At 39.8% G+C, this 50834-nt stretch overlaps 4 protein-coding genes across 4 annotated transcripts; 2 read left to right on the plus strand and 2 right to left on the minus strand.

Annotated features, from left to right (window-relative positions):
* Positions 1-5984: 5984 nt before the first annotated feature.
* On the plus strand, positions 5985-19831 carry MFSD14A (major facilitator superfamily domain containing 14A; the record flags this gene model as incomplete). The annotated part of the gene is made up of 12 exons (XM_079535778.1): positions 5985-6071; positions 10395-10490; positions 11960-12022; positions 12585-12712; positions 14731-14845; positions 15952-16170; positions 16438-16551; positions 16992-17063; positions 17494-17606; positions 17775-17872; positions 18392-18555; positions 19625-19831. 12 exons carry the CDS (start codon positions 5985-5987, stop codon positions 19829-19831), a joined length of 1476 nt encoding a protein of 491 aa, XP_079391904.1.
* A 2774-nt stretch (positions 19832-22605) lies between these two features.
* Positions 22606-33726, minus strand: SASS6 (SAS-6 centriolar assembly protein; the record flags this gene model as incomplete). The annotated part of the gene is made up of 17 exons (XM_079536123.1): positions 33626-33726; positions 32534-32594; positions 30762-30853; positions 29654-29758; positions 28673-28844; positions 27700-27777; positions 26976-27095; positions 26693-26884; positions 26302-26496; positions 25852-25941; positions 25596-25775; positions 24902-24983; positions 24619-24728; positions 23687-23809; positions 23316-23407; positions 22789-22880; positions 22606-22688 (listed from the first exon to the last, which is right to left on the minus strand). The coding sequence occupies exons 1-17, from the start codon at positions 33691-33693 to the stop codon at positions 22606-22608; spliced, it is 1935 nt and encodes a 644-aa protein (XP_079392249.1). The 5' UTR covers positions 33694-33726.
* Positions 33727-33782: 56 nt separating this feature from the next.
* On the plus strand, positions 33783-39843 carry TRMT13 (tRNA methyltransferase 13 homolog; the record flags this gene model as incomplete). Its single annotated transcript, XM_079535830.1, has 11 exons — positions 33783-33935; positions 34187-34233; positions 34330-34396; positions 35165-35227; positions 35341-35410; positions 35878-35984; positions 36481-36648; positions 36948-37020; positions 37915-37989; positions 38935-39352; positions 39666-39843. 11 exons carry the CDS (start codon positions 33783-33785, stop codon positions 39841-39843), a joined length of 1419 nt encoding a protein of 472 aa, XP_079391956.1.
* A 256-nt stretch (positions 39844-40099) lies between these two features.
* Positions 40100-49336, minus strand: LRRC39 (leucine rich repeat containing 39; the record flags this gene model as incomplete). The annotated part of the gene is made up of 9 exons (XM_079535573.1): positions 40100-40164; positions 40845-40984; positions 41890-42042; positions 42433-42578; positions 44264-44400; positions 44836-44992; positions 46050-46155; positions 47034-47195; positions 49299-49336. The coding sequence occupies 9 exons, from the start codon at positions 49334-49336 to the stop codon at positions 40100-40102; spliced, it is 1104 nt and encodes a 367-aa protein (XP_079391699.1).
* Positions 49337-50834: the final 1498 nt, after the last annotated feature.

Consider the following 50834-nt stretch of genomic DNA (forward strand, 5'->3'; position numbering starts at 1 on the left):
GCTGATTTAATAACAGAGATCTGTGTTCTGTTGCTTATATAAAGCTGTTGTAAGAATGTTAACATTCTCACCAGTACACAAAGGGAGAAACTGAGAATGAAAGCTGGAAATCTGTGTAGATACTTCAGCCATCGTGAGGATAACCTGTAGTGTTCCAGCAGATGCAATAACTCTGTGAGCACAAGACACAGTTTGCTGCAGTAATCTGGCACTATGAGGTGGGTTATAATGGAGTGCTTGCTGAGATGTTATGTTCACTGTTTTTTATTTTTATTGATCATAAATCAACTTATTGGTAGAACTTCTATAGAGTGTAGTGGGGTTTTTTGCTTTTTTTGTTTGTTTGTTTCTTTTTTTTTCTTTTTGCTTTAAATATCCCCTGAGGATGTTTCTTTACCTGCAATTAAAGAAAAAAAAAAAAGCCCATAATAAATATTTTAAATGCATTGTTGTTGTCTGTTGCAGCTCCAGATTGAGCTATTGTGGTGTATTATCTGTGTACTGTACTGTATTTTATGAGAGGCTTTTTTTTTTTTTTTTTTTTTAACAATTGTTGTTTACTTATGAACTCTCAAAGTCTGTCTCAGTACATTTGTATGTAATGGCATAATTAGAGTTTTTTATTTTCATTATTATTATTAATTTTGTTTTGGGAGTCTTTGAGCTAACAGACCAAAATGGATTCTGTGGGGCTATTCAGTCTAGTAGTGGAATTACTCTAAAAGGAAAGAGAATGAAAAAGTACCGAATTGTGCAATAGATAAATATAAAAGCATACTGTTCTTTTGTTTTCAACCAAAAGAAAAAACTCATGAAGAAACATATGCAGATCAAACATTTTGTTTGTTGAAGTACTTGCATGTAGCCAACTGAGAAAGAAACACACAAAAACAATGCCAGAACGGTAAACAAACAAAGAAAAGGCTTAAAAATCACTTGGTTTTAGGAGACCTATTCACAATGGATATTAATGTAGGTGACTTCTTACCTATTCATTACGTACTTGTATGTATGCATTGTACAAAAACATATCAGTGGTCCCTTCCCATTCAGTCAAGTGTTAAAAACCTTTGTTGTTGTTGTTGTTGTTGTTCTTTTTCCCTCTGCTCTATCTCACTTCTTCCTTGTGCTGATGAATATGATGTGAAGAGAGAGATGTTTCAAAACCTTTACCAAACTACCTCCGTTCCTTTTCCACAACTACTCAGTTGTGGATTGCAAACAGAGGAATTCTCTAAGAGGACTATGAGATTTTTAATTAAATATTTAATTAACATTTAATTAAATATTGTAAAGAAAAAGGAAAAAAATCTGCTTTTATCAGCCAAGTGAAAATAGTCTTTTCCTTTGTTGTTGATTACATGAATTATGTCTGTAGCATCAGAGCAAGACAGTGAAGAAATTTCAGAGTTATGCCAAGGGCTTACCAAGCTTTCTGAACTGTGAATCCCAGCATGCCATAATTGCAAGAGCTATGCTACTCAGTAGTTAAAATTGTCTAATGTTACCCTAAATTAGCATCCTACTTTATTAACCTTTCACCTATAATCCTCAATCTGCCTAAGTGAAAAATGACGTTTAGTCCTGTCACCACTGAAGTGCAACGTGAGGTCAGATGTATGCAGAGCATTGGAGGTATGTGTGACCGAAACAATCTGACAAGTGTAGTAATATTTGGCCTACACAGCGATGATACTTTTAATTTCATGAAGCACAAATCACAGTAATGGAAATGTTCAGGTCATATAACTGGATACTTTGTTGAGGAGTTTCTCAAGAATGAGGAGAAGCAAATTCAGAATGTAAAACCAATTGCATAGAAAGGAATCAAATAGGCCAAACGATTACACAGTTTTAATATATCAAGTGCATCAAGTTTGTCTTTAAGCATTAGCTTTTAGGAAGTAACAGGAATATGTGATCTTTGCTTCTGAATAGGATGTCATCTTACAGCCTTGGAAAACAATGTACGTACTGTATTAGGGATCAGTAATTTCTGTCTGTAGATCAAGAACTGTCAATTTCCAGTCCATTAAATTTCCTAGCAGAATGGTAAATCTCTTACACATTTGTGACTGTAAAGGAGATAAGAGTTTGCAGTTTTAGCTGCCTTTCCTCAGCTGTTTACAGAGCCTGAGGGCCCTGCAGGCTGAAAAGCATTATTCTGGAGAGAGGGAAGGCTCTGCATGCTTCTTGCGATGGTGAAAGATTTGAGGAAGGTTGCAACTGCTACAGAAATCAATCAATCTGAGAGCATAAGTGTGGTTTCCCTTTGGGGTACTTTTGGATCTGAGGAAAAAGAAGTTTTACTTCTGTCGTTCATTAACTAACCAAAGAAACTTAGCTAGTTGGCTCTGGGAAGCAGGGAGTAGCGTGCTTTGAGTCTGCCCTAAAAGTGGTCTGTAGGAGTATAACATTCAAAAAATGATCTTGTCCTTCTGATCTATGTTTCTGATTTTAAGACAATGGATTTTTTAGTTTAGTTGTATATTTAGGAGGCTAATCCATACTCAACAGAATTTTATTTAAATATTTATAATGTTATAACGAGGTATTTATTTGCATAATTTGAATTATGTCATTTTTTAAAGGCTTACATAATGGGATTATCAGTATTTATTGAATTCTTGGATATTTAGTAGGGTTGTTTGTTTGTTTTAATCTCTGGGATACCTGATAAATGGTGAAATACCAGTCAGCTATTAGAACTCTCCTCAAAGCAAAATAAATCATCAGTTCAGTGGTGAAAACTCTTAAATCTAACATGGTAAGATAAACTTTCCTTTTGTAATATTTTCCATTGTAATTTTGTGCTGTCCACAAGTGCCCAGTTATCTCTTTCTCAAGGAATTCTGATAACTGTATAGTTTTATGAAAGTTCTTTGCTTTAGACAAACTGCAACATAAGTTACTTCTTTGTTTGCTTTAATAATAAAAGGTAGATTCGTGTTCTATTTCCTGCTTGTACAAAATAATACCTGTTTAACTTTTTAAGACATTTGTTTTACTTTTTTTCTCAAAGAAATGATTATATTTTGTTAGCATATACTTATGTTTCAGTTATTCATGTGGTCCTTTTTCAGATTTTTAAGATCATAATATTGTTTTGTGTTCCTGACTTAGTTTTATGGCTCTAAATCGAGAGACTGTAATGGATTTTGTTGAACTGTTTTAATATTGATAAATGAGACTTTGCATTTCTTATGGTTTTTATTGTCAGTAACTTTCATCTTTTAATATATTTCCATATCACCATGTATGTTGTGTTGTATATAAGCAATTGTCTCTTACAGATTTGAAGTTGTTACTCACTGTGTGTTTCTTGCTGGATATTATGAGGGAGGCAGATGATTGTTGTTTCCTTCCTTTTGTAAGAATGAGATTATTTTAACAAGTTAGCTGTGTGTGCACAGGCAGGTGTGTTTACCTGTAGCGTGGTGTGCCACCACATCTCTGGGAGCGCAAGAAAATCCAAGTGTACCCTTACTTCTGCTTTTATTGTGCTGTGCATTTTTAATGCTGATGTTTGTTTTTTTTTTCCTACAGGAAGTTATTTGAACTAAAAAGTTCTTCTCTTTCCAGGTGAGCTCATTATATACTTTTAGGTATCTAGAATGAGGGTTTTTTAACTGGAAAAAATGCAAGAAGATAAATGGGACAAATCAGATGATAACTTCTGATCAGGTTACTGTGAATCCAAATTTCCTGTTCAGTTAAATTTATACCTTTACCTAATTATTTCCTGCTAGGTGAATTTATAACTCTGCAGGAGCAAAAAAAGTCTACAGGTCAGTGTTCGTTCTTGAGTGACTGCTAAATATTTGCATCCAGGAGTAGAATTTGGCCATGACATTTTTTATTTGTGCCTGTAGTCTTCCATTCTCATTTCCTTGGCAATTGATGGCTGAGTAAGAATCGCTTATGTGCTAAACATATTTGTTGCTGTAAGTAACTCTTCTCTTAGCTTTCTGAAGTTTTCTTTCCTGTCAATGTATTTTTTTTAAAATTTTTTAAGCTAGAGTTAGGATTTTTTTTGTATGTTGATCAGTGTGTAACTACACTGAATACAATTCTAATATATAGTGTTTCCAGCAGTTTTATACTTCGTATGAAAGGTTGAACAGTACAGTGCAGGTGTTTGGATGTAACAGTCAAAACTCTTGCTTCTTTTCTTCAGGAAACTAAATGTCTGTCAGGAGTTTGTCTCAGTTAATCCATGGTAGAGCGAGTTGTGTCAGGACTTACATAGGAAAGTGAAGTTTGCAGTTTGAAGGTGTGTGTCTGGCTGCGATTCACAACAGCAAAAGCAAGTTGTATTTATCTGAAGCTTATTCTAAATCTAGGAATTCTCTCTAAAGTCACCTGGTCAGTCTACACCAAGCAAACTTGGTGTTTTTTATTTTATTTTTTGGGTAATGATATGGATAACAGAGGATGGTCTAATGACATTGTATGAACGAAAAATCAGCTGCTTAATCAGTGTAGTCACAAAATGTCTATGCTGCCATCTAGTTGTGGTAACCTTTTTAACCTTTAATTTCCTCCATATGATGTGTTTGCATGTGACTTGCCCACCAAAATGTGGCAGCACTCTTTTCGAGGAGCCGCCTTGAAACCATGCCAAAATCTTAGGTCCCTATGGAGTGAACCATGGAGCATGGGATTTTTCTACAGAATGGTCGCATACTTAACATAATTTAATTAAGACGTGTAACAAATGTCTGATAATAGCAGTCTCTCCGTGGTGGACCAGTAAGTCTTCTCTGTGTATCTTGATCTGAATTGCTGCATGCCTCTGTCTCCGTGTGAGACCAGAATAAATCCGTGGTTCTGAGGAGGGCTTTGCCTCATGGCATACCAAGATAAAAGCTGCATGATGCTTTATCTTAAGGCTAATGGTTTGTCTTAAGCCCAGATGAACTTAGGTGGCAGGTGATTTGCAGCCCTTTGCTAACACTGCCGTGCTGTACCTGAGGGAGAGTGCGGGGCTGTGTTGAGTGGCAGTCAGCATCGCAGCCGCTGTGATGGGGATGGGGAGTGTAAGAACACGGTTGTGAGAGGAACCAGGCTGTTGTAGGAGCTGGGGATACAGCAATATGTGGAAATAGGGATGGAAGATGGAGGACTGAGTGGAGAAAGCGCTCCGTGGAAGAACACGGAGAAACACTGGTATGGGGACAGAGGCTCCGCAGAGAGCTGCACCTGGGTGTGTGCCTGTAGCAGAGTTGGTGTAGGCAGTGCTGTGTTTGTGCTGTCGGACACAAGCAGGTAGATGAGCTGCGGACCAGTAAATGCTGTAAAGAATAGCAGTAGGTGTTTCTCAACGATGTTCTCCAGCAGCGGCCGTATCGCCCTGTGGAGGCCAAGCCCTGCCCACTCCGTGCTGTCAGCGTGCTGAGCTGGAGCCCGAGATGGCCTGCTGATTTACAGTTATTAAATCATTCGTAAGCAGAGTTAAGGACTTGACAGTGAGAATGCAGAATGCCTGCAGTCGGATTTGTAAAACGGGTTATCTCTGGTTCCATCCTGTGGCCCTCGAAGCGTCCTCGCACACCTGACGGGCATATCTGAGAACCACCTTCGGTGGCTCCTTTTCCTCGGGCTCCCGGAGCTGGGACCCGGGGCCTCCTGGAGGCAGAGGCAGCCGGGGCTGGGAGAGGGAGGCGACGCCGAGGCGCTGCGTGCGAGTGTCGGCGCCGCCGGCAGGCGCGGAAGGCCACAGCGGCGGGGCGGCGACGGCCGGGACGCGGCGCTTGCGTGCGGCTCCGAGCGCCTCAGCCGAGACGGCGCGCCCCGCTCACGTGATCGGTGCCGACCAATGGGGCGATCGCGTGATGCGCGGCGGCCGGCGGCTGCGTCGGGGCGGCGGGCCAAGATGGCGGAACGTGCCTGAGGGGTGGCGGCGGCCGCGCGGGAGGGACGGGCAGGCCCGGCTGTGGGGAGGGTCCGCGCTGCCCCCGCTCCCTCCCGGGGAGGATGGTAAAATGACCCAGGGGGGGAAGAAGAAGAAACGCGCTGTGAACCGCAGCATCATGCTGGCCAAAAAGATCATCATTAAGGACGGAGGGACGGTGAGGCCGGGCGGGGCCGGAGGGCGGGGGAGGGGGGGAGGCAGGCAGGCTGACGGGAGGTGGCGGCGCGGGGCGGCCTGCGGGCTTCGAGCCTCGGCCGGAGCCGCCGTGCGGCGGGACGGCGCCCGGCCCCGCTCTCGGTTCGCGCCGCGCTTCTCGCAGCGCGGCCTCGGCGCGAGGAACGGCCGTGAGTCGTGGTGCGGAGTCGCCACAGGCGCGCTGAGCACGGCGTATCGGGAGCTGGGAGCAAACGCGACACCTGAGGCTGTCGCGCCGCGCGGCTGAGCGCGTGGAAGCCGAGTGGGGCCGGGGCGGCACGAGGCTGGGCGGCATGCTCCGTACTGTGAGGGAGCAGCCGGAGCTCCGGAGCAGTGGGTGCCGGGCTGCGCCGCCGCTCCTCCGACGGCCCGCTCCTCCGACGGCCCGCCCTCCTCCCGTGTGCCGGTCTTTATTCGGGCGCTCGGCTCTAGGGGCCTGTCATCCGTTTTGGCAGCTGGAGCCCGATCTTTGATTTGATCTGTAAGTGGTTGCTGACGACACGTCGCCTGTGGGTCTTTTTTTCTGCCGTGCAGTACTGTAGATTGGATGCGTACCCTTCTAACGCAGTGTTTTTATTTCAAGAAAGCCTTTAACGCGGGGACGTCGGCCTCCGGGGGCCTCCTCGAACTCTGCGTGAAGTGATGGAGTGAGGGCTGGTGCTGGCGTGGCACGTGTGCTAGTGGATGGCCTTTTGGAACGAGCAGGGGGCTGGTTGTTATGTAACAGTGCACTTCGGAGTGAATTCTCTCTGGAACCATCAATTGCTGATGAAAATACAGTGTGTTTCGAAGCGCCCTTCATCGTTCAACTAATATTTGCCAAGAGACAGAAAGGGTTGTATGTTTTTAAAACTTTCAAGCTACCTGGTATAACATCCTTATAATGCCAGCACGAACTTAATATGCCTGGATTGCCACTGTTGCTCAGTGCTGGAACATCCTGTCAGGTCTTCCGTCCCCAGTCTTCCTGGTTTCTTTGTCTGCCCAATGTGCTATGGGACACGATGGGAAACAGGTAAATGAAAAGGGCTTGTGTCTTGAACGTGTGCGGTTAGCAAACCAGTCATTAATCTAGCATCTGAGTGAACAGTTTCCAGCCTCACTGGTTTATTTTCAAGCCGTTTCACATCAAAGAAAACTCAGTGACTTTTGCCTGCAAGGGGATGCAGCTGCCTAATAAAGCACTGTCATAGGGTAAATAGTTTATTGATGAGGAACTTAATTTATTGTAACTTCTATTTACTGATCTTGATGTTCAAAGAGAGAGATTAAAAAAAAGAAAAAAAAAAAAGAAAAAGGGGAAGAAGTATCCACTTAGTGCCCTGTGGAACCTCTCCCAGCTCTACAGTTGTGCAGGGTCATGCAGCGAAGTGCTGAGCACTGCAGGCTGGAGCAGCTTGTGGTGCTGCTTGTGGTCTCATTGGTTGTGCTCTGGCCTCTGTGCAGACCAGAGCCCCCAGCCTCTCCCTCCTGCTGATTCTGCCCCTTTTGTCTCTCCTGGCATGGGCAGGTTTGGGTGTATGTTTGATTATTCCTGTGTTTTGGTGTTCACCACCTTATTGATTATACAGAGACTTTGTAAACTCAGCTGGTTCAGGCACCACGGGCTCTGGGTGATGTGCTCCTGGCACACAGCGTGTCTCCTGCCCACTCTCACAGAGCTTAGCCTGCTGCCAGCAACCCTGCCAGCCCGGTTGGATGCCTGCACCTGGCATGGAGGCGGCCCTGGGCCTTGTGCTTCTGTCCTGAGCCCTGGCTGGAGCTAGTGGCATGTTCAGCATCTTGGTACTTGGCATAGGATGGTTCTTCCTGAAGTATTAAGCTTGTGGTGATGGTAATTAGATTTGTTTCCCTTCATCATGAATTATATAAAAGTTCGTGGAGGAAGCACACTGTGGCTGACCACTGTTATAAGTAAATAGTTTCAGAATCTCGCTGTTACAATTTGACAAGGATGACTGTGCCAGCAGTATCCCATAGAACTGCTATTTTAAAACTGGTATTTTTGTATTACTCTTTGCAGTTTAGTAGCTGTATCACAGAAAGCAGCGTGCAGTGGTGTTTGTGGTCAGGCTGACCAAAAGGAGAGGTGGTAACATCAGTTGTGTGGTTCCTTGCTATTCATAATTTTGCCTTTCTTTACGACCTACTGGAATTCACCTAGGATAAGATTATGTATTTTTTAAGTACTCATTAGATGAATTAAGAGTTACACCTCAGTTAGGTGTGATTAGATTGCATCTGGTGTTGTAGATAAGAACTACTAACAGTACCTGTGAGAAGTGGGCACTGGCAATAGAAAAGAAAGGCAGTTTAACTCAGTGATCTTGATGCCACTGGATTTTTGCTTCTGCCACCGTAATGGCAATGTGTGATGGGCACTGCTTTGACAGAATGGGAATAGGTCTGACCTGTGGTACTTGGAAGGTCAGGTGGTGGTTTGTTACAGCACTGCTGCCACCCCAGCATGGTAGCTGGTGTGGTGGTGTGGCAATTTGAAAGCAGTCTAGGGAAGATGAGAGTGAACCTGATTTCTTGTAGCAGGCTGAGGCACCCAGCTGAGATTCTTATGAGTTATTCTGAGTTTCATATGGTTTCTGCAGAGCCGCATAAAATTTTAATCCAAAACTAAAATAAGGATTGTGGGTGGAAAGGGCAAGGAACGGTGGGAAGTCAAGGTAATTATAGCCACTTTCTGTACCTATGAAGACTTAATTTACTGCAGTAAGAGAGTAAGACTGAAAAAATAGCAGAGATCTGGGTGAGCACTTGCTGAACAGGGTTTGGGAAAGAAAAAAGGCACAATATGAAGGGCCTTTTCCAGCTTACCTTTAGAGTACTGATAGAGTTACTTTTAAAAAAACTGTGATTTAGCTGTAGGGCTGAACGGTGGTTTTCTGTATTTATTTCCTGCAATTGTTTAGAAGGTTTATATTTTTTCTGTTGAGATAAATCGGAATCCAGATAGAAAAGCTGGATACAACTTACGTACATTTTGTAATTAAAGACTCTAATGTTACCTAGCTGACCTTAAAATTGTACAGCACCTGAGGTTGGAAGGCACCTCCGATGATTTCTGATCCACCTGCCCCCCGCTTCCTGCAGCCAGGGTCACTGGAGCAGTGTGTGCTGGGCTGTGTCTACCTGTGCTGTGGGGACAGGGATTCCACAACCTCACTAGGTGACCTGCTTCCACTTGGTGTCAAGTTTAAGTCCAATTGCCTGTATTTTAGTTTGTGCCTCTAGTCTTGTCACTGAGCATATATGACAACACCAGGGTGTGTCATCTTTCCTTCCTCCCGTCGGACATCCATACGCGTTGCTGAGGTCCCCCTCAGCCTCCTAGAGAAAGGAGCCAAGGACTTTGCACTGTTTGCTCTGTAGCAGTGCTGGGTTTCATCAAGTCAGTGCCACTGCTGGCAACACATCTTTACGTGAAGCTGGGACAGTGGATGCTGAGGCTGCATTTTAAGGTTATACAGCACATTCAACATTTCTGATGAGTTATTTATACTAAATTCTTATAAAAATATGTAGTGCACTGTTTTCTCAATTTGCAAATGCAGAATTTTGTTTGACAAGTTAGTATTTTAGAACATATGAGATGAGCAGGTTTTCCCTCCCACACTCTTCTTTTTCTCATCCAGAGCTGCTTCTAATTATATCAAATCACCAAGGAATTTGAAGTTTCTTATTTTAAACCCGTTTTTCAGACCTCTTCCTACATTTGAAGCCCATTACTAGCAGTATTTGGAAAACTATCAGTCCTGTCCCTGAGATTTGCTTCTGGCAGCCACTGTGTCAGTTTCTTTCTTGATTCAAAGTTATCAAGGTTTAGCACTTGGCCGTGGTGTGTTTTATTAACAGAAATGCCCCATGCTGGTTGGCACAGTAGGTGATTAGATGTTGGTGTAGCTGAATGTGGATACTGCCGCGTTCTAAAGTTACGAAAATTTCATTTCCGTGCAGCGTTGCGTGGGCTCAAATGTTTTTCTCAAGGAAGAAAAAAATGCAGTCCTTCAAAGAGTGTTTCTGCTTTCAGTAGCAGCCTTGTTTTCCAGACTGACAGTGTAAGTGCTTCATTTTTCTCTTTGAGATGAGAGTGCACTTTGTACTCCACAAAGCATACAGGCACTTCAGCACATTAGGTTGAGCAGCTCCTCTGAGATGTTTTTTGAGTTCCGTTTCATTTCTTAACCCTTCTGTTTACAGTGCTCAGATGCATTTCTTGTAACTATGACAGTTACTTAGATGCCTTAATGTCCTGCTTTTCCTCTTGTTTTAGCCTCAAGGAATAGGCTCACCCAGTGTCTACCACGCTGTGATAGTGATATTTTTGGAGTTTTTTGCTTGGGGACTCCTGACAGCGCCCACTCTGGTGGTAAGTGATGTGCTTAAGTTCCTTCTTGCTGTTTGGGAACTGGATATTACTGCAAAGGCTTCAAATACCTGAATTAAATGAAAATTGTGCATCATCGAGCTGCTCTGTTATGCATATGAAAAGAGTTCTTTGATTTCTATATAGAGTCAGAAATCCAAAATTATTTAATTAAAGCAATATAACACTGTGACAGATGTTTATGTGGAACTCTGATAACACTTACTTGTAAATGTTTTCTGACTCAAAACATGAAGGACAGCAGTGAAAGGAGCTACAAGACATGGGCATGCTAGAAGCCAAAGGACAAAACAACTTGAAATTTGGTAAAATTCTGCAGGTGTGTGTGTGTATAGGGAGCTCTTGGCTGACGTAGCTGTGCTTCAAATGAGCTTTGGAGCCTCCCTGTGACTAGTGAAAACATTCACAGCAGCATGTTTGTATCAAATTCTTTTCTAGTGTAGTTGGTTGCTCTGTTCAGATTTGGTCTCTTAGGTGACACATATTTACTAATTAGATGTAACAAAGATTACAGATCTCCAAGCAAACCCCTCTTAAAATGCAATCTTGGTGCAGTTCTGTGAGCTGTTGGTAACCATGACTAGTCTGTTGGATACAAACTTTGTGTCAACCACTGAATGGAAACCATCTTGGATAACACAAGTAGACTGGAGATCAGTGCCTGTTTAACCAGCCTGCCTCAGCTGTAGTCTCTGACCTGGGAGAGACACTTGAGAATGGTGTTGTCCTCTGCCTGTGCATCCGCCCACAGTCAGCAGTAGTGTGAGAGAATTCCAGTTGAAATAAGTTTCCAGGTTTTCTGTGCAGTACTCTGTTTTCAGTATGTTTAGTTTTCAGATATTGAGCTTGACTGAAATGAGTGCTTCCCAAAGTGTGAAAGAACTGAATCTTCCCTCAAGTAAAGCTAAAACCTCAAAGTCAGAGTACAGGAAAAAAATGCACACTTTGGTATTTTACAGCTAAAAGAATGCAGATAGACCGTGCCTGTTGTTGAGGGGGAGGCTCCACTGTATCTAACACTTCTCAGTAATGCACAGAGAATATCCGCAGAGTATCCCAAAGGCCACTTTTGTCATTGTGTTTACCCTGCTGTTCCTTGCAAAGCAATAATGGCGATGGAGGCTGTTTAGCTATTTCCCCCCTTCAATAAATTGTGCTTATCTGAGGTGACTGGTGTAATGTATTTGGAGTATTCTTTCTGTGTAATTTCAATAATATCTCGTAACTAAGATGTTAGATAGTGAACCTGATAATAATGGTTACTGAGTTCATTTTCCTTAGTGTGGATTAATTTTGCATAATTTTGGCTGCCTTACAGTTTAAAATCTCTCTCTATGATCCATGAAAACAGAAAATGCTGTGGGCATGCCACGCTATAGAAAGTGGGTGCATGATGAGCAATATTTATTGGTAATATTGTGTGAACAACAGTGTTCAAATTTTTTCTTCAGGTTTTGCACGAAACCTTCCCAAAACACACATTTCTAATGAATGGTCTAATTCAAGGAGTAAAGGTAGGCTGACAAAAGTAATCACAATTTCAGGTGAATGATGGGTGGGATTTAGAAATGACTGCACCCAATGAGAAAAACATTTCAGAGATTTTTCAGTATAGCTTTAGTAGTATAAACTGAATGTGAGAATGAAGTCTTGCCAACAAAGCTAATGTGTATCATTTTACTCATGGTACTGCTTTGTGTGTTGGTGTGTGTGTTGTTGACTAATCCCAAATGACACACATGGTGTTAAAACTTGGTGCTCCGCTAGGGTATTTTCAGTTACTCTCATGTGAGTTCCAAATATAATAAAACAAATATAATAAAACAGTTGCTGAAACTTCTTGTATTGATGGATCATCTGTCTTGAGTTTTGTGTAGCTCTGAGATATTAAAAGTTATCTTACGTGTTAGCAAACATGGAACAGATTAGGAATGCTTGACCATACCGCCTTTCTGCTGCATTGTAGTCGTTAATTGTAGTAGAAAAAGAGCCTACTCCGCCATCAGTTTGTGGTATGGATGGCTGTCGCGATTCTGAGCGCTCAGTTCTAACTGAAATTTGTTTTGTTTCACTTAGGGCTTATTATCATTCCTCAGTGCCCCACTCATAGGTGCCCTGTCTGACGTGTGGGGACGAAAGTCCTTCCTGCTGCTAACAGTGTTTTTCACCTGTGCACCAATACCACTAATGAAGATCAGCCCATGGTTAGTGAATTCTCTCACACTTTATTTGTTCCTTGTGTAGGTTCTTATCTTATGTATTTTCTTATAGAAAAATATTGTTTCTAGTATTGTTGATTAAAATAGTGTTTGGGCTCCATGTAACATTAAGGCTTTTGTATTATAAAATCATAGAATTGTCCACCTACTACTGACGTTGCCCTTAGTACCATATCTACATATTTCTTGAACACCTCCAGAGCAGTGACTCAGCCAACTCCCTGGACAGCTCATTCCAGTTCACTCCACTCTTTTGGAGAATAAGTTTTTTGTAATGTCCAACCCGAAGCTCCCCTGGTGCAACTTGAGGCCTTTCCTTCTCATCCTATCACCTAGTTACCTGGGAGAAGAGGCCAACCCCCACCTTGTCACAACCTCCTTGCAGGTAGTTGTAGAGAGCAATAAGGTCATCCCTGAACCTCCTCCAGGCTAAACAATCCCAATTTCCTCAGCTATTGCCCATAAGATTTACGATCCAGACCCCTCACCAGCTTTGTTGCTCTTCTCTGAACACACTCCAGATCCTCAGTGTCTTTTTTGTAGTGAGGGGCCCAAAACTGATCACAGTATTCGAGGTGCGGCCTCGCCAGAGCTGAGTACAGTGGGACGATCACCTCTCTGCTCCTGCTGACTACACCTGGGCACACTGCTGACTCACATTCAGCTGAGCATTAACCAACATGCCCAGGTCCTTTTTCTCTGTAGTCCTCCAACCACTGTGCCTCAAGCCTGTAGTGCTGTGACCTCAGCCCAGTGATCCACACTGTAGGGCCTTCCTCCCCCCAGGCACATCAACACTTCCTCTTAACTTGGTTGTCTTGGCCATCTGCAAACTTCTACTGAGGGTGCACTCAATCCCCTTGTCCAGATAATCGGTAAAGATAAGAAACAGGATGGGCCCGTGTATGTTCCAATGGGGACCACCACCACTTGTGACCAGGCACCAGCTGGATTTAACTCCTTTTATCACCACACTTTGGGCCCAGCCCTGCAGCTGGTTCTTCACACAGCAGATTGTATCTGTCCAGGTCATGAGCTGCAAGCTTCCCCAGGAGAGCACTGTGGCAGACAGTGTCAAAGGCTTTGTGCAGTCTGGGCAGACTACGTGAACAGCCCTGCCCTCATCGCCAGGTGGGTCACCCAGTCGCAGAAGGAGACTGACTCAGTTCCCCCAACTTTGCAAACTGAAGTAGCCTGTGTGAGCTGCTGCCCTGCTTAGCCACTACTTACTATGGGTCATTACTGTGGCCACTTAATCTTGAAATTAACCGACTACAAGAAAGAAAAACTTAGGCGTGAAGTAACCATTTGTAAACTGTTACTGCAGTTTTATAGTTTTGCTTCTCTAGTTTTAAAATCCATCAGCTTTCACACCATCTGCAAATTTAGTAAGCTCTTAACTGGCACATACATTCTGCAGGTAGTGCATGAGTCAGAATTCTCAGTGTTGGAGACTACCCGTGTGCCGTACCTCAGGGTGTAGCTGCAATAACAGACTGCACTGACCCAGGGCAGAGGCAACTATTCAGGTAGCTCCATCCCCTTTTCAGTTTTACTCTCTGGTCACACGCGTTCTTCGTGGCTACTTCATCCCTTCTGTGGGGCAGCTTGTTTCAAAGTGTAGCTTAATGTTTCTAATGACATCCTACTAGTGTCTGTAGCGTCTAGCATAAAGATAGGGCTAGTTTTTGAGATCTACTGCCCAAGTTCTCAAGATACTCGAGTTCTTGACTTGCTTTTGGCTATTGGCATCAACGTTTCATTTCCTATAAGAACTTAATCACAGCAGCTTCTTGTACATGTTACAAAATTATGCTGTTTATGGTCGGTGCACAAAGAAATTGCCCAACTGTATAAATTGTACAACTGCTGTAAGTCCATTGTAGTATTTGTCAGGAAAAGATGGACAAGACAGTTACTGTTGAGCTGTACTTGGATTTCAAGACTTTTTGCTCCTAGCTAGCTGTTCTGATTATTTACTTATGTTTTTACGATGTTTTCAGGTGGTACTTCGCTGTTATATCTGTCTCTGGAGTTTTTGCTGTGACCTTTTCTGTGGTTTTTGCGTATGTAGCAGACATAACCCAAGAACATGAAAGAAGCATGGCCTACGGTTTGGTATGGTTGCTATTTTGTTTGGTTGGGTTTTTGCTCCGTTTGTATTTTATTCAGTACTAACACTTCAGTCAGTAAAGCTTTTAAAAACTGATATTTCCAATTCTTTTTTGGCAAGTCAGTTTCAGCCTGAAGTAGGGTTAAATTATAGTCACCCGGTTCTGTGGCTCCTTTTGAATATTCCACTCTACCTTAAACATAATATGACTGTGTTAAAGCCTCTCTTTCTTAGAGTTATCATCAGTGCTAACAGAGTAATTTGGGAGCTCACATTAGTGTTAACTACCTTGTCATTTTTAAAAAATGTAAGTATCTTTCTTGGATCATTTTGGAACTGGCGCTGCAGTATTGGGACTGCTGCTGCTGCTGTCTCCATTCATATTTCCATTCAAAAAAATGCAGCCAGGTAACTCATCTGTCTTAAGTTCTTCTTGATTCGCCTCCATTTCTCCCAGTAACCTGCAAATCTCGGGAGCCTTCATGGGCTTATATATTATGGATTAGCAGAATCATTTCTTGTGTTCGAGCTACAGAATCTGATGATACTCAGCAGGGATAGCTGAAAGCGAGGGATAAGGAACTAAATTGCTTCTTCTTGTATGTATGCGTCAGGAATTGAGGGATTCTGATGGAGGTCCTTCAGAGGTTTACAGTGTAATATTTTCCACAAAGACAGGTAACTGAAAACTGCTCTGTGGAGTTCCATTATAATGCGTTGGGTTAAGCAGCATATTAAATTTAACATGCCTTGAATGTGGGTATTTTTTACTAGTGGTTTTTTTGTTTTGTTTTGTTTTTAATTGAAATATTATTTCACCAATATGAAGTACAACTTCCCAAAGACACCAGCAGGCAGCTACATAATTAATTAAACCTCTTCATGTCGAAACATTTAAGAGTGCCATGAGCTTCACACTGCTGTCCAGTTAGCCAAAAAATCTTTTTCTTCAAAAATTTTGTCAGAAATACACACTGCACAGACCCAGGGAAAAAGTTATCTTTAATCTCTACCTGATAAAAACGGGAAGGCTTCTGAAAGCCAGGGAAAGTAAGTAATAACACTTCTGAATGTTATCACTGAAACCCTTACCAACTGTTCTTTGTTTCAGGTTTCAGCAACCTTTGCAGCAAGCTTAGTTACCAGCCCTGCCATCGGTGCCTACCTTGGTCGGGTCTATGGAGACAGCTTGGTTGTGGTCCTGGCCACGGCAATAGCCTTGTTAGACATTTGTTTTATTCTTGTTGCTGTACCAGAATCGCTGCCGGAGAAGATGAGGCCGGCGTCCTGGGGAGCGCCCATTTCCTGGGAACAGGCTGACCCTTTTGCAGTAAGTTTGTGAAATAATGGAGTATGTCATATTTGAAAATGCTGAGCTTTTAAGAAAATACAGTGATTGAATTTATTATGTTTCAAGCTTAAAAAAAAAAACAGCAAAGCTTATGCTTTAATCTTGCACTTCTGCTGACGCTTTTGCCAGCGATCTTGCTAAATATTTAGGTGTCTTAGCTGACATGCTTTTCAGTACCTTTTATCAGGTGTACTTTTTCTGAATATGACAACTAAATATTTTCCAACACGTTTTTTCCTGCTGCAGTCCTTGAAGAAGGTTGGCCAGGACTCAATAGTGCTGCTAATCTGCATCACAGTCTTTCTTTCCTACCTCCCGGAGGCAGGTCAATATTCCAGCTTCTTCCTGTACCTCAGACAGGTAAACGAACATTTTGATACGGATTTGAATGGCAGTAAATTTACCAGCAGGTTACAGTGCTGCTGAATCAACACAAAAAGCATAGGTATCAAATATAATTTAAAAGTTTGCAGCAGTTAAGTACTTCTGCAGATAGGATTTCTTTTGTTTTTAGATACAGAGGAATAAATGCATTCAGTTTCTCATATTTTGTTACTATGTTATTGTTGGATTATGAAGTTCACTCTGTCAGACTGCTTTGTTAATTGATGACAGAACCACTCACTGGTTCTCTGTTTGTGCCTCTCTAGTTTTTTATATTTTACTTGGTGGAAAAAACAAAATTAAGTTAGCCTGGAGTTGAGTAACTTCTGCACTGACTGTTCTTAGACTGATGTGTGTGATGACATGATGTGCACTTAACATTCAATTGTCAAATTGTTTGTTATTTATGTACCTAGATAATGGGATTTTCATCTGAAAGTGTTGCAGCATTTATAGCAGTCCTTGGAATTCTTTCCATTATTGCACAGGTGAGTCACTGCTGAGTATTTCACTGAGCGACTTGGGAGGAGCTAAGCACTATGGAGAGCTTCCATGTTCTGGATCCAGAAATCTCACTCACCTTTTCTGTAGCTGTTCTTCTAAGCTTCTAACAGTTGATAACACTCCTACTTTAACTAACTTACTTAGATGAACAGCTTGCCAGATAAGAGTGTAGTTCATTAATACGCAAGGTGCTTTGTGTTGGGATAACAAAATCCTTTTGTTTAGAAAAAGAGAGAGCTTATGTTACTTGCTAATCATCTAATTGATGATTTTTTTGGTACAGGCAAGGCTCCTACTTGGCAAATACTGCTTTTGAACTTTGCTTTTTTTATTCATTTATTTATTTGCATGTATTTAACATTTAGAATAAAATGTTATTTTTGTTTTCTTGTATGTTTCTCCCTGCTCTGTTAGACAATAGTTTTGAGTTTGCTCATGCGGTCCATTGGAAATAAAAACACCATCCTACTGGGTCTAGGATTTCAAATACTACAGCTTGCATGGTACGGCTTTGGGTCTGAACCTTGGTACGTACATTTCATTTTTACATCTGAATTAATGTTGTTCTGCATTTTATCCTTTACCCAAGAGAGACACTTTTGTCTGTGTACGCACGAATACACGGATACATGGTACATGTTCTGTCTGCAGGACTCTATCCCTGTGGAGTAGTTACCTCAGTCTATTTTCTGCAGGATGATGTGGGCAGCAGGAGCTGTTGCAGCCATGTCCAGTATTACTTTCCCAGCTGTAAGTGCACTGGTGTCACGAACTGCTGATGCTGACCAACAAGGTAGGTGTTCCTTAACCTTCTGAATTCCAGTCAAAGAAATCCATGAAGCCGAATGTATCTAGCGACTCACCCGTTACCATGGTAGCCCATGCACTTGAGCCTAGCTCAGAAACTCTAAAAATCCAAGCTGTGTTAAAGCTGTGTGTGCATTTTAAGTCCTTCTGTCCCAGAGGCAGAACATTCAGGAACTCTCAACAGCAGAAAAATATTTAGTGACACTAATGCACTCTTTATTTCCATTAATTTGATGCAAGTTAGCTTTGTTGTCCAGTGCTTCCTTTGCTATACAAGGTCTCAGAATAGGCATGGCATAGGAAATACTGTTCTAGGCCTGCAGGGACATGGAAAAAGAGCCTTGAATATACCATAGGACCATTTTTCTGTACCCTTGTTAATGCTACCCATGGTACAGCACCAGTGACACTTTTCCTACTTGCGTTGGCTTAAAAGGCTTAATTAAAATCACTGTTTATGTACGTATGAATATTAATAGCTGACGGCATACGTTGTCGTTGTCAGGTGTTGTTCAAGGGATGATAACGGGAATTAGAGGCTTATGTAATGGTTTGGGACCTGCGCTTTATGGCTTCATATTCTACATATTTCATGTTGAACTGAATGAACTCCCTATGCCTGAATCGCCATCAGGAGGTACTGTCGTCACACAATACCACTTACAACAGGTATTCCTTTACTTACTGATTCCTAAACCAGAATTAGTTCTTGAGTATGATGCTGTGCTACGTTTCATCACGCTGAATGGAAATGAAGCATGTAAAAACAGCTTCTAAAATCACTCTCACAGAGCTTTTTTTTTTTTTAAATAGGTACTGTGGTTAATTTCTCTTTGAAAGAGATCCAGTAGGCAACAGACCTTATAAAGAAAAGGAAAAAAAACCAGACTGATTAGTAGCAGCTTTCTTGTCTCCTGTGCAGTTCCCTAGCACTGTATTTACTTTTCACATGTTGTGCATTGTAGTTGTGGTGTTCCTTAGTCTTTTAGCCAAGCCCTCTGTTTTTTACTTCCTAACTGATAATAAGAAAAAAGAGCAGCTGTCTGTACTGGCTGCAGCAGGATAAGGCAATGCTTATTTCCAGCTGTTACACTCAGTGCTGTCTAGCTCTGGTTCACTGGTTAATTTTAGAGCAGAATCTCTGCCTCATTTCCTTTTTCTCTGGTACTTTTTTTTGTTAATGGTGGTTTCTTAAGACTGTTTTCTGATGGCAGTGAAAGCCAATGACTGGAAACGCTCATTGTTCAGGCTGCAGAACTTGTTCTGCACCACTTTCATACAGTTGCATTGTGTGCACTGCCACCTGTTTTAGTTCTAGATGGCAAATGGCACTTTGAGAGGAGAGGCAAGAGTTCAGGTCAGCAGGGAGAAGATGCTGGACTTGAATCTTGTCCTGCTGCTTCCCAAGGAGCATGCTCTACAAGCTGATGTCCAGCTGCAAATGCCCAAAAGCACAGAAAATCTCCTACTGCTCAACTGTTATTTTCTTTCACAGAACGTGCCCTAGGACAGGAAGTTAGCAGCAGCAGTAAATGGCATGTTCCCTCTCTTAAATCTAAGATGTAATCTGTCCAGCTTTCTTCTAAAAGATTCCCCATGGAGGCAAAGTGTCATCTTGCCAAGCGTAGCAAGAAAAAAAAGCTGCTTTCACTTACAAAATGTGTAGTTTAGCCATCTTAGTACATTAACACATCTAAAGGCTTAATAGCTTGTGTTGATACTGTTTGCTTTTTTCCAGAATTCTATAATTCCTGGACCCCCATTCTTATTTGGGGCATGCTCTGTGCTGCTGGCACTGCTTGTTGCCTTGTTCATTCCTGAACACACCAACCTAACTGTACGATCCAGCAACTGGAAGAAACACTGTGGCAGTCATGGCCATCCCCACAGTCCACAAGCTCCTGGTGAAGCTAAAGAACCATTACTACAAGACACAAATGTATGACAAAAAAAAATCTAGAAGACTTTTTAGACATTTTCCATCAGCGGTTTGATTTTGATACACATTCCACTTCCATCAAAAAGAGTTTCTTAAGGTAATCTTCAGAATTATCTTTCTGCATGAAATTTATAGAAATTAAAAAAAAAACTTCCAAAGATTAAGTTGCCATTACATTAATAATATGCTTTTTCTTTCTTAAAAGTTAAGTACTTATCTCTTGCCATGAAATACTGTTACTATTAAACTTTACATTCTAGTTTGGAGACAAAAGAATATAGTCAAGGTTTGAGCATGTGTCCTTCTGTTTCCTTAAGGTGGTGAGCTTTAATTCCACTCATGCTAAGTCTCAGTGAGACATACGAGCATCCGTGTGGACCCATTCATTTTAGTGTTGTAAAATCTTGGGTCAGATGATTCAAAGCCTTAATGTAAATGTACTCAAGTAGGGAAAAGGTGAACTGGTATCATTTATTTTGAAGAAGTCATATGGTGGATTTGTTGGTTGTTTTTTTTTGTTTTTTTTTTTTTAAAGTTTGTACTAATATAAAAACTACAAGCACGCTTGCTGAACAGTGAAAGTTATTTTTATGTAAGTGCATTTACTCTATTTTTGAACAAATGGTAGTATCAAACTTTTGTTTAAATATTAGGTGGGTGTTTTGAGCCCCCAGATTTTAATATGGGCTCTAAAACTCTGCTTTCATAAATACTGTTTATTATACCACTATATTTCTGATGTTTGTGTAATCATACAAGGACCTCAAAACTTGAATACAGACTGAACTATAAGCTGATAGCCTTGAATACGTCAGTGTGCTCTATATAGTGGCCTTTGAGGACTGTCACAGTAACCCTTTTACATTACAGAGCTAATGTTTTAGTCCTAAATTTTCAGGACCCCTTAGTACAGAAGAAAGCTTTATACAATGACAGATGTGAATTTCTCTAAAAGTGTATATTTTTGTGTCCAGTTGTATTATTTAAGTGTTCCTTTGTATAAATTTGTGTATAAAGTATTGTATAGGTTTAAAACATTTTCATCTTGTGGTTATCGCTTAATGCTTTTTTACCTTTGAACATTCACCATGGTTGACCAAGAGCAGGAAAAAATATGTAAATATACTGTTAATAAAGCTGAATATTTTAATGAATTTTTAAATAATAGTTCATGTCATTTGCAACCTTAAAGTCATACAGCATATTTGTTATTCAGTAGGTCTGAGAAAAGCCTGGAGTGTTTCTATTTGTTAGCTAAGGCTGCCTTCAGCGTACGGCTATTTCCTGTTCTGGTTGGCAGCACCAACTGGCTGCAGCCCTCAGTTCCTCAGCATTCTCATGGATATGATCTACATCAATATAGGTGCTTATGGAGGCAGTTCACATTCAGTGCACTGCAGTTCTGCCTTTCCTGTTCTGAAATTTGTTCATCTTTTCACATCCTTTGAAGTCTTGTTATACCCACTAATGCTGACCTAGAACAAGCAGTGCGAGCACACAACACCTCAGAAATGGGTGGCTGCCAAACGGGGACCCTACGTGCAGCGCAGCGCTGGGCCGGTACTGCAGCAGTGTGTGGGGAGCAAAGTCCACAGAAAGGTGAGTAAAGCGTCACCTCACCTTGGCACGTCCCAGTACTGGAAATGGTAACTCAATACTCTGAAAAGTAATGTTTTAAAGTTTTTGATAAGCGTTTAATATTTCTAGAGAAGCTTGTACATTTCAAAACAAATGGATGCAAATAAACACGGTGCTGATTGTAAACAAATGTACACATTTTGCACTGCAAAACAAACCACTTAAATATACAGTCCTCAGCTGCAGTTAAATATCGAAGGTATGAAGTATCTTTAAAAACAGAAGTATGTAGACAGGCTCTGCAATAAAAGTGTATTTTGGGTGTTCCAAGTACTTGCCTGCCATATTTAAGAATGAAATATAGTTACACGATTCTAGCATTTGAACCTGGATAGTAGAATGTGCTGAATAGGTTTAGTCCATTGCAATTTGAATGTCAGAATATTTTAAGTAGATTTCTGTGCCGTATTACGTTTGTAAAGTAGGATCAGTAAATACAAGACAGCTTTAGTTCATCTATTCAGATACTGTGGCTTACAGTATTTAATGCTTGGTTGTTAGAAATGTAATAGTGGCAGACGGGTAAGAAGTTAGGGCAACCCAGGCTGAGATCCTTAAACCTCTGTTTTCACCGAAGGTATAAATCATTTAGGATCTTCCATTGCAGTATTTATAAATTTATATGCAATTCAAATTAGCAAGGTTTCAAAATTAAAACTGCTAGAGAGGAAGGGGTTGTGCTGACTCACAAGCTTGACTGTTATTAAAATAAACATAGTCCAGAAAGTGCTGGAAAACTACCTGCAACATCATTTCTGTGAAAGACCTAGAGGAAAGCTTGTAAGGAATCATGTTTCCTATCAGGGAATACCAGAGAATACACTTGGTTAGAGTCACACTTGTTAAATACTATAGCAAAAAAAGCCAGTGCCACTTACTTGGGTTTTCTGGAAGACTACAGGCCAGGAAAAAATCCAGCACTTAATTCAGTGAAGTGCAGTGGTGTTACCATTAAGGTTGAGGCTGCTTAAAGCTCTGTCTTTTCTGAATCAGCTGAAAAGGCATCCAGATAAGGTGTCTTTCTCAAAGAAAATGGATTCAGATAAAACTGTCAGTTCACCCTGATACCTTTACTAATGTCAGTGTAGGACATCTTCATATCCCCCAAACAGTTAAAAGACAATTCTTAATATCCCTGGCTACTATCCTGGAAAATAAGCTGAGGCTGTTGTCACTGCGGCTGGTGGCGATGGCTGGACTTTGGGTAAGTAGGGTTTCAAGTACTCTGCAGAAGAGCAGAAACACAACAGTGTTCATAAAGGGTAACAATAGTTATGGTTCTAAGTATCTCAAATAAGGTCTTGTTTAACTATTTCCAAACATACCTGAGTTAAGTGTGTTTTGACTAAGCCCTCGTAAAGGAATGCTGTCTTCTTTTTTCTTGAAATACTTGGATTCCAGCCCCAAGTTATTGCCACTGAAATAAAACAAAACGTAGTTAACAGCAAATGAGCAGCAATGGTGGATAGAGGCTCATTCAACAAAAAACTGAAGTAGAACTAGAGTTTTTATGAACTTTATCATTCAGCTGTTAACTATGACTGAGCAAATGAGAACCATCTGCAGCTAGCGGTCTGACTATCAGCTGGTAGCCACAGGCTTGTTACCAGAAGGGACAGACTGATGCAGGACCTCCTCCTGTAAAGCAAGTCTTCATTTGTTGTGTACGAACCAAGCTTAGTGAGCAGGAAGTTGACTACAACTCGAATTCATAAACATGGGAGTGACAAAAAGCAGCTCAAAGAAAGAGCTTGGTATTGGGAGTGTTTTTACAATTCCAGATACCCACACAAGACAAAGGGCGCTATAAAAGAGGGAAAAAGCAGCTAGAAATGTAATGGATGATACTTACTTTTCCTTATTTGCTGGATGGCCAGTTGCTGCAGTCACTGCCTGAACATCTGAATGCTGATCTATTTTTGAGACCTGTGAGTTAAATTGGATCTGCAGAAACAAAGGAATTGCAGGTTACATAGAGCTACTCCAGACACGATGGTGCAGCAGCAGCTGGTATTCAGAGAAGGCTTTGTGAGGATTCAGTTCTCCTTACCTTGAACAGCACTGCAGGACAGAAAAGCATGCTGACTAGTAATCGTACTTTCCCCTATTAAGCAGGGCTGGGATATACAGTAAGTATTAATGCATTCTGAGAAAGATTCAGAAGCAGCAGCTTTGATGCTTTTAAGCTGTTACATTCTCAGTCAGAGAAGCCCAAATGCCTACCTTTGGGACTGGGCAGTGGGGGCTGGTGTTTTTGTTACGCGCTGGTTCTGCCAGCTTCTGGAAGGTGTAGAAGGGAGAAATGGGATGAGTGATTCCTGAGCTGGGAAAGGAAGGTCGGTCAAGCTGTGGAGAAAGAATGCATTAGTAAGAGAAGTAAAATATATCTGTAAAGGAGAAGAACAATGACTGGAATGCATTTGCTGAACAGTAGCCACATCGGCAAAGTTAACACTTAAACCAGGTTACTCTTTCTAATGAGAGGGAAAACAAACCTTTTCCAAGAGTCTGTTCTTAAGGAAAACGGTAGCTTTTTAAAACTTGTAATATATTTACTATTTTAACTTATGCTGCTATTTTAGCTTATGCTAAAAGAAGTCATATTTAATATATTAACCAATTAGAAGGCATGTATCTGTAAGTCAGACTTTGCTTGAATATACCCTTCCATTACTAAGAAACTCATTAGTTGCTAACAGACAGACATTGTACACACAGGGACAAAACAGTACAGGAAGCAATAAGCTATCTTTGTTCTTAACAAAAATAGTCAGAGGTGTTTTTTTTTTAATTTTGTATTTTCACATTTGTAAATCTCCCTAATAATCCAATCCAAAATCCAAAATAATCCAAACCTAAAATTCACTAATGATTTTTGTATGGATTTCAAAGCATGCACAACACAAACACTGAGGGTTTGTTTTGTTTTCATCCCACCTTTACATTCTCAAAGCTAGCTGTAGCATTGCTAGATGAATTTTAAGAAGTAAGAGCTTCAAAAATAACCCCTAGGGCCAGCACCTCCGCAAGCACTCCAGGGACCATTGATGTCATAACAGCAAAACAAACTGCCAATACCGAATTAAAAGAAAAAAGGCTTTTTCTAGGCCATGCATTTGAAGAAATGAGGAGTGTTATCCGCACTCGTATCTTACCATGCCGTGAGGTGACAGGGCACTCCTAATGCCACCGTGCGTGCTGCTGGGAGTCTCCATCTTCTTCACCATCTGAACTTCATTCAGCTGTTTGTTTAGCCACGTAATTACTAAAGAGATGCAAAAAAGGTCAAGCCCTTCCTCACAGAAAAGCAACAGTGTGAGGGAAGTGCGACTGTTCGCAACAAAGCAAGCAGACATCTCAGTAAAGTCGCCTTCCATTACTTGTCAGTAGCAGCTTAATCATCATATCATTTTACAGATTAAAATACTATCAACATACCGTTTTCATTGGTTTTCAATAACTGCTTACTTTCTTCCAGTTTCTGTATTGTAGTTTCCAGCTGTTCTTGTAACTTGCAAACCTGCAATATCACCATGCTAATTATAAAACCATCAATAAGTGTAGCACTCATTAAAAACTCAAGAAAAATTATCATATAAATAAGAAGTGAAGGATCAGAGAAGTTCTAGAGTTACTTAAAGAAGTTAGAACTCAATTTTATGCAGAATCAGTATGATAGCTCTTCTGAAATAAACTGTTTGTAGCTGGACTTAGGACAAGACTGCAACCGGAAACCTTTCTGACCTTCATTTTGCCATGTTTAAATAAGGAATGGGCCCTAAGCAGGGGAGAAATTCACTCTGTTACTGTTCTGGCCTCCATCACAAACTTTTCCCATGAATATACCTTCTGAAGCCTATCAGTCCATTTGATACGTTGCTTTGTACCCCCAACAACAGGATTTTAATTTTCTTGCATGTGGATGAATCTCTCTCGCAAGTCAGTTTAACATGAAAAAAATGAAATGTTGATTATGCACTTAAACATTAAGTGCATAAGAGTAAATTCTTATGTAAAAAAAAAAATTAAGACCTCATTGCTGTTAACAAATATTGTAAGGGTTTTAAACACACCGACTAACTGCCCTACATACAGTAACACGTGCAGGATGCAGGTTAACCCATCGCAGTACCTCCTCCTCTTTCATTCGAAGAGATTGTCCAGCCTCCTGCAGTTCTCTCTGTTCTTTCTGAAGTCTCTCTTCTTTTTCTGCTAATAGTTTCTCTTGTTGAATTGTTACTGTATTTTTCAATTTTAATTTACTCATTAGGGTTTTCAAATCTCCTTGCAACTTCTTGATAATTTCATTAGCCTACAAAAAAAAGAGTATTTTCAAAGTAATTCCTGAAAGCGCAAGACAAAGCAAATGAATGGCAGTTCCAACAAACCTTAAGAAGTTCAGCTGACAGTGACTTAATTGTTGTCTCAAGCTTTTCAATATGACTTCGTTTTTTGTCTGTATTCTCCTCCAGTATCGCCTACAAAAGAATTATAAATGTTTTGTAACGATATAAATTCCATATGGATTATGGAATATACACCACTTAGAACTGTAAGTAGAACCTCAGCAACTCTTTTACAATCAGTCCATGATTTTTAGTTAAATTACAGAGGTCTCTCAATTCACCCACTTTTACAAGCAGTACCACAAAATATTGCAACAGGAGCCGCCTTCATCAAACTGAATCCAGTAGACTTTGGATGCCATAATTCAGCATCTTTAACAACATTTGTAAGCTTCCTTGCTGCACCAGTAGTCTGGTTATCCAGAAACCTTGAGAGACCTCAGTTAACAAGGTTCTACAGAGCTTTAGAAATAACGATTCTGAAACTCGAACCTTTTGTTCTTGTGTTGCATCCAGCACTTCTTTTGTTCTAATAACCAGTTGATCTTTGTCTTTGATCTCTTGCTCCAGAACAGCAACCCGGGTCTGTAGCTGGTTAATGAGTTTCTCCTTTTCGTGACATTCAGCATCCAGAGTGCTGTTCTCTCGACGCAGTGACACCACCTCCTGCTTGGCTCTTTGACATTCCTAGAACGTTGGGAAGGAATTGGTTAACATTCTTCGGAAAAAAAAAATAAGCCGAAAGCAGATCTAAAAAGATATCTATAAATTATAGTTAGCATAAAGTAGAAAAAAGTCACAATATTTTCTATTCCAAGCAGAGGCAGGCAGCCTCACTGCTCTCAAAATCATCATCTTGGTGAGGGAAATTAATAAGCCATACATCTTCAACTCCAGAGAGCTTTGCTTTCAGTTCTCTGACCGCAGAGTCTCCTTTGTATCTCCTTTCTGTTAGATCTTTATTGATGACCTCAAGTTCCGAGAGTCTGTTCTGCAATTGTTGAATACTCCTCTGGTGCAAACTTTCCAATTCCTTTTTCTGTTGTTCGTGCTGTTGTTGGTACTGAGTTTGTGCCTAGAATGAGAACGGTCATTCAGTGAAACTGAAGATTAAGCTGAGAAACTGCTCACATCAGCATACTGTGAATTCTTTTCCACTGTCATACCTGGAGAGCTCTTTCCTTCTCAGCTGTCAGCTCTTGTGTGTGTTTGCTTGTCAGAGCAGCAGTGTAAGATGTCCACTCATTTTTCAGTTTGTCCAGTTCTCGGCTCTTCTCTGACAAGCTCTGTTCAAGTTCAACAACCATTCAGAATTTTAGAAAAAGTGTCATAGATTTTAAGAATGCAGCCTTTCATTTCATTTTCATTACAGTAACCTTCATTTCCAGTTCTATTTTCTTCCAACTTAGGAGCGATAAAACAATCTGCTGCTGTTCCTAGCGCTGTATCTTGTAGAAGTTTTAAACAAACTGCTCTCGTAGGGAGGGAGAAAAAACCCCAAGGTCATCAGAATTCTCTTTTCCTCTTCAATTTGTAATTCTCCCTTCCAATTCAGCCATCTAGTAGCCCCAGTTGCACAGAAACTGTAAAGATGAGGTAAGTATTTCATTACACAAAAAATCTCCACGATAGGAGTTTTAATGGAATTTTTTTCCTGTGTCACGTTGGTCAAAAAGCCACCTTTGTACTTGTGCAGTCTGACCCACAGCTATCATCATCCTTTCAAAGCATAAATGCGAAACCACCACTGAGCTGACTATGAAAAAACAAATCAAAAAGCAGAGCAGCATATTCTGCAAGCCTTCTGATTTAGTTATGTTTCACAATTTTTGCAAATCTAAGGATTTCCACCCATTCACGGAATACACAGACAGTTAAAATGTACATTACCTGTTGAGTGTAGCTCAGTTGTCTGGTAGAATCCTCTTCAGTTTTCCTAAGCTTTTCTTCCAATGTCATTTTGTCCTCCTATGTAAAAATCGATATCAAGACTAAATCTTAGATGCCAAAATATCAGTATTCAGCTTCCACTTTATCATCACACAGTGGGTATGTAGCTGCTTAGACACAGTATTTGTGGAAAAAGCATCTTATGAAACAAACTTTGTACTGAATTAGCCATAAGATGTACATTCAAGAGAAAAAGGCAAGGAAAATATCCTGCATTATGCTTTCAATCCCTCTATAAGGGAACAGAATCTTATAAAGACTTGTTTACAAAGCAGTTCTATTAGTAATAGATAAGTGAAATACTGAGAATGTAATTGGTTAAGATGGCTTGTTAGGTGGCTATCAACATCACAGCGCAGTGAACCAGGCTACGAAAGACGACAGTTACAGTAGGAGATCACTGATTTTGTGTTCAGACGTAGCACGCTGTCAGCTGCACCAACACTGTGAGTTGCTGCTCAGAGCCAGTAGCCCTCTGAAGTCCATGGAGCCTCAGAATGACGCGCACACACCTGTGATTTCCTACACTCAGCTGCGAAGAGGCAGAAAGCTCACAGGGTGGCACTTCGGCCGTTGATCTGACAATCAGCACAAGATGATGAAGCATTCAACAGCTGAACAGCACACATGTCTGTAAAACACCTGATTTTCTGCCAGTTTAACTTACAGCACTTGGTTGAGTGCATATGTAAGATTTTCATTGCTAGAGTGAAATGAACAATTTAATTTGATAACAGGCAGCCAAATAAGTGCATGCAGTGACATACATGAACTGAGTTAAAAAAAAAACAAACCGAACTACACAGTTCTGTGCATACTTTTGAAGTAATAAGACTGAAAAAAATATGAAAAACCATTCCTATGTACACATAGCATCAAGGCCTTGTTGCAGCCACGGCAATCTTCACTTTACCTTCAGGCACTTCAAGCAGCTGGCTAAAAATTTCTTTATTTCTGCATCATTTCCTGGTAGGAATTTTAGCGAGAGGTGGGTAAGATGTTTGAAAGGGTTGGTCTCCACTACATTTAAAGAGACAGGTGTGTGATCTAGAACAGATGCTGAAGAAACTAACTGCAGCAAAAACCTGGGGGAAAACAAAAATAACCCAACATGTAACATTTTTGTTACTGAAGCTGTAGATACTACAAGCTGTTTTCAAATAAAATACATTGTTATACATACAATAAAAGGCTGTTGTGTTTGTTTTGAAAAGGACAAAGACATTTAATTCCTATAAATAATTACCAACTGGAATGCTTGTATATTTTATCAAGAGATGGAAAAAAAAAAAAAAAAAGAGTATTGAGCTTCTGAAAACTTTCAGAAGCCCCTCTTACACTCTCTCCCAAACCAGATCAGGCCTTTCCCAAAGGAAAACAGGCCCCTCACTTTCAGGTATCCTATCAGCCAGTTAAGTTCACACTGCACAGCACTGCAGGAGCTGCTGTAACTACTGGAGCCACGTGTGCTGCACTGCACTTCCTCAGCACCCGCACGCCAAACCACATACACAAAGCCCACTACACACAGGAGTGCACCTCAGGTCTGCCCCCTCCCTTTTTATATCTGAACACTGAAATGAAAGCAAGAGAAAGTTCTTGTCAGAATGCCTTGTTACTCTGCTCCCCTGCGAAAGAGAACAATCTGTTTGTACTCCTGTCCATTACTGTCCAACACTTCCCAGCACACCAGTGCTGCGTCCCTGCACGTCTGCTAAGGAGGTGATCATCAGGCAGCAACACCACTGCTGAGACTTCTTAACATTCAGGCTCTGTCAGCAGCACCCAACCAACTGATGCTTCAGGGAAAGGTTACATTATATCCCTGTTCCACTGACAAATATGATAAACTCAAAACACGTGCACAGAGTAATATGGTACTCTTATTACCCACCTGGGGATATCTTTGTTCTGTTCTTGAATGCATTGTTGAAGCAGATCTATAAACTTCTGTGGGAAAGCAGAGAAATCCACCAAGAGACCTTGCTGGGATTTTAAACTACATAAACGGATTAGGGAAAAAATATTAGCAATATATCCAAATGTAATTTCTTTCCTAAAAATAGAATATTTTGTTTACACAAGTAGATTGAACCAATTCTGATCATGTCATAAATGTCTGACGTGTTATTTTCAATCCTGATCACTGAAGAAGTGCAATCCCATCCTCTGCTCATTATTATCCAAGATATTTTTAGCTTCAAGAATTCTTGCAAATGCGCTGCACAGAGGAAAGTTATAACAAGTGTTCCTTCAGCTGCACGTCCTCCTTAAGCACAGGGGCACACAGGGCACCAAAGGACAATGCTTCCCAGATGAGGGGATGCTCAGCTGCTACAGACACCACCTGCCCACTTGCCCGCTTAATTGTGCACCTTCACCACAGATGCAATGAACTCAAAGACTTGCAAGAGTGCATGCAGAAGCCGTACCTTGTGAAACAACTGAATAATGATATGATGAATTCTGCTCATGTGTCTATAAAAACAACTTTTACTTGGAGCCTCACACTGATCACATGCATATATGGTGTGCTATTTTTATAAAGGAAAAAGGACCTCAACTGTTTGCATGTGGTGCCCAACTAGAATGCAAATAAATTAATAAATAAATAAATAGATCCAGAAGACAAGGCCTCAAGTCTGTACATCTGTGTTTATGCAAGCATACTTTCCCCTTGGAATATGTTCTTCAGAGAGCACACAAACATAACAATCTCTAAGCAGCAGCTGGGTACACAGAAGAGGCAGGGAGCGAGATGGGCCACGGCTCCGCAGCCGCGCAGGGAGCTGCGTGTCCGGTTCTGACACATCCGCACCACGCTGAGCCGCTCACTGCCCTGCACTGTGCTGTTCCACAAGCAGGAGAGAGCAGCACTGCCAAAATACAGGCAGCAATCCACAAGTGAGAAATGCTAGAAATCAAATTCTAAGACAAATCTTTACATGCTGAAAGCTTTATTTCATTCTTTATGACCATTTTTAAGCACTCACAAACATTACAACTTCACCTGCCTTTGAAAATCTTCCTCAGATATGACAAGGTTATAAAGGAAAAAAGGATCAGCATCATCAGTCAGTCTCACAGCCAAATCCTGAAAAGAGAGTGAAATACGATGTCAAACTCCACACACCACTCCGTCTGTTCAAATATTGTAAAGCAGTATTGCACACAGCCTGCTTACTATTACTTTTTAACCAAAAGTAAGATAAGAATTGTGACAACTAATTTAGGAGAAAGCATCAACATTTAACATGATCTCCATTTCAAATAATACTGTGGGGAAAAAGCAGGAAACAACTCAGGAAAACTGCTTCTCACAAAAACAACGCAAAAATCATTCAACTTTCAGCAGCAATATTTCAAAATCCTACGTGTCTTCTTATTTTACGTAAAGAAAATTATTTGCAAATTATTTGCAGTTTTTCCTCCCGTCATTAATGAGTGTGCAGATCCCATTTGTGAGCGAGCAGTTGATCACAAACACAATCACTCCCATAACTGCCAGCTTGTTAGCTCACACTGCTCCTAGCAATTAGAGACAACACCTTCTGAGCAGCCCATCTGTTTGAATACAGAGCTTAGCAAAGCAAACAAAATTGGTACCACTAGAATCTGGCGCACTCATGGGGAACACTGCAGCATTATGCTGCTTAACTTTTAAAAATGAACTCATCTGTTCACTGGAAATCTACACAGCATTTTGGAAGAGCTGCCTTCTCTGTCAACATTAGCCTTTCATTACAAAGCTGGGGCCATAAAAAACACCAGGTACAACCAGTACCTGCCAGGTGCTCAAACCTACGTGAAGAATTTAATACGCCCCAACAGAGAGAAAGTCAAACAAACAGAAAACTGACCAGCTCCTCCAACGGAGCTGCACTGTGACCATCACTCACACACAGAACAGAAATACATTTCAGTAATTCCGGTACTGCTAACAATAACAGAGCTCTTGGAACTTTAAAAACAAACTCAGCAATTACAGGTGAGCTGGCAGCTAGAACTGCTGATGGCACACAACCATTTGGACAGGCTGCTGGGAAGGATAAGAACTCTGCTTGGCTTCACGTGCCAAGAACTGATCCGAGCACAGGGCATTATCTCTTAGTGTTGCTGTGTGCAAGAGGCTGTCAAGGCTCCTGCTCGTACAAGCTGAGACACGGCACAGAGCTCTTAGCTGAACAGTTTCTTCACAGCATTACCACTGCTGCAATTAGCAAAAGCTTTAACAAATAACAATAAATTGCTGCACTCACACACCAGCCTTCATTAACTCTACCATCAACTAATGACCGCTCGTAAACATCCTGATAGGTAGAAATACAGTTGAAGTGACAAATCAGACATAAAACAGATTTTATAATCCTCAAGAGTAATCTTATTGCTGACTTCCTAAGACTGTGTTAATTATTATTTATTATTTCTTTCCTGCCCCACTGGATTAATTCCAAGCATTCAAGGACAGCAGCACACACAGTGATACAAAACAAGATGCTGCACCCACACAGCAGTTGTCATTCTCATTAGTCAAGGAGAGGTCTCTGCAAGGATTGCTGGTGCCCTACACCCCAAAATAAGAGCCAGGGCCAGACGTGCCCTTAAGCTCCTCCAAAGGTCCCCACGTGCTTCTAATCTTACAGTTTCTGAAGAACAGAACTCAAACGACAAACAGACCAACATCTTATTCTGCTTTCCCTTTGCCTATTTGTCCCACCATATAAAGCGATACAGATAAAACAATGCAAAACACAAATACAACTAATCCACAAACCTTTTTATGAACAGGGCTAGAAATTGACAGCAGCTCAATATTCACTCGAACATTTAATCTCCTGCGTACAAAAAGGTGCAACTCGTTAATAAACCAAGGAAATGGTCTTCAAAAGACGAGTACACAGCTAGGCTGCAGGAATCGGGAGGCATTCAGACATTTTGGCAGAAACGTCAAGAACTGAGGACTGCCTCTGAGCTGCCCGGGAGTTACCAGCACAGCTCCTCAGTCAGCTCAGGGCTTTTCGGTTTTGTTTGCAGCTTTGTTGCTCGTTACCCATAAACTTCAAGCAGCAGTGCAGAAGCTTTGAACCTTTTTTCCAAAACCGGCAATTCTGCAAAATCCTGCCTACATTTACCGCCGCTCGCAGAAGCGCAGCACGGCCGTTGAAGCCCCGATTCCTCGCCGTCGCGCAGCTCCCGCAGCTCAGCGCTTCAGGCCGGAGCCGCTCCGATCCCGCACGCACAGCGTGTCGCGGCTAAGACTCACGGCAGGGAAATTCTCTACGTCTCAACGCATTTCACGCAAAGTAACCCGCGCATCCGGCCGCGCGCGGACTGCCGCTCCCTGAGGAGCCCCGAACAACCGCCCGCGGTGCGCAGAAGCGATCCGACCACGGGGTGTCGTGTCCGGCCTTGTCCGAGCGCTGCGGGCAGCACCGGGCGCCGAAACGCTCCCGGAGGCGGCGGGAGCGGCGCCGGCAGAAGGCGGGCGGCCGTGGGGTAACGGCGGCGCCTTGGTGACGCGCTGAACGCCGCCCGGCGGCAGGCCCACGGCTCCGGGCTCGGGCCGCAACCCACGCGGCCCCGCCGCCCCTCAGGCCGTTACTCCTCCGCCCCCAACCCGCTGCCGCTCCGGTCTCTCTAAGAGGCCCGTAAGAGCCGCTCCAACGCCGCGGAACGCCTCCAGGCCCGCTCCCGACGAGTCCTTCCCTTCATCGGCCCCATCGGCGGCCTCGCGGCAGGACCGCGGCCCACGATCCCTAGGACACGACACAGAGCGAGGAGCGAAAAGAGAACTCCTCCAGAAGGGACACGAGAACCTCCCCGCAGCGAGCAGACGACGCCCGGCTACCCCTGGCCCGCCGCTCACCTCTCCTCGCAGCCCTGGCCCCGCGCCTGCACGCACACCTCGCCGTTGAACAGGAGCTCCGCCGCCATCTTGCGCTTTGAGTTTGGCGCTCGGCTCCCGCAGAGGAGGGGCCTCGAGATGGCGCCCGGCAACGCGCGCGGGGTGCGGCGGGAAGGAAATGGCGGAGCGGGAGGCGGCCGGCGGCGGCTCGGGCTCCGGGGCTGGCCCGCTGCCGGGGCGGTGCGCCTTCTTCGTGCAGAGAAAGAGGCGCTTCTGCAAGATGGTCCCGGCGCCCGGGAGACGCTTTTGCGGGGAGCACGGGCAGCAGGAGGTACCGCGTGCCGGGGCGAGGGGAGGGGCAGCCCGGGCACCCGGGTCCCGCACGGACGGACCGCCGGCTCGGGCCTGCGGCGGCGTCGCCGTCAGTTACGGGTTTGGGATCTGCTGGAGCGTTCGGTTCCGGCCGTTTCTCCAGACCCCCCTGAATAGATGGTTTGTGATTCTCAGATGTTCCTCAACAGCTTCTGTACGACAGGAGCACTGAATGCACGCTGACCTGTTGTTTAAAACTTTCTTAACCAGAAAGAAAATGACAGGAAAAGAATTCCGTGCCCTCTTGATCCGAAACAGTAAGTATATGCAGAATATATATATATATTTTTTTAAACATCAGAGATCTCACTACAACTGGTGTGACTTGCTTTTCCTTTCTCTTTGGATTTCAGTACCGTGTATGAAGACCAACTACAAAAACATTTAAAAAAATGTAATTCCAGAGAGAAGCCAAAGCCGGTGAGTGTCTGTCAGTTGTGCTGCCCTGCCCATGACAGCCTTGTGCAGCAGCCCCTGCAGTGCCATAGGGAAGGGAAGGCCCAGCGGTTGCAGGCGCTGCGGTCAGCACAGCATGGCAGGAGAACACTTGTTGATCTGAAATGGAATTTGCTTCTGCTCCCTGTCTGCTGTATCCCCTTCTACTGTAGTCTGGCATAACTTTTGATTCTCTTAGTTATAAATGAAAACGTGGAATGGATTTTTTCACAAAAAAATGTTCTCTGAGTGGTCTCTCGCAGTGGCACAGCTCTCATTTTGCCTTGGAAAAACAAAACTAAAAGGGAGCTGTAGTTGTTTCCTTGCCTCTGGCGCTCTCCTAACCCAGCCCTGCCAGCTTTGTGCAGATTAGCAGTGTCATGGAAAGCTTGGCTGACAGATGCAGGCAGTGCTAAAAGAATGAATAGGATAGGATGCATGTTTCAGCAGCTGTTCCAAAACAACATAATAACTGCTGCAGTTGTAAAGCTGTGGTCACTGTGACCAGCCTAGAAAGCATTAACAGCTTAGTTCTTATTAACATGTTTAATCTTGTAAAAATGTGCTAGAACAGTAACTTCTGCTGGGGACTCAGGATTAGACTTCAGGAAAATAGGTTTTTTTTCCTTTGGAATCCCTTCTTTTGCAGTGGATTCCTGTTGCTGTGTACGGTATGATGAAAGCACTGAAGAAATTAAGTTTTTGCTTCAGAGTAATAAATAGAATCAGATTGGTTTTCTTTGCTTTTTAAAGGTCTACTTTGTTCAAGATATTAATGCAGGTGTAAAAGAAGTAGCAGAAATACCAGCAAATCAAGTGAGTACATTCATTTGTTCTAAAGCTTTTGCCCTACATAGCATACTGCCATTTATGGTATGACTAAAAAACTGGCAAAAAAAAATTCCTGCCTTTGTGTTTTTTCCTTAAAGGTAACTCTCTCTTCCCTATCCAAAGAAGAGCTTGAGAACTTAATTATCAAGTTGAAAAAAGCAAGTAATGGTGAGCTCACCTAATACTAAAAATAATACATTTTGAATAAATGTCTCCTTGTTATTTTTGCTGTTAAATATTTATGAAAAGATGAGATGAACTTGATACTGGACAAATCTGAAGTCATTAAGATGTAGGCAATCCTCTAATATCTACATTTTACTCAGCGGAATAAACTAGGTTGAAGCAAAGATAGAACTTTGATCTTTTGTCCATATAGCTGCTTTCACTTCCTTCTGTGCTTTTTGTTGTTGTTGTTGTTTTCCGCTCAAAAACCACTACAGATAAAAAAATATATATTTCTGTTACAAAGTTACAGTGATAGGCTCCCAAATGGCTATTTTGTTCCTGCCATAATTTGAGCTTGTATCTGAATATGAGTGGCAACATACCTTGAACATGAGTTTTGAAACATACGTGTTGCAAAACCAGAAACACTTCAAACTTATACTGAAAAATTCCGCCTTTGTGTGCAGGTCTGGAACCTGACCTTAAAGAACAAGTACTCTCTCACCAGGCTTTAGAGGGAGCCTTAAATGACCCAAAGAACGGGGACTCTGCTTTCAAACACTTGAAACAACAGGTATGGCTACTGCTATGGATGTCTCTAGAAAGGTGTAACCGTTCTAATGGCTGCATGTGCACAGTGTTAGATACTTTATACAGAGTAAATCTGATGCTTTATAATTCTGTGCTTTTCAAATACTAGTATATATATGTATATAAACCTTTTCAAATACTAGCACATATATATAAAAGAACAGCTGTTTTGCTAGGTGTTAGTAATGGCTAACTGGGCTACTGAAGTAGAATGTGCAGTTCTTCTGAGCTTTCATTTATACATTTTTATATTGACTTAAGATAAATTGGAGTTACTGAGTGGAGTTCTGTGGCAGGGTAATGCTCATTAGCCAGAAATTATAATTCTTTTCCTGTGTGCATACAGGATCTCTTTCCTAATCTGTTCAGGAAAGAGGACTTGAAAAAGTTTTCTGCAGTTTGGTGGAATAATGATTTTTTTTTAATCAGGCATCATCATATATTTGCATGGCTCATAAATAATCTTTTGATATTTGTAGGCTTCTATTTTAGGTAACATGGAAAAATTACATTTGCTTGGTCCAGGAAGATGTTTCGTTGAGTTTGGAGCTGGGCGAGGAAAGCTGTCTCACTGGGTTGATATTGCCTTACAAGATACTGAAAATATTCAATTTTTGCTTGTAGAAAGGGCAACTACCAGATTCAAGGTAAAAGAGGATATTGTCACATTAGCAGAGTATAATTTTTAAACAGTTGTCATCAAAGCTGTTAACATTTGCTTTGCATCTTTCAAAATAACATGAAGTCTTTAAAACATTTCAAGTTCTACAAGTGTGATTGTGTGCGTTCCATACTTTGCCAATAGTACACTTATTAGAAAAAATTCTTGCTGTCTTAATGTTGGAAATTAACTTCAAAAGTTACTAAAGCTGGTCACTAAGAGCTGCAGCAAAGCTGTAATTATTAGCAGACAGCCCTATTTAATTATCCTGTTTTATTTACACAGGTGGATGGAAAACATAAAAAGAGAGATTCTATATTTGAAAGGCTTCAAGTTGATATTCAGCATTTATGTTTAAGTAAGTTATTTCTTTGACCTTTATACCTCTGAAATAGAGGCTTTATTTTAGAAGTGAATACTGGATATCGAGTCAGTTAGTATGCAGCGTGCTTATGTGTATCAGGTTCTCAGTGGTTGCTTGGACACATCAACAGTGCATATATATAAAAAGTAACAATTTTAATTATTAAGCGAGAACCTGAAATTTTCTGCTTTTTAGAATTATAGGTGGAAAACACCAAAATAAGAAATACGCTGTTGTTTTTTAGAAGTTGCATGTTTATACACCTTAGTTTTACGTGTGCAGAAAGAAATAAGTTGTGTAGTTGCGTGTATCACTGCACAATACTCAAATCACTACTATGCAGTATGTAGGAACAGCTCTCTTCAGGAGCTGCACTGATGTCATGCTCGCACTTCATAGTTAGTATGGGAAGACTGGAGTAGTTAAATGGATAAATTTATCTTAGCTTAAATGCAAAATCCTGCATTTCCAATCCTGCATTTTAATAAAAGGCAAAGTATTTAAATAACCTTTTCTCTGGAGCTAATCTCTCAGCCACAGATAATTCCAGAGTTCTCTGGTATTCATTTTACTGCTGCTTGCTTATTGCTGCTTGGGAAGAAAATAGTGTTGCTTCCTAACAGCATTAAAATATATTCTTTGCTTTTTGCCAGGGCTGAGATGTTAAAGAATAACCTAACCATATGCTTCTCAGACACAGAATCTGCTGCTTTTCATTTAAAAATAGTATCTTTTTAGTAGCTTATAACTCTATGTACAAACCACTGCATTTTTAGTACTGGTAAACATTTATTTGTTAAATGTGCTGAAATAAAATTATCCAGAACAAGTATTTGCCCAACTAACGTAATACAGGTCATTGTGCGTTTCGTTTTGTTTATTTTTCAGATAAGGTGCCTATTTTAGAGAAGAAAAAACTACCAGTGGTAGGAATTGGGAAACATTTGTGTGGTGCTGCCACAGGTATGCATGATATGTGTTAACCACAGGACAACAGGATATTAAGCCCTGCATCCCGAAGGGAATGATCTTCCAAATAGTTACGCTTTTCTCTCCCTGTAACTACTTGTTGGTGAATACAGAAATTCTATAATAAATATGTTAGCTATAATAGAACAGAAAAATGGATAATAGTAGACAAGTTTTACTTTAGACAGAAGCAAAACCTTTCTAGTTTGTTATGGAGTAGACCAAAGGATAGTGTGGGGCATGGGTCATGTATTTGTCAGTGGTTGAGAGTATGTTCTTTTTTGCACCATCATCTCTACCCTAGCGTATTTTTCTTTCTTAATGTATATTGGCTCTGTCTGAATGCATATCTCAAGCGAACAATAAGAACTTTTCTTTCTGTCCTAATAATTTTAAACCATTACACTTTTCCTAATGTTACATGCTTAACTAAGTTGAGAAAGACCTCTCATGTATAAAGCTTATGTAGGTATCGTTGCAAAGATGACACAGTTAAACATTTAAGAAGTATATGTATTATTAAGAAGCATAAACATTTGGACATTAAGAAGCATAGTTATTAAAGAGAGTGTGTCCTGGATGTGAAACTTTTAGAGCAATATTTGCATGCTTTCTAAGGAAGGATAAGTATGCCAGTCTGGTAATCAAAATATTTCAGCTTGATTGGGGTAGAAGAAAGACTGAAGAGAATAAGAACTTAATAGCTGTACAGAACTCATAATATTCATTTATCATATAAAGTTTTCATCCTTTCACAGTATGCCGCTTATTTTTAGCTATCCTCAAAGTTGTTGCTTTTTGGCTTGTGATGCACTTTTGTTCTTTGAGGGAAGCATGTTCCCAGCAGCCATATAGCCTATGTAAGTAAAGGCAAGGTGTACATTCATTGCTCTTATTTTCTGTATCTTTCTCTTTTTTTTTTCTTTTTTTTTTTCTCAGATCTTGCTTTGAGATGTTTGGTAGAAAGTTATGCAACTTGCTGTAATGAAGAAGATGAAGAGCCTGCACCAAAACGTACAAAGAATAAGGCAGAAGGAGCTTCTAACAGTTCAAATGATGATGACAATGAAAGGAACAAAGAAAACTTTAAGCCTGTAGCTGGAATTGTTATTGCGCTGTGTTGCCATCACAAATGTGACTGGACACATTATGTAGGCAGAGAGTTCTTTAGATCAGTAGGACTTGGACCAGTAGAATTTCATTATTTTCAAAGGATGAGTAGCTGGGCCACTTGTGGCATGAGAGGAACCATAACCAAAGCCTCTACAAATGAAGAAAGTGAAGATCACACTACCAACACAGAAGAGCATGACCAAATATACAGTAAAACAGGGACTGGTTCTGATGCTCTACAAGGGTACGTGATTTCTTTTTCTAGCATAAAAACTCTTACAAAAATCAGAATTATGGATATTGGAACATGACATTGGTTTGGGTCTCTGAAATAACTCATTTTACAGAAGCAATAGAATTACTTATTCTATAGAAACATTCTACTTTATAAATAGAATTTTCATGAACGTAAATATTTACATACGCTTGCCTGATTTGAAGTGAAAATATACTGATTTTAGTAGTCTTTCTAAGTTCAACTGCTAATGTTAATTAACAAAATTATTCTCCTAACACATTCTGTTGGTTTTTTTTTTTTTCCCTCTCTGTGAAACTAGGCTCCTTACTGTTGAAGAGCGGAAGGAGATAGGTTCCCTCTGTAAACTTGTGATTGATCACGGACGGATCAGATATTTACAACATCGAGGATACAAGGCTGCACTACAGTACTATACAGATTCCTCTGTGTCCTTGGAGAATGTCCTGTTGACAGCTGTCCCAGAGACAATGACGTGACAAGATGCAGATTTGGAACTGGCAGAAAAACTACAAAATCTATCTGGATTGTATAAAAAGTAGATTTGGTGCTTACAGAAAACCAGTTTTACTCTTTTATCCCAAGAAAAGGTTTTATATTTCCCAGTTTGACTGGAAATTAAAAATATGCAAAGCAGTTCTCATTACTAGAAAAATGAAATCCCTAAGAATACTTGAAACTAATTGCAAGCCGTATTGTTAGGAAGAAGCATCTTTTGATAGTTTCTACTTACAGTTAGGTTCCTTCATCATTAGCAGTTATGATAGGAGAAGCATCAGAAGTGCAGCTTTCCACATTTCCTGAAAGACAGTGGGTTAAAATAAGAGAAATTAACATAATTTGTTTCCAATTAGATGGTTAGGATACTTTTGTATTTCCTCCTAAGTTATTTAAGTATTCTTAGGTACTTATTTCATCAGCTCTAGGAGCATTCATTAAAGAATAAAACTTATTTTTAAATCACTTGTCTTGAAGTATTCTTGTTAATTTAAATATTCATTCATAAAACATGGATAAGAAAAAAGTTAGCTTAGGGTTCTGAAGAGCGTTTTTAAGCCTTCAAGACATGCAGAATGGAAGATCAAAGAAAATGTTTTTATATCTTCAGTGGATGGAATTCTTTAAAGCTGCCACCTGCACATCTGTTTAGAAGTGCATATTTTGATCCTTTACTGAAGCCATTAAGCAGACAGAGAAATTTAATCTGTTTCCTTTGACATTACTAGCAGCAGGGTTTTTTGACATAGCAATTTAGAAGTGAGATGAAAGTGTAGGGGCTGCTTTGCTTAGGAGACTGGGTTTTTGTCAGGGAGAGACAGAATTCTCCCCTTCCTCCTTAAATTCAGCTTGCAGATTTTGGAAAATACTAATCCAGGCTTTTCATGTGTCATTTGTGTACGTACTCTAGTTTTTTTTTACCCAGCTTAGCCTCCCTTTGTCACATCACTCCAGGGGGACTGGAATTAACAAAAAACCATACCTGTTTTCTTCAGTGACTCCTGGATATACATGTGCATGAATTCAATGCCAAACATTTCCTGTTGCTCCTCTTCTTCTGTATTCTCACATGGAGGGAGTGTTATCTCTAACTCCAGTGGGTTGTCTCTGAAGTTGACAAATCTGTCAGGTCAGTGGAGAAGGTTATGCTTGCATTACATTTTGACCAGAGAGAACTTTTGAAACTGAATTAAGATTTATCTGCCAACATTTGGAACAAGAGAAACAGAATTTATGGATATTTTTCCAGATGCTATGAGCCTTGAGTTGAAACCACCAACGCACTAGCAGAATCAACTAAATGAAGAAGAATTCTTATAATAACTAGCTGATAGTTGTGGGAGAAAATGTTGCAGTTCTCATTATTTTATTTTATGGGTTTCACTTTGTTGTCAGCATAATCCAGATTAGATAAGCAGATTAGAACAAGTTGCAAATGCTGTGTTCTCATTGCAAGGTAAGTCCACCCAATGTCTGTCTATTCTTAGTCCACTCCCATGGTTTGTTCCATGTATACCATGGCTTGACCGTTTATGATGCTTGCTTTAGGGTAATAGTACAGTGTGCCCATGATATTCTTACAGCTGTAGGAAGAAGGAGGCCAAATAAACCCCATAAAACAGACATTTCCCTACTTAAGAGAATGTCACTTCTGAGTCCTTCTCCCTCAAACCATTACACCCCACAATAGCTACCATTACCCACGAACAACTGAGACTATATAGATAAAGCCTACAGACCTCTCTTTACAAATTAAAGCTTATACAAGCTTACGTGCCCCTGATGTGCAGAAATGTATTAGTCTCATTAAACTTTGGGAGTGTAACTATCATAGCTTACACTCTTCAAATGCATTGTGCTTCCCAAAGCTTTCTTGACCAGATTCTCAAATGTTGTGAATCTCTAATTATGCTGTATAACCATGAACACACCTTTTCCACTTCCTTAGCATCACTCTATGATACACAACTTAAGGGAGGCTTTAAAACTTATCTGCTGGTAATTATATTTCTGTTGCTTTTTCTTACCTCAGATTTGTCATGTGCATCATACAAGAAGGAATATCCTTAAGTTTGTTGTTGCTAAGAACAAGAGTACTAAGATTTTTCATATTAACAATGGTTTCTGGCAAAGAGTTAATTTCATTCCTTTGGAGCCACAAAGTATGGAGATTCTCCATTCTGTAAAAGTAGGTATTTCCTCAGTCAAGATTTAGAAAATTTGAATAAATGATAAGCTTTATTTTCTAAATTGATTATTTTTAACAGCCACATAAAGGACTCACATAAAGAATAATACAAATCTCTACGAAAATCCCGTATCCAAGATAACTATCTAAACTGCTACTTGAAAATGTCATTAGCAAGAAACACTGAACTTGGTAACAGTACATGTACTATTTATTTATTTACGAAATTAATTATTCTAACTTACCAAATACACACAAAAGCTAATAAATCTTAAGTTTGCCATCAGACTAATATTGAAATAGCTTTTGAAACAGGATTTAACCATTAGAATTTCAATGCAGTATTATTCAGACTATGATGTGAGCTTTGAGCTGTGTTTACCTGTCAATAGCATCAGGAAGCTTCTGGAGTCGATTTCCTCCCATATCTAACCATTCTAAATTTGGCATGTTCAGAAGAGCTGAAGGGATGGTGGTGAACTGATTCATACACAAATCTATGTGTGAAAGCTTCTTTAAATCACTTAGCTGAAAGGAAAGAGATTTAATACAACTTCGTATTGATGTTCCATTACAGCACTCATGTCATGTTTACTGAAAAAAAGAAAATTTAACATTAAAATCAACAATTTAACATTAAAACACATTTGGGAGTTTGTAAACACAGAATGGTTTCTGAGTTACATTAAGTGAATTTCAGTGTACAATTATAGCACTCACCTGGAGGCTGGGGACGTAGGTTTGAAGCTGTTCAGGTGGTTACACTTTATCACCTTTGTCTCATTTAGGGTGAGCGCCCTAAATGCTGAGACACTGAATGTCATGACTACAATGCAGATACATCCCAAATATAAAGGAAAGGATTTTTAAAGATATCATCTGGAGCTATTTAAAAGATGTGTAGATGTGGTACTTAGGGACACGTATTAGGGGTTGACTTGGCAGTGGCTACATTAAGGGTTGGACTAAATGATCTTAAAGGTCTTTTCCAACATAAATGTTTGTGATTATGTTCTACGATCACTGTCTTTAGTATTTTATGCTCAGCTGGTGCTTCTCCATGCAAGTTGCTCTATTTCATTAAGCAAATATTTAGTTTTTTGTGGTTCATATAGCATGGACGGTATTTTGGAGGGAACTTAAGACACTTTCAGTGTTGTGAAGTCCATTAGTACTGCAAGGCATTAAAAATTAAACCCAGCCTCAATGAGTGCTGCAACACCTCAGTCCTTTGGTGAATCATGTATTCAAATGCTTTTTCTAATTTTCAGGCAATGAAAAGATGTTTGATAGCAAATCTGGCCCAAATGAAGTACTTGCATGTACATAGAACCAAGCTAAATTTACACTAAATATCTCAGGTGTTTGCAACATGATGAACTCAACAGGAAAGAACTATGTACTTACTATTGCTTACTATGAGCTGTTACTTTAAGAGCTGTTGCTCTATATTAAATCCTACACTTGTATCCATGTAGATTTAGTAAATTCTGCATTTTGACTAATCATGTATGTTTTTATTTGAAGATTTGTTGGGTATTGTCGCTTGGACTTAATTTTGCAATGCTCCATTACTGTGGTTTTTTATACACTAGAAGAAGCAAATATGGTTACGTACTTGACATTTCTGTACCTACGAGGTCTAATAGTTGAAGATGGAAGTCTCTTTCACATATACTTTAGACCAAATTAAATCTCAACAGTATATAAGCAATTGCTTTATTCTCATTTAATTGCTTTCAGCATCTTCTCAGAACAAAATTAATTCAACTTTTTGCACATTGACAATTGTCTAAATCACACAAAACCTTTTCATAGCTAGAAGTCCAGGTAAAGATGCTTTCAATTATATGGTGGCAAATGGCACAAACTTGCATTCTCAGCCTTAAAAGGGAACTCGTCTGTGCTAAGGCATCAGATCCACAGTGGGGTAAATCAATCAGTGAAGATCTTCAGCCTAAACTAACATCAAGTGTATTGCTGTCCTGTATGCTCATTTATCTAGACAAAGATTAGCTCTTGCAACTACTCAGGTATATTTGCCCTTGTCATGTGTCTTCAGTTGGATTAGTGGTATGAATACTGTTTATGTGTGCATTTATATGGAACAGTTATAACATCAGAATACTAAAGCAAATATAAGAACACAGAGTAAATTCAAAATATACATCACAAAATAAATAAGTAAATAAATAAATCAGAATAGTCAAAACCTGCAGAGGAAGATCACTGATATTCCTGTTGACAGCCAGTTCCAATCTTTCCAGACTGATGCAATTACTTATTTCCTTAGGAACAGACTTTATTCTATTGTAACTGAGAAGCAGCTCTTGGAGGCCAGTCAGCTGGCCTGCAGAGAGCACAAATGAGAAAGAATGAACGTGAATATTTATTGTATTTGAAATAGAGCATTAATGTTTTTCTGTTATCCTAATAATGCTATAGAAGAGTTCTGTGTTCTCATAGTACATAAATAAATGAAAATTTAAATGAAAGGATTTCAGGACTCTAGTACAGAATTCTAGATGAATACTTCAAAACATCCAAAAACTTATGAAAAGAACAACTCACGCCATGAACTCAGAACTTGAACTTTTTTTAAGAAAAAATAAAAGTTAATAGGGAATTGGTGGCCTTAAGATCTCTACCTAACTGCCAAATATAAGTAATGTTTTCTAACCACACAGCTGTAAACTTAGGAAGTTAAAATGCCAAGAAATTGCATGCTTGTATAACGTTAATTTTCTTAGAAAAGCAATATAAAACAAAATAAGGTACAGCTCACCAATTTCTTTAGGTATGCTTTCTATTGAATTCCGGGATAGATCGAGAACAACAAGATTGTGAAATCTTCCAACAAACTGAGGAATTTTCTGCAAGCTAGTTCTATGAAGCTGCCATTCTTGGAGATGGACTAATTTCAATAAGCAGGAAGGTAATGTCTAAGACAAGAAATATAAATCCAAAAAAAATTCAGCTTCATAAACAAGAATATGGGTTTAGTCAGAAAGTGGTGGTAAGATTTTTGTTTTCTCATTAATATTTTGTATTGTGATTTAAAAATAATAATAAATATTTCCTTCTTCTCAAACTCCACAGTAACATCCAAAGAAGAACTCTATCAGTGTGGGTCATTGTAACCACCAGTTTCATCTGCAGACTGTTCTCTTTCAAGATTTAGACATCTGAACTACTGCCATTTGTTTGAAGGGTTTCAGGCTTTATAACTGAGGATGAAGCTGCTCTAAATGGATTGTTGCCTTTAAATGATTATCTAAATGACATTTCCTGTTCTGTTAAGAGCTGAAGGATAGAAACACTCCAGTCTTTGCAAGTTACGAATTCCAAACAAAAACCAGAGCTTTCCTATATTGAACACCAGAGTATTGCTGGCAGGGCTGTAACTCTTACTGACCTCAACATAGTCTAATTCTCTTCATTGAACTGGCACCTGCATTTCTGCACTGATAAAACTACCAGCTCTGTAACTTGTCCTCACTGCTAGATCCCATTCTGTTGTTGATTCTACAGTTAGCCAACTCCCTACACACATTAGAAATAAGAATCTGAGAATCTAACTCACCCGTTGTCACTCAGAAAGTAAGTAACAATAAAAAAATCTATCTGTGCACCTAAGCACAGAGGTTTTTCATCGTGAGATATTTCAGTGCTTTGGGTGCATTAACAAAACGAAGATGTATCTAATTAAACTCACATTTTGCAATGTAAAATCACTTCTAATGCAAGAAAGCCTTTTGGGCTTTATTTTTGCAGAGGAATGCTTAATACTTGAAACTAAAAAAAATCAGCTTGCTTTTACATTCTCACAACAGTGTACCTCAATTCATGGTTGGCAAAGCAAAACATGAGCATTTCATGATTAGAAGTAGTCATGATTAGAAAGAGTCAAACCGTGAGCGTAAAGATGTAAACAGTAGTCTTCAAATGCATCAAGTCATTTAGTCTTCATTCAGCAATATTAATACCTATACACAATACCTTCCATTCTTCTTCCTCTATCCTTAAAACTGCTCTTCCATCTTCATTAACTACTTTCTCTTTGAGTTTTGCTAAAGTGGTTCTCTCCTCCCAGACAAGCAGTAACCTACAAAGGGAAGAAAATTTATTAGTGGTGCAGCTGTAAATAAAGGCAATAATTACCAACCATTGTATTACTGGAAAAACAAAGAGGCAGGTACTTTGAATGAGTAAAAATATTGTTTCTGAATGTTAATTATATTATCAATTGAGGGAAGATAAGAACATGAAGTAATGTTTGACTGAGTTATAGTTACTCAATTCATCTGCAGTTCTGCATGGATTAGTTTTACAGTCAAAAGGAAAATAAAACTTTATTCAGTTTCATCACACTGCAGCCAGGAAATAGAAGGTAAACTCATGTAAAGTGACAGTCCCAAAGTCATAAATTTTGAAACAATCTCGTGGTGGGACAGAAAGCTCTCAGTTCCACCAAATAGAAGTTCACTCAAACAAGGCCAATCAGCTAGAGATTCTTTTAGCTTTGTTTTCAACAAAGAATTTTTTTTTTTTTTTAATTCAACACAACAAGAATTTTAATAATTAACCCACTTCTTTTTCTGCTTTTATTTTCCATTTGTGACTTCTGAATTTGTTATTCCATTTCAAACATCTCACAAATGAGGAGTGGTTCCAAAAATGCTAAATTTCTTCACATTTTGTGAAATTGCTGGCTACTCAGAAGAGAAGACCAAACAAAGGTTAATGCTTCCATTGAGAATTGAAAAACTAGTATTAATTAGATTTAGTGTATATGCTAATATTTTTATCACAGAACACATCTGATCGTTTGACCTGAACGTATTGCCAGATTCTAACCAGTGGGAGTTCTATGCAGTAAAGACTAAAGAATTAGACTGTGGATGAGTTTGGAAAGACTACTTCCAGTCTTCTGCAGTGTAACTTAGAGTCTAGGTTTCCACATATCATCTACAGTTTACCTACCTTCCTGCAGACCTCTCTCTGAATTCCTTTTCTTTCCGTAATTCTTCATTTATCTTCTGTATTCTCACTTCCCAAAGTGTCTTCACAGCAGTGAATGATCCAATGCAAACAGCAGTTTCAGTCATGATTCTTACATGTTCAGGTTCAATCACAGGACTCCAACTGTGAATTTCAGCGCCTTAGTGCTTGTATCACCTACCACATGGGGGCAGTGACATGAAAACTAAAATACAGACATATCTCCTTGATTATATCATTGAATATAGTTAATGTAGGGCTAACAGAATATTACCAATTGCTTTCTATGTAAAAAATAATTGTACCCAGTTAAATTTTCTGAAATAAAATACAATGTAAACAAGTAAAAATGGAAATTAGTTTCAAAAATTGGCTTTCAACAAAATCATTATGCAATGATCTAGAGAATTTACCATGGGAGACCATTAAACCACAGCACTGTTATCAAAGATGTTGACACAACTAAAATAAATAGTGACAAAAGAAAAATAATTAGAAAGTATAAGGAATTTCAACATTCATTTTGGGAAGCAAATTAAATACTAACTTGAATGTACAATTTTGAACTTTTTTTTCCCAAAGGCACCTGTATGAAGGATCTTTTTACAATCTCTTCTGCATTCTTCTTGAGAACAACTGTTTCTTTCAGTTCATTACAATTGTAGACTGAGAACAACCATCATTACTAAATGTGGGTACAAGAATTAATTCCCCTTCCAGGAAGAAATTAGTGTTCTGTGCAACTCCAGGTAATTAATCATTACAGTTGCATCCTGGGTAGTATAAATACTTGCAATGAAAGGAATTTTGCACTTCAGAGAAATTGATATATTGCTAAAAACATGTTAGCATGTGCATTTATTCGTATTATTTTTCTTAATAGTATCTCTCACAGTATAGTGTACAGTTAGTAATGCATTACCTTTTTAAAAAAGACTTCTCATACTCTTCACATCTCTTTCGCCATCTTGTAGACCTCCTGAGTGTCAAGATCCAAATCAAATCAGGCTAATGTTTTGAAATCATCTTTTCCTTAGGGAGATAATTAATACATAATTTTCTGAAGAGCAGCAAAGATACTCTGTTATCCCAATAAGTACACCCTCCAAAAAAAACGTTCTACTGTCATTTTATGCTTATCATGTCTTTGGCTAACACGGTTGTTTGTGAAGTCTGATTGTATTGAAATCAATTTAAAAGGTACAGCCAAGCAAACACTAATTTTAAATTGTCAAGATTGATTCCTGTTCTAAAGACAGCATGAAACCATCTTACAAGGCTTGATCCCCCACACCCCTCCCAAAGGAAAAAAAAAAAAAAAAAAAGAGAGAGAGAGGGAGAGAGAATCTGGTCCAATACTTCTGTACTATACTAAGAATTCATAACCGTTCTTTACTTGTTAAGGAAGAATGGCAGGATTTGACAGGTGATACAAAAGGCATCCCACAATGTGGCACAATGCTGTCTGGCACTCAATTGGGAATTCAATCCCTTTTTAGGGATTCAATCCTTTCTTCTCTGTAACTAGAAGATTTTTTCGTCTTTCCCTTCCCTGCATCAATATGATTACAATTAATTGCTGTACTTTGAAAGACTAACTTCTTTTTCAGTGGTACTCCTAGTAAATACCTTTCCATTCCTCATCCCAACATGCAACACTAGTGACTAAAACACCATATTGGAGCCTTTTTGCTCCAATTAGCAGCTGCAATTTAAAATGCCTTATTTTCAGAATTAGTCTTCTATCGAGAAAAAGTGATTTACCTGATCAATCATACCTGTTGTTCAGACATTTTCAGATAGAAAACTACAGATCTTTTGAGTATGTTGTACAGAAAAGATACATTAAGGTTCCAATCTCTACAAATTCGTTCATACATGCACTGCTAAAGCCAATCTCAGACCATACAATCAGTACTTATTCTTAGTGAAAGCTTACACTCAGCAAAAAGTGGACAGCATGTAATTCAATTCTAAAACACTGCTTTAGAACCATGAAGTACGGAAGGTCCTAAGTATATGATTCTACCTTCAAGGATATTTAATTATATAATACCAGGGTTACTGCCAAATCTTCTTGATATTTTCTTGACAAACAATAAGAACATAACAATCACATTGCCACTGATAATTAAAAAGTGAATTCCCAAAGGTGGCTGTAAAATAAACACAAATTACTCAAATTACTACCACGTAATTCCCCCCAAAATCACCTCCAAGCACCTGAGAGAGTTTGGAACAACTTACCTCAAATATTTGGTTTTCAAAGATTTTCCATGACTCATTGCTTTCTGTGCAAGAGCCTAGGTAAGGTACAAATTTTGCTTGTACTATCAAAACCATTTGGAACTCTCACTCAGACTCCAGTGCAATGTCACTCTAGTTCTAATTTTAGCCTATGCTGAGAATAGAAGGTATCACATGAGGCACTTCTGCAACACCCCCGGCATTTACCATTCTTAATGTCTTCCTAGTTTGCAGAACACGACTGGACTCCCATAAACTGCTTATAAGATCTATAAAAGTTAATAGCAGTGAATAAAAACAAATTCATTATACTTCACAATGAAAACTAGAAGTAAGTTACTTTGGGCATTTTGTTTTATTCTTTCAGCGTTTATCTGCAAGATAACTGAGCTTCAGAAAATACTTAGTACTGCACAACTGCTATTAATCAGTAACAGTGATTAATTAAACTAGAAGAAGTGTTACATAATTAAGTATTTTATTCATTGCTTTTGCTCATGATGAAGAATTCCCATGTAAATTGTCAAAGACCAGGCAGAAAAGTAATTTTTATCATGGTATGCAGAGCGGTTATTGCTCACCACTCCCTTTTACATGCTTCCAATCATAAAACATTTTTAACATTCTATTTCTTCAAAGAGACATTGGAGAAGATAAAAGGCGAACAACTGTCACAGTAAACAAGTACTAGAAGTTACATGACAGACTATTTAGACTATTTTAACTTTGTTTTTATTTTTTATGTTTAATACCTTTTTCTTCACTAAGACGGAAAGAGAGAGGCAGCAATTATCATAAAGATACTGGTTGAAACAGAAGTCATAAAACTGACTTGTTCCAACCTGGACTGCACTGTAAGGATATAAAATATGAAGACAAAACTTAAAAAATAGCATTCATTTGGTCACAGTAGAAAACGTTTTTAGTCATTATCAGCTTGATTCAAATTCTATCATTACCACACAAAACTTCATAATGGAAAGTAAACCACAACAGTAACAATGAAAACTAAAAAACTAAAACATGAACACCCATTCCTATTTTAACAGACAGTAACTGCTATAGTTTTTAATCTTCAAGGGCACATTTTTTGTGTTTGAGGGGGGATGTGTTAGAAGCAAAGGAGAAAGTTATGCAAAAGTAAAAATGACCTCTTTGGTATAGGTATTGCTTCTTTCAGTTTTGGTAGAGGTTCAATACCCCCAGTATTTTTAATTAATTAATTTTTAAAATATAAATATAAGCTCTGCCCTCTTGAAAGAGACAAATAATTAGAGTTAAGCCAAAATGAATTTTATCTTTCCTTTTACCAGGTCTTTGAGTGTTAAAGAAATTTGAAGCTTCTTTTGTGAGTAAAATTCTTCTCTAAAATATTTCAAGATCTTTATCACTTTCTATCATATGCTTTTGTTTCCTCAACTTATTTTTTATATGGCCATAAGACTAAAACGCAATACAATTCAGACTAAGCCCTTACCACAGTAACAGACTTGTAGGAGAGTAGCCATTAGGCTGTGCCCTTTTAGCTGTCTCAAG

The sequence above is a fragment of the Tetrao urogallus genome (genome assembly GCF_951394365.1).
Source record: "Tetrao urogallus genome assembly, chromosome: 5".
NCBI classification, from domain to species: Eukaryota; Metazoa; Chordata; class Aves; order Galliformes; family Phasianidae; genus Tetrao; species Tetrao urogallus.